General features: G+C 46.1%; 3 protein-coding genes and 1 long non-coding RNA gene across 36 annotated transcripts; 2 read left to right on the top strand and 2 right to left on the bottom strand.

Annotated features, from left to right (window-relative positions):
• Nucleotides 1–28,460: 28,460 nt before the first annotated feature.
• LOC123180252 (uncharacterized) lies at nt 28,461–41,158 on the top strand. Of its 33 annotated transcripts, none has more exons than XR_006490820.1 (5): nt 28,461–30,104; nt 37,744–37,859; nt 38,721–38,838; nt 39,336–39,617; nt 40,177–41,158. XR_006490820.1 is itself a non-coding variant. In XM_044592247.1 (4 exons), the coding sequence occupies exons 1-4, from the start codon at nt 35,513–35,515 to the stop codon at nt 40,230–40,232; spliced, it is 516 nt and encodes a 171-aa protein (XP_044448182.1). In that variant the 5' UTR covers nt 34,426–35,512; the 3' UTR covers nt 40,233–41,157. The 33 variants fall into 33 exon arrangements, 2 of the variants coding, with proteins under 2 accessions (XP_044448182.1, XP_044448183.1); XR_006490822.1 differs by having other exon boundaries at nt 39,336–39,380; XR_006490818.1 differs by lacking the exons at nt 37,744–37,859; nt 38,721–38,838; nt 39,336–39,617; nt 40,177–41,158 and adding exons at nt 32,842–33,358; nt 33,455–33,668; nt 33,753–34,237 and having other exon boundaries at nt 28,471–28,893; nt 29,975–30,104.
• A 4,783-nt stretch (nt 41,159–45,941) lies between these two features.
• Nucleotides 45,942–49,102, top strand: LOC123180255 (uncharacterized). The gene is made up of 3 exons (XR_006490824.1): nt 45,942–48,124; nt 48,200–48,318; nt 48,851–49,102. It is a non-coding gene; the product is annotated as an uncharacterized lncRNA (long non-coding RNA).
• Nucleotides 49,103–49,218: 116 nt separating this feature from the next.
• Nucleotides 49,219–50,049, bottom strand: LOC123180254 (uncharacterized protein At4g08330, chloroplastic). The gene is made up of 2 exons (XM_044592250.1): nt 49,793–50,049; nt 49,219–49,702 (listed from the first exon to the last, which is right to left on the bottom strand). Exons 1-2 carry the CDS (start codon nt 49,837–49,839, stop codon nt 49,357–49,359), a joined length of 393 nt encoding a protein of 130 aa, XP_044448185.1. The 5' UTR covers nt 49,840–50,049; the 3' UTR covers nt 49,219–49,356.
• A 2,826-nt stretch (nt 50,050–52,875) lies between these two features.
• LOC123180253 (uncharacterized protein At4g08330, chloroplastic-like) lies at nt 52,876–53,981 on the bottom strand. The gene is made up of 2 exons (XM_044592249.1): nt 53,691–53,981; nt 52,876–53,530 (listed from the first exon to the last, which is right to left on the bottom strand). Exons 1-2 carry the CDS (start codon nt 53,954–53,956, stop codon nt 53,134–53,136), a joined length of 663 nt encoding a protein of 220 aa, XP_044448184.1. The 5' UTR covers nt 53,957–53,981; the 3' UTR covers nt 52,876–53,133.
• Nucleotides 53,982–72,089: the final 18,108 nt, after the last annotated feature.

Below are 72,089 nucleotides of genomic sequence, written 5' to 3' on the forward strand. Positions count from 1 at the left end.
TCTTTAAGACTACATAGTGAATGCCTGACCGTTGCCATCCTGAGTGGCTTTAGGCTTTCTGTCTTCGAGTGATTCTTCGTGTAGTCGAGTGACTCTTATCTTGGTCGAATCGAATTGGGGTATCCGAGTGAAATAGCTGGTCGAGTGGATAGTACTCCAAGGTGATTTCAGTCAGTAGATTCTGCTGTACTTTGAATGTCTTTGACTCTAGGGCGGTGTCCTTGCATAGGGCGTCTAGGTCAGGCCCATGACCCTACCCTAGGTACATGTCATCGTCACCAGGATCGTCAAGTTTAACCCGAGTATTCCGCATGTGCAAAACTGTCTTGCACCTGTTGTATGTGAACGTAGAGTCTATCACACCCGATCATCACGTGGTGTCTCAACACGACGAACTATCACAATGGTGCATACTCAGGGAGAACACTTATACCTTGAAATTTAGTTAAGGGATCATCTCATAATGCTACCACCGTACTAAGCAAAATAAGATGCATAAAAGATAAACATCACATGCAATCAAAATATGTGACATGATATGGCCATCACCATCTTGTGCTTTTGATCTCCATCTCCAAAGCATCGTTATGATCTCCATCGTCACCGGCTCGACACCCTGATCTCCATCGTAGCGTCGTAGTCTTCTCGCCAACTATTGCTTCTACAACTATTGCTAACACATAGTGATAAATTAAAGTAATTGCATGGCGTTTGCATTTCATACAATAAAGAGACAACCACAAGGCTCCTGCCGGCTGCCGATAACTTTTACAAAACATGATCATCTCATACAATAACGTATATCACATCATGTCTTGACCATATCACATCACAACATGCCCTGCAAAAACAAGTTAGACGTCCTCTACTTTGTTGTTGCAAGTTTTACGTGCCTGCTACGGGCTTCTAGCAAGAACCGTTCTTACTTACGCATCAAAACCACAACGATGATTTATCAAGCTTGCTGTTTTAGCCTTCAACAAGGACCGGCCGCAGTCAAATTCAATTCAACTAAAGTAGGAGAAATAGACACCCGCCAGCCACCTTTATGCAAAACTAGTTGCATGTCTGTCAGTGGAACCGGTCTCATGAACGTGGTCATGTAAGGTTGGTCCCGGCCGCTTCATCCAACAATACCTCCAAATAAAAATAAGACATTGGTGGTAAGCAGTATGATGATCACCGCCCACAACTCTTTGTGTTCTACTCGTGCATATCATCTACGCATAGACCTGGCTCAAATGCCACTGTTGGAAAACGTAGCATGCAATTTCAAAAAAATCCTACGCTCACGCAAGATCTATCTAGGAAATGCATAGCAACGAGGGGGAGAGTGTGTCTACATACCCTTGTAGACCGAAAGCGAAAGCGTTTGACAACGCGGTTGATGTAGTCAAACTTCTTCTAGCTCCGACCGATCAAGCACCGAACGTACGACACCTCCGAGTTCTGCACACGTTCAGCGCGATGACGTTCCTCGCCTTCTTGATCCAGCAAGGTTTCGAGGAAGTAGATGAGTTCCTTCAACACGACGGCGTGGTGACAATGATGGTGAAGTGATCTGTGCAGGGCTTCGCCTAAGCACCACGAGAATATGACCGGGGGTGTAAACTGTGGAGGGGGGCGCCGCACACGGCTAACAATTGATGTTGTGTGTTCTAGGCGCCCCCTCCCCATATATATAGGTGGGAGGGAGATGGGAGAGGCCAAGGGGCACCCCAAGTGGGGCTGAATCCCACATGGGCTCCTGCCCTGGTTCCCCCCCCCCCCCCCGCTTCCTTGTATAGGCGCCAAGGGAAGGAAGGGGGAGGTGCGCCCCCTTTCCTTTCTCCCTTGAGGAGGGGAAGGAAGGAGGGACTTGCCCTCCCCCTTTCCTTTCCCTAGGGCTGGCCGGCCTGGTGGAGGGGCGCACCAGCCCCTTGTGGGCTGGTCTATCCCTCCCTTGGCCCATTAAGCCCGTATCTTTGCCGGGGGTGCCCGGAACCCCTTTCGGTGACCCTATATGTACACGGTACCCTCCGGAACACTTTCGGTGTCCAAATACCATAGTCCTATATATCAATATTCACCTCTCGACCATTTAGAGACTCCTCGTCATGTCCGTGATCTCATCCGGGACTCCGAACAACATTCGGTCACCAAATCACATAACTCATATAATATTAAATTGTCATCAAATGTTAAGCGTGCGGACCCTACGGGTTCGAGAACTATGTAGACTTGACCGAGACACCTCTTCGGTCAATAACCAATAGCGGAACCTGGATGCTCATATTGGCTCCTACATATTCTACGAAGATCTTTATCGGTCGAACCGTTATGACAACATACGTTATTCCCTTTGTCCATCGGTATGTTACTTGCCCGAGATTCGATCGTCGGTATCCACATACCTAGTTCAATCTCGTTACCGGCAAGTCTCTTTACTCATTCTGTAATACATCATCTTGTAACTAACTCATTAGTCACTTTGCTTGCAAGGCTTCTTATGATGTGCATTACCGAGAGGGCCCAGAGACACCTCTCCGATACTCGGAGTGAAAAATCCTAATCTCGATCTATGCCAACCCAACAAACACCTTCGGAGATACCTATAGAGCATCTTTATAATCACCCAGTTACGTTGTGACGTTTGATAGCACACAAGGTATTCCTCCGGTATCCGGAAGTTGCATAATCTTATAGTCGAAGGAATATGTATTTGACATGAAGAAAGCAATAGCAGTAAAACTGAACGATCAATATGCTAATCTAACGGATGGGTCTTGTCCATCACATCATTCTCCTAATGATGTCCCATTCATCAAATGACAACACATGTCTGGTTAGGAAACTTAACCATCTTTGATTAGCAAGCTAGTCTAGTAGAGGCTTACTAGGGACACAGTGTTTTGTCTATGTATCCACACATGTATCAAGTTTTCGGTTAATACAATTCTAGCATGAATAATAAACATTTACCATGATATAAGGAAATATAAAATAACAACTTTATTGTAACATCCCAAATTTTCAATTTGGAATGTTATACATTAGGTCATCATTGCATATCATATTTTATTGCATTTTTGCTTGATCCTAGAAATTCTACGCAACTCAAGGACCCACGGAGAGAGTTGGGGATTTCGTTATTTTCATATTTGAGTTTTCTCGAATTTTGAAAAAAGGATCGTTTGATTTTAGTTATTTTCTCTTCGAATATTTCTTTTATGAAAATAAAAGAGAGAGGATAAAATGACTTCCTCAAAATAAAGAAATACTGGAGATTTAATATTCAAATCAAATAAGAATTTTATTCGGAGTTTTATCACTATTTTATTTGAATTAGGAAAAATATGCGGGTTTTTTCAAAATTGCACTAGAGTCCCAAATAAATGTTCACCTTGTCCGGTAGATTTCTAGAGGACGGCAAAAATTTATTTCAGGATTTTTGGAGTCTGTTTAGTATTTCTTTTATTTATTTTTCTGCGCGGAACTTTTTTAAAAAAAAAGTCAACCGACATACGGGCCGTGCCCGAGCCGGATTCCTTCGGCCGGGGGCTTTATAAGCCGCAGCCCGAGCCGCCCCGAGGCCCAAGCCGCCGCCGCCAGCCCACCCCGCTGAAACCCTAGCCCCGCCACCCGCCAGCCCGCCACCGCTGCTGCCGCTGCCGCCGCTCCCCGACGCCGCCGCCGCGCGCTGCTGCTGCCGCTCGCCGCCGCCGCCGGATGCCGCCCCGCCGGAGCCACCCGACCCCGCCGGAGGTAGCCGCCGCTGCCGTCGGTTTTCGCAAGAAAACCGACCGGTGTTTTTATTTTTTTAGATCGGTTTTTTTTCGGTTTAGTTATTTAGCAGACGCCCGTTCGTACGTTCGTTTTAACGAACGGTTTTCACCGTTTAACCGCAGACACCGAACGTTCGTTAGTCTGTTCGTCACTTTTTCTTTTTCTCATATTTTCGCGATTATTTTCGATCGTGATTTCTGATCCGATTTTTGTTTTAGTTTATATTTTCGCTCGTTTATCGAAATCAGGCGATTCAAGCGCCTAGAGTTTCGTCTCGAAGCCCTCTTTCTGTTTAATCAACTTAAACAAGTTTTTGCCACTGTAAATTTGACTTTAGTCCAGATTAGTAATCGAAGCTTGTTTCTTTCGCAGTTTGAGTTTCGTTGCTTCGTTTGATTTGATTCTTTTTGCAAACCGTAGTTCTTAAGTTGAACTTTCTGGTTAGATCTTCTTATTTGAGTTTTACCCGTGCATCTTTGCTTGATTGCTTATTGTATTCTTGTTTGTTTGCGATAGAGTACCCGGAGTGCGAAGCGTGCTACTACGAGTCTCTAGGTTTCACGGATCATCAACAAGGCAAGTAACACTTTGATCATACCTCTTTACTACCCAGTTTTATTGCATTAGATCAATCCTCAAACAATTGCATGCTTAGGATCTGATTAAATTGTGGGTTTGGGAAGTAGATGAGGTAGTACCTATTCACTTGTTTATTATCAAACCTATGGGAGTTACTTCTACGTTGCTTATATTGCTATGCTATGCTCGTAGACGTGGTTTGGGTTTGAGTGTATTCATGACAGATGTGAGTATTGTTCATTAATGGTTAACTTAAGGTGGCAACTTTAATACACATCTGGGTGGATTGAGGCACCTGGGGAACCCAGTGTTGTCTGTATTTTTGGAAATCCCGGGGTACCGTGTGATTCTCCTATGGACTGCCACCCAGGCTCAAAGGGATCATAAGGTTATTCATGCTAGAAGCTTCCGTGTGCAGCCACATGCCATTATGGGCTCTGGCATAGTTGAGTAAGTTGTGGGAAACCTTTCCATGATGGGCTAGCAGATGTAGGGGATTGTAGGTGTACAGGCCTATCTATCGGTTAAGGGGGCCTCTTCGGAAAGACTGTGTCTCGGTCATCCGTTTCTCAAACATTATGTAGTGCGAGAAATCCAACGGAGGAGATCGAGTCTTGTGGGGAAAAGTGCGCAAACCTCTGCAGAGTGTACAAACTAATCATGGTTAGCCGTGTCCCCGGTTATGGACATCTTGAGTATCTAGTTCTTGGATTATCATGTGGATCTTATCACTCTTAATATAATTTTGATTGGGTTTAATGATGATGCTTAATTGGGATTGAGTTGGGTGAACCTTCTCAATGTTTAGCAACCACCATGATAGTTAAATAAAATTTATTCCATTTGTTGTAGGGAAAAATTGGCATTCCGCAAAACATATTAACCATACAGCCTCCACCAGCCATATATGCATGTAGTGATAGTTTTATTCTGTTCATTACTCTTTTGTGTTGCCTTGCCAGCATATTCCATGTGCTGACCCGTTTCGGGCTGCAACGTATCATGTTGCAGACTTTTCAGACGACGAGTAAGGAGCCATAGGTCGTTGTCTTTCACTCAGTGATGTCGTTGGAGTTGATGGACTCACTTTATCTTCCAAGCCTTCCGCTATTATCGTATTAGATGGCCTTAAGCCATATTTATTGTAATAAGTTTTTTTGAGACATTTGATGTAATAAGTGTGTGATTTCTACTCTGTTATAAATCCTCAAGTACTGTACGTGTCAGCATTACCAATTCAGGGATGACACTGATGCATAGAGATCAGACTATTTGAGGTCTGTTCGCTACAAGATGGTATCAGAGCACACGCTGACTGTAGGACACGACCACTAAGCTAAAGCCCTAGATCACTACTCTCTTCTCATTTCTGACTCCTCTCCATTTTTCTACTCTTTAGGATGGCGGACGCAAGGAACAAGTTTGCACAACCGGATGAAGACACCCCCTTTGGAGGACACTTGAAGGAAGTCACTAGATACCTGAACATTGGAATACCAAGCTTCACCGGGACTTACAACGCCACTTTACCAGAAGAGGAGCGCTGGATGATTCAAGTTCAAGTTCCAGGAAGGACATTCACGCCAGTCACTGAGCCCATAGAGTTTTCCTTTGATGCACCAACCTGGAGTCTAGGAAAGAGTATGGCAGCCCACATCACCATGGGACGCATTGGAGAAGTTTACCACAAGGATCTCAAGGATACTATCTACCAGATTTGTGGGCGCCGAGATGAGCAATGGGAGATGATCAGCACCAGGAAGGATAGATTGATTGCAGCTTTCATCCAGGAGTTAAACCAGCACATTCGACGCCAGGAGAACCAGATGTGCGCAGGCATGACAGATTTGAAGAAGGCGATGACAAGGATCACGGAGCTGGAGGAAGAACTCAAGGCTACTCGCGAAGATTATGCGGAGGAAATCATCGTACTAGTGGAGAAGAATGACGACCTGACAAGGAAGCTGGGAGTATTCATGGGAGACCCCGCGCCAGGAGGAGAAGATGACGGTTCCACTTGCCCGAAGAACTACATCATCATCGACGACACCGACTCGGACCCCGATGATAGCGATGATGACTATGTTGATGAAGCTGGAGCGGATATCATGGAGTCTTCGACCGAACAATTTTTCTAGTCGACCACCATATCAGTAGTAGTATTCCACCATGTATATAGTATAGTCCGAGCACTTTTGTAACGATAGTTCTAGACCGATTGTATGCCCTTGCTTGATTGATTGAGTGATATGTTTGTGTTTGTCTCATGTGCATATGGGTAGTGTTTTCCCCCTAGACCTCATTCTACTCTATTTTCTCATCTTTTCTAAACCCAGCAGATGCCTCCGAGACGCGACAATGGATTTTCTTTCCCACTAGAGCTCACTCAGTTGATCCAGCAGCAGAATGCATTGATGCAGATACTAGTCCAGAATCAGAATCAGGGGAACAACAACAACAACAACAACCCACCACCACCACCACCTGTTGATCACTTAGCCCGTTTTCTAAGGCTGAATCCGTCGGTGTTCTCCAGTAGCACCGAGGCGATAGTTGCAGATGATTGGATCCGCAAGATTGAAAGGGAGTTGACCACTGCAGGATGCACAGATGCGGAGAGAGTGTGTTTTGCCGAACATCAGCTTGATGGACCCGCGGCATCATGGTGGGAGAATTTCACAGTCACTTACCCCATCGACACTGTTACATGGGACCAGTTCCAGCAGGCTTTTCGCACTGCCCATGTATCAACAGGAGCTATGGCCATGAAGAAGCGTGTGTTCCGCAACTTACGCCAAGGAGGACGCACAGTTGGCGAGTATGTGGATGACTTTAGTAAGCTAGCACGTTATGCCCCAGATGACGTCGCTACAGATGCAGCTAAGCAGGAGAACTTTCTGCAAGGACTGAATGATGAGCTGAACATGCACTTGATGGTGGCAAATTTTAATAACTACCAGGAGTTGGTAGATAGAGCTCTCATGATTGAAGGGAAGCAGCAGCAGATTGACAACCGCAAGAGGAAGTATGGACAAGGGAAGTATAATTCTGGAGCTCAGCAAAGACCCCGTTTTACCCCGAACTCGGGAGGACCCCTTCAGCATAACCATGGAGGTCACAATCACACTGGAGGAAGTTCGCACAACCATGGTGGCTCCAAGAACGGGAGTGGTAATGGAGGAAGCAACGAATAGAACCGTTCCAACCCGGCAACGCCCGCCAAGAAAGATCTAAGCCACGTTACTTGCTACAAGTGCCAGAAGACTGGACATTACGCCAATGAATATCCTGAAGCTAAGAATGGAAACGGCAATGGAAGCTCTGGGAAGAAGCCCAACCCTTTCAACAGGGGACAAGTGAACCACGTTAACGTGGAGGAGGTTGAAGCCCAGCCAGATGTAGTAATAGGTAAGTTTTTGGTTAAGTCATTTACTGCAGTTGTTCTTTTTGATACTGGTGCATCGCATTCATACATATCAAGGGGATTTGTGGATAAGTATAAACTGCCCACCAAAGTTCTTAGTACACCTTTGTTAGTGAGCTCGCCAGGAGCAGAATATATGGCAAACCAAGGATGTTTTCAGATGCCATTGACCATAGGTAGGCATGTTTTCCCCTCAGATCAGATAATTTTGGAGTCACAAGGTTTGGGTGTAATTCTAGGTATGGATTGGCTATCGATGTATGGAGGAAACATCGATTGCGCCAGTAAGTCGATTTTGCTCACCACCCCAGAAGGAAGAAGGATCAAGTATGTATCCCGGCATGTGCCGAATAGGACTCAAGTAAATTCCTTATCAGGAGTTGTATAGGAGGAAGTACCAGTGGTGAAGGATTTCCCGGATGTAATTCCAGAAGAGTTGCCAGGCATGCCACCGGATAGAGACATTGAGTTTTTGATTGAGCTTTTGCCAGGCATAGGGCCAATATCTAAGAGACCGTACAGAATGCCCGCAAAGGATTTGGAGGAAATTAAGAAGCAGATTAAGGAGTTACTGGATAAAGGTTATATTCGCCCAAGTTCGTCACCTTGGGGATCACCAGTGCTTCTAGTGGAGAAGAAGGATGGATCGTTAAGGATGGTTGTTGACTATCGAGGATTGAATGAGGTGACGATCAAGAACAAGTACCCACTGCTGATGATCAATGATTTGTTTGATCAGCTGCAAGGAGCTAAAGTGTTTTCCAAGACCGATCTGCGATCAGGGTACCACCAGCTGAAGATTCGAGAGCAGGATATACCTAAGACAGCTTTTACCACGAGGTACGGGCTATATGAGTATACCGTTATGTCATTTGGCCTGACTAACGCACCTGCCTATTTTATGAACATGATGAACAAGGTGTTTATGGAGTTTTTGGATAAGTTCGTTGTGGTGTTCATTGATGGTATTCTAGTCTACTCGAAGAATGAAGAGGATCATAAAGAGCATTTGCGTTTAGTACTTGGGAAGCTCAGAGAACATCAGCTATACGCCAAGTTCAGCAAGTGTGAGTTTTGGTTGAAGGAAGTTGGATTCCTTGGACATGATATATCCGGAGAAGGAATAGCGGTAGACCCCACCAAAGTTGTCACTGTGACAAATTGGGAGGCACCCACGTCAGTTGGAGAGATCCGGAGTTTTCTTGGACTCGTAGGATACTACCGGAGGTTCATTGAGAATTTCTCGAAGATCGCAAAGCCTATGACGGAGTTGTTAAAGAAGGACACCAAGTTCAAATGGACTGAGAAATGTGAGGCCAGTTTTCAGGAGTTGAAGAAACGCTTGGTGTGACGCCCCTGATTTGACCGTACACTAATCATGCACGCAAATGTGTACGATCAAGATCAGGGACTCACGGGAAGATATCACAACACAACTCTAAAACATAAATAAGTCATACAAGCATCATAATACAAGCCAGGGGCCTCGAGGGCTCGAATACAAGTGCTCGATCACAGACGAGTCAGCGGAAGCAACAATATCTGAGTACAGACATAAGTTAAACAAGTTTGCCTTAAGAAGGCTAGCACAAACTGGGATACAGATCGAACGAGGCGCAGGCCTCCTGCCTGGGATCCTCCTAACTACTCCTAGTCGTTGTCAGCGGCCTGCACGTAGTAGTAGGCACCTCCAGTGTCGTAGGTGTCGTCGTCGACGGTGGCGTCTGGCTCCTGGACTCCAACATCTGGTTGCGACAACCAGATAGAAAGGAAAGGGGGAAAAGAGGGAGAGAAGCAACCGTGAGTACTCATCCAAAGTACTCGCAAGCAAGGAGCTATACTACATATGCATGGGTATATGTGTAAAGGGGCATATCAGTGGACTGAACTGCAGAATGCCGGAATAAAAGGGGGATAGCTAGTCCTATCGAAGACTACGCTTCTGGCCATCTCCATCTTGCAGCATGTAGAAGAGAGTAGATTGAAGTCCTCCAAGTAGCATCGCATAGCATAATCCTACCCGGCGATCCCCTCCTCGTCGCCCTGTTAGAGAGCGATCACCGGGTTGTATCTGGCACTTGGAAGGGTGTATTTTATTCAGTATCCAGTTCTAGTTGTCATGAGGTCAAGGTACAACTCCGGGTCGTCCTTTTACCGAGGGACACGGCTATTCGAATAGATAAACTTCCCTGCAGGGGTGCACCACATAACCCAACACGCTCCATCCCATTTGGCCGGACACACTTTTCTGGGTCATGCCCGGCCTCGTAAGATCAACACGTCGCAGCCCCACCTAGGCTCAACAGAGAGGTCAGCACGCCGGTCTAAACCTATGCGCGCAGGGGTCTGGGCCCATCGCCCTATGCACACCTGCATGTTGCGTACGCGGCCGGAAGCAGACCTAGCCCCCTTAATACAAGCGCGAGCTTACGGTCCAATGCGGGGCGCGCCTCTCAGTTGCTGACGTCAAAAGAGCTTCGGCTGATACTACGACGTCGGGATACCCATAACTACTCCCACGTAGATGGTTAGTGCGTATAGACCAAATGGCCAGACTCAGATCAAATACCAAGATCTCGTTAAGCGTGTTAAGTAACCGCGAATGCCGACCAGGGCCAGGCCCACCTCTCACCTAGGCGGTCAACCTGCCCTGTCGCTCCGCCACAAAGATCCACTCGCGGGTACTCCTACGAGCCGACCCGACTTTAGTCATCACATGTGTCATGTATATAGTATATAAGTATATACCCGTGATCACCACCCAGGTGATCACGGCCCGATAGTATAGCACAGCAGACGGACAAGAATGTAGGGCCACTGATGGAAAACTAGCATCCTATACTAAGCATGTAGGATTGCAGGTAAAGGTAACAACAGTAGTAGCAAGGATAGGCTATGCATCAGGATAGGATATCGAAAAGTAGTAACATGCTACACTACTCTAATGCAAGCAGTATAGAGAAGAATAGGCGATATCTGGTGATCAAGGGGGGGCTTGCCTGGTTGCTCTGGCAAGTAGGAGGGGTCGTCGACTCCGTAGTCGAACTGGGCAGCAGCAGTGTCGGTCTCGTAGTCTACCGGAGAGAAGAGGGGGAAGAAACAGTAAATACAATGCAAACATAAGCATGACGATGCGTGACATGACAATGAGCGGGGCTAGGTGTGTCCTAACGCAACAGTAGGTGGTACCGGCGAAGGGGGGGAACATCCGGGAAGTATTCCCGATGTTTTCGCGTTTTCGGACAGACGGATCGGAGGGGGAAAGTTGCTAGTTCGATAGGTTAGGGAGGTGTGGTGGACGAACGGACTGCGTATTCGGATTCGTCTCGTCGTTCTGAGCAACTTTCATGTAGAAAACATTTTCATCCGAGTTACGGTTTAAAAGATATGAATTTTCGAAGATTATTTGAATTTCTGGAATTATTTGAATTTAGCAAAAATGAATTATGACGTCAGCATGAGGTAATACTGACGTCAGCAGGTCAACAGGTCGGCTGACCAGTCAAACCAGACAGGTGGGTCCTACCTGTCATAGACAGTGGACTAATCAGAAGACTAAATTAACTAAAATTAGATTAATTAACTACTGGACCCCACCTGTCAGTGCCTAATTAGATTAATTAATTAGTTTTATTTATAAAAACATTTTTTTTTGTTAATTATGCGGCAGGGCCCGCATGTCAGCGGCTGGGGCCTGCCCAGTCAGCAGTTGACTGGGTCAACCCAGTCAACTAGGACCCACGGGGCCCACTGGCAGTGGCACTGGGGTGGCCCCAGGCCAGCCACGTCGGCGGCCGGCGTTTAAACGCCGGCGCACGCTCCGGCGACCACCCGAGACGGCGGCGTTGCGCGGAAACGGCGCACAGGGGGCCATTTGGCCCGCGGTTTCTTCCTACGGGACGGGCGCGACGCGACGCGTCCGTTGGTGGCCACGAAAAGTACGGGGATGGCCGGAAACGGCCGCTACCTCGACGTCGGCGGGTGGTGCATTCGGGCGAAGCTCGGGGTCGGCGCTACGGGGCTCGACGGAGTGCATGGATGGGTGCATCTGGCCCGCACAGACGTGCTGAGCACGAAGCCGGGCTCAGCTGAGCTCGACGGCGAGCATGGCCGCGACGGTGAAGCGCCGGGCGGCGACCGGAGCTCGGCAACGACGGCAGCTAGCTACGGAGCGCTAGGGGGCCAACGAGGAGTAGCAGGGGGAGGAGAAGCTCACCGTGCGGCACTCACGTAGGCCCTCGACGGATTAGTAGCTGTAGGTCGGCGCCGGGGAAGAAAGGGATCGCCGGCGACCGAAGTTGAAGACGAGCTCGGTGTGCTCGTTGTAGGGGCTCCGGTCTCCAACGGGCTGCACCAGTCGAAGCAGCGGGCGACGGCGGTCCTTGGAGACACCGTGGGGCGGCGAGGTGGGCACGGTGGCCGTGGCTAGGCCGGAGGCATGGCGGCGGTGGCGTTCGGGCGAGGTGGGGAAGGGGATCGGAGAGGGAGGAGAAGTGGATCTGGGGGAGGGGAGGCGCAGTGGCGAGCGAGAGGGGCAAGTGGGAGGGATGGGCGGAGGCCGAGGCGTCGGGGCGGCCTTATCCTCCCCCGTCGCCGGCGAGGTGGTGCGGCGGGGACCTGCCCCTGTTCCGACTCCGGTCGGGGGAACAGGGAAGGGGAGGGCGACCCGGGGAGGTGGGCTAGGCCGGCTGGGCCTGGGGGCGGCCCAGTTGGGCCAGGGTCCAGTGGGGGGCTTCTCCTTCTCCTTTTTTTTTCTTTGTTTGTTCTGTTTTCTTTTGTATTTTCTTTTTATTTATTTATTTTCTTTTCTGTTTTATTTCAATTTAATTTATTTAGGCATTTTATAAAAATATGTTTTCTTTAGTATAATTACCCTTGTAATATTTGGCATGACCCGAACATTTTTGTTTAAATTTTTGAAAACTTTTATTTTCCACTTTAAATCTAATTTGAAGTTTGAATTAGGAGTTTGAAAAGAAATGTGATTCCAATGTGATCAAGCCCTGTTTAGCAACATGATTAGCTTAATCACAGAGAGTTACTGTAGCATGATTCTCGGGGTGTTACAAATCTCCTCCACTACAAGAAATCTCGTCCCGAGATTTAGGAGGTAGAAGGAAACAGTGTGGGGTATTCTTCGCGCAGACGATCCTCTCATTCCCAAGTGGCCTCATCTTCAGAATGGTGCGACCACTGGACTTTGAGAAACTTGATCGCCTTCTGACGTGTGCGGTGTTCAGCTTGGTCGAGAATGCGGACCGGATGCTCCTTATAGGAGAGGTCTTGCTGCAATTCGAGCACTTCATGATCCACAGCTCGGATTGGGTCCTTGAAGCAACGGCGGAGCTGCGACACATGGAACACATCGTGAACCTGAGAAAGGTTCGGCGGTAGCTCCAGTTGGTATGCCACTTTTCCACGCCTTTCGAGAATAGTGAATGGGCCAATATAGCGAGGAGCTTCTTTGCCCTTGATCCCGAAGCGGTGAGCACCCTTCATAGGTGTGACTCGAAGATAAGCCTTTTCGCCAGGTTGATAGACCATGTCTTTATGATGACGGTCATACTGACTCTTCTGACGTGACTGAGCAGTCTTGAGATTCTCGTGAATAATGCGGACTTGTTCTTCGGCATCTTGGATAATATCCGGACCGAAGAGTGGACGTTCCCCAGTTTCTGACCAGTTCAGAGGGGTTCGGCACTTTCGTCCATATAACACTTCGAAGGGGGCCATCTTCAGACTAGCTTGATAGCTATTATTATAAGAGAACTCAGCATACGGGAGAGATTCCTCCCATTTCTTGCCGAAGGAAATAACACAAGCTCGAAGCATATCTTCGAGAACTTGGTTGACGCGTTCAACTTGCCCTTGCGATTGAGGATGAAACGCAGTACTGAATGACAGATGAGTTCCCATAGCTTCTTGGAAACTTGCCCAGAATCATGAAGTGAATAAGCTGCCACTGTCTGAGCTGATAACCAATGGAATACCGTGGAGTGAAACAATCCTGGACATATAGAGCGTTGCCAACTGGCTAGCAGTGATCGTTTCTTTGACTGCCAGAAAATGTGCAACTTTGGAAAGTCGGTCAATGACGACAAGAATAGCATCATTACCTTTCTGTGATTTGGGAAATCCAGTGATGAAGTCCATCTCAACATGGTCCCATTTCCATTCAGGAATAGAGATAGGTTGCAGAGTTCCAGCAGGCCTTTGATGTTCTGCTTTGATACGACGGCAAACGTCACATTCAGCGACATAACGAGCAATGTCTTGCTTCATATTAGACCACCAGAATCTCTGACGGATGTCTTGGTACATCTTTGTACTACCAGGATGGATACATAGAGGCGTATCATGAGCTTCTTTCATAACTTCCTGTGTCATATCCAGGTTTTTCTCTGCACATGGCACCACTAGGCGACCCTTGAAGTATAAGGTGCCATCTTCAGCAATGGTGAAGAATGAGGGCTTTCCTTCTGCGAGGTAGCGCTTAATCTTGTGGGCTTCAGAGTCATACTTCTGTAGCCTTTTGATGCTGTCCTCGAGATCTGGTTTAGCAACTAGGGTATTGAGGGAACCCTGGGTAACAACGTGGAGGTTCACCTTGCCAAACTCCTTAGGAGGGGGAGCGAGTGCACCCGGAGGAACAATATGGAGGTTCAGCTTCCTGAATTCTTCAACAAGCGAGGGCTGAACTTTATGAACCTGGAGGTGGTTGCAGTAAGACTTGCGGCTCAAGGCATCAGCCATTACATTAGCCTTGCCTGGCGTATAGGAAATACCCAAGTCAAAGTCTGCAACAAGCTCCATCCATCTTTGTTGACGGAGGTTCAGATCTGGCTGAGTAAACAGATACTTCAGACTTTGATGGTCGGTGAAGATCTCGCAACGATTACCGAGAAGGTAATGTCGCCACTGCTTCAGCGCATGAATGACAGCAGCAAGTTCGAGGTCGTGAACTGGGTAGTTCTCTTCGTGAGGGCGCAATTGCCGAGAGGCATAAGCAATCACTTTGCGGTCTTGCATTAGGACACAGCCTAATCCTTGACGGGAAGCGTCGCAGTAAATGACAAAGTCCTTCTTAGTATCAGGTGGAGCTAGAACTGGAGCAGAAGTCAACTTGTCTTTGAGTGCCTGGAAACTTTCCTAACATTTGTCTGTCCATTGGAACTTGACGCCCTTATGCAACAGGTTAGTCAGAGGCCTGGCGATCTTGGAGAAGTTCTCGACGAATCGACGGCAATAGCTGGCGAGACCGAGAAAACTTCTGACTTGCTTAACGTTCTTGGGAGGAGTCCAATCAAGAATAGCCTGAACTCGTTCAGGGTTGACGGCAATACCATCCTTAGAGATGACATGCCCGAGATAGGTTACTTCGGGTAGCCAGAATTCACATTTGGAGAACTTGGCATATAGTTGATGCTCTCGTAGCTTTTCCAGCACAAGTCGAAGATGTTCAGCATGTTCTTCTTCGTTCTTGGAAAATACCAGGATATCATCCAGATAAACCACAACGAACTTGTCGAGGTAATCCATGAAGATATAGTTCATCAGACGAGAGAAGGTGGCTGGAGCATTGGTTAAACCGAAAGACATGACGGTGTACTCGTATGAACCATAGCGACCACGAAGGCGGTCTTTGGGATATCCTCTTTGCGAACACGGATCTGGTGGTAGCCCAACCTCAAGTCGAGCTTAGAGAACACTGACGAACCCGCCAGTTGATCATACAGATCATTGATCCGAGGAAGGGGGTATTTATTCTGAATGGTAGCTTGGTTTATAGGACGGTAGTCTTGAACTAACCGGTTTGTCCCATCCTTCTTCTTGACAAAGAGAGAAGGTGCTCCCCACGGAGAGCAACTTGGCGAATGAATCCTTTGCGAAGAGATTTGTCGATTTCCTCCTTAAGCTCAAGGAGTTCATGCGGCGGCATTTTGTAGGGTCACTTGGCTATAGGAGTGGTGCCTGGTTTCAAGTCGATGATGAATTCGACAGCTCTAGCAGGGGGAATCCCCGGAAGTTCTTCAGGGAAGACGTCGAGGAATTCACGAACGACGGGAATGTTTTCAATGCCCTCGAGTGGTGCAGCGTTCAATGCATTCAATGCATAGAGCCTTGCCTCGGCATTTTGCACCAGATGAGCTTGGTAAGCAACTATTTCATCTAAAGGGTGTAGCAGATGGACGGTTTTAGTGGCGCAAACTATAGAAGCAGTATGCGCTTTCAACCAATCCATACCCAAAATGAGGTCGATGTTAGACGACTTCAGGATAATGGGAGAGGCATAGAATTCCAGCCCTTCGATTTCCACGGGGACATCGATGCCAACCAAGGAGGTTTGACACTGTCCCACGGGGGTTTTGACCAGTACCGAAGTGTTCATCTCCTCACATTTAACGTCGTGCTTGTATGCAAAATCTTCTGACATGAATGAATGCGATGCACCTGTATCAAATAAAACGGATGCTGGTACTGAATTTACGAGGAGTGTACCCATCACAGTAGCAGGCTGGTCTTGAGCTTCGTTGAGATCAACGTGGTTGGCATGAGCACGACCATAAGACTTAGCATTGTTGTTGCGGGGCTGATTGTTACCACGGCCAGTTGCTGGAAGGGCCAGTTGATTCTGATTCTGATTGCAGTCCCTGGCACGGTGACCTGGTTGTCCACACTTGTAGCACAGACCATTATTGGGAGTGGGAGCAGGAGCTTGGGATGGTGGAGCTGGAAGTCTTGACTGCCTAGATGGTGGTGGAGGCAGACGAGGTGCAGCATATGTCTGCCTTGGGGCAGATGCATTTGGACGGTACATGCTGTTCGGGATCCATATCTTACGCTTCTGTGCGGGCGAGCCCGAAGATGAGCCCGTGTCACGGTTGCGCCTGTGAGAGCTCTGGTATTCCTGCAGACCAGTTTCGACATTGATGGCCTTGTTCACCAAGGTGGCGAAATCAGCAAAGTCATGCACTAGAAGTGCGAGCTTGATGTCAGCTTGAAGGCCATCACGGAACTTCTCCTGTCTGCGTGCATCAGTTGCAATGTCCTCTTCAGCATAACGAGACAAGTCCAGAAACTCCCGTTGATAAGCTTCAACAGTTTTGTTGCCTTGGGTGAGGTTGCGGAACTCACGCTTCTTCCGGTCCATGACTCCTTGAGGAATGAAGCGGGCACGGAAAGCTGCTTGGAAGTCTGGCCATGTGATGATTGTTCCAGCTGGCATAGTACGCCTGTGGTTGTCCCACCATTGAGCTGCGGGTCCCTTCAAGAAGAAGGAAGCAAAGGTGACATAGCTGGCAGGGGCTACATCAGCAGACTCCATCTCATAGGTGATGTCACGGAGCCAGTCATCAGCATCCAGAGGCTGAGTTGAGCTGCGGTAGATGGTTGGGTTGAGGCGTATGAAATCTTGAAGAGTCACTTGGGTTGGCTGCTGGTTCATATTGGGGCGAGGAAACTGGGCCATCATATTTTCCATGAATTGGCGGTTCAGTTCGAACTGTTGGATCATACCAGCCATGTACTCAGGTGGTGGTGGGGCATCGCCACCACGACCACCTGGTCTAACCATCCTGCTAATATATAACAGGGGTAGTTCAGCATTGAGAAATTTGCAAGGACAAGAATCATTCATGATGAAACATGCATAAAGAAAGGAGCACGATAGCTACTACATGGTAGTCGGCATAACTTACAAAGGGGTCATGCATAGAGTTCAGTGCACAGAGTTCAGTACATAGACTAAAACAACATAGGCGGCACACAGGCTCGCGGCGAATGCATCTAACACTACAAGCAAGCCTACATCAGTCCCAAGAGGTACTGTGGAGGTAATCGTAGCCCGACAGCTGGTAGTGAGGCAACGGATAGCCCTCCACGTCAGCAGACTGGGGCCGCGGATACTCAGGTGTAGAGCCCGACGCTCAGGTGGCAGAAGAGGACCAAGTGCGGGAGAGTAGCCTCCCACCTCTGGCCAACCGACACCGTGGGGCATCACGGTCCTGGCTGGGTAGATCGCAGTACGCGGTACCTGTCCAGATCGGACAAAGGGGTGCAGCAGCGTCAGAGCACGGTAAAGGTGCTGACGGGTGGTGTACATCTCGTGGCGAAGAGCTCGGTTAGCTCGATCCAGCCCATCAGCATGCAGAACCAGGTTCTGATGGTAGAAGGGCTCTCGGGTGACAGTGGAGTAGGCAGCAGTATAGTATCCCTCCGCACCAACATCAGATGCGATAGCAATGTGCCTGAAAGGGGAGGTGTCCAACTCCCGATACTCTCCACGAAGACGTGTCAGAGCAGCATAGGCAGCATCGTGGACAGCCATATCGATGGTCACACCAACACCATGTGCGGTGTGCAGCATAGTAGTGGAGTCATACTCCCGAGAGTAGAGGTGGACGATGGCACGGTACTGCTCCTGGTTAAAGTCCTGGTACTCCTCGTAGACGGTGTACTTAGGGTGCCAGCGATAACCCAGATAGGTCATCATCTCAGCTAGCACAGCAGGTGATCCTGAGGCACCAATGGCCGTCGTGTGGCGAACGACCTGCCTCGTTGGTTCCATCTGAAAGCAAAGACGTTTCAAAGGAGTCAAATGACAGTGTGTGAATTGTTCAAAATACTATTCTAAGAAACAACTATGGCTTATCCAACTTTGGGGTGAATGCGGTCACGGGATCCTAGTGTTAGAGTTAGTAAATTCGTTTAACCCGAGTAGAAGAGAGTTCAGAGTCCCAGAGTAAAGGTCGAGGAGTAAAAGATCCTAGTACCACCCAATGGCGACGTGGGCCCGTAAGACACACAGCCATGTTAGTAAAAGTTTTGTAATGTCTAGACTCGACTTCGGCCAAGGAGTGTGGAAAGGGGGATTCCTACAGGCAGCCGGCTCTGATACCAACTTGTGACGCCCCCGATTTGACCGTACACTAATCATGCACGCAAATGTGTACGATCAAGATCAGGGACTCACGGGAAGATATCACAACACAACTCTAAAACATAAATAAGTCATACAAGCATCATAATACAAGCCAGGGGCCTCAAGGGCTCGAATACAAGTGCTCGATCACAGACGAGTCAGCGGAAGCAACAATATCTGAGTACAGACATAAGTTAAACAAGTTTGCCTTAAGAAGGCTAGCACAAACTGGGATATAGATCGAACGAGGCGCAGGCCTCCTGCCTGGGATCCTCCTAACTACTCCTAGTCGTCGTCAGCGGCCTGCACGTAGTAGTAGGCACCTCCAGTGTCGTAGGTGTCGTCATCGACGGTGGCGTCTGGCTCCTGGACTCCAACATCTGGTTGCGACAACCAGATAGAAAGGAAAGGGGGAAAAGAGGGAGAGGAGCAACCGTGAGTACTCATCCAAAGTACTCGCAAGCAAGGAGCTATACTACATATGCATGGGTATATGTGTAAAGGGGCATATCAGTGGACTGAACTGCAGAATGCCAGAATAAAAGGGGGATAGCTAGTCCTATCGAAGACTACGCTTCTGGCCATCTCCATCTTGCAGCATGTAGAAGAGAGTAGATTGAAGTCCTCCAATTAGCATCGCATAGCATAATCCTACCCAGCGATCCCCTCCTCGTCGCCCTGTTAGAGAGCGATCACCGGGTTGTATCTGGCACTTGGAAGGGTGTATTTTATTCAGTATCCAGTTCTAGTTGTCATCAGGTCAAGGTACAACTCCGGGTCGTCCTTTTACCGAGGGACACGGCTATTCGAATAGATAAACTTCCCTGCAGGGGTGCACCACATAACCCAACACGCTCCATCCCATTTGGCCGGACACACTTTTCTGGGTCATGCCCGGCCTCGTAAGATCAACACGTCGCAGCCCCACCTAGGCTCAACAGAGAGGTCAGCACGCCGGTCTAAACCTATGCGCGCAGGGGTCTGGGCCCATCGCCCTATGCACACCTGCACGTTGCGTACGCGGCCGGAAGCAGACCTAGCCCCCTTAATACAAGCGCGAGCTTACGGTCCAGTGCGGCGCGCGCCACTCAGTTGCTGACGTCAAAAGAGCTTCGGCTGATACCACGACGTCGGGATACCCATAACTACTCCCACGTAGATGGTTAGTGCGTATAGACCAAATGGCCAAACTCAGATCAAATACCAAGATCTCATTAAGCGTGTTAAGTAACCGCGAATGCCGACCAGGGCCAGGCCCACCTCTCACCTAGGCGGTCTCAACCTGCCTTGTCGCTCCGCCACAAAGATCCACTCGCGGGTACTCCTACGAGCCGACCCGACTTTAGTCATCACATGTGTCATGTATATAGTATATAAGTATATACCCATGATCACCGCCCAGGTGATCACGGCCCGATAGTATAGCACAGCAGACGGACAAGAATGTAGGGCCACTGATGGAAAACTAGCATCCTATACTAAGCATGTAGGATTGCAGGTAAAGGTAACAACAGTAGTAGCAAGGATAGGCTATGCATCAGGATAGGATATCGAAAAGCAGTAACATGCTACACTACTCTAATGCAAGCAGTATAGAGAAGAATAGGCAATATCTGGTGATCAAGGGGGGCTTGCCTGGTTGCTCTGGCAAGTAGGAGGGGTCGTCGACTCCGTAGTCGAACTGGGCAGCAGCAGTGTCGGTCTCGTAGTCTACCGGAGAGAAGAGGGGGAAGAAACAGTAAATACAATGCAAACATAAGCATGACGATGCGTGACATGACAATGAGCGGGGCTAGGTGTGTCCTAACGCGACAGTAGGTGGTACCGGCGAAGGGGGGAACATCCGGGAAGTATTCCCGATGTTTTCGCATTTTCGGACAGACGGACCGGAGGGGGAAAGTTGCTAGTTCGATAGGTTAGGGAGGTGTGGTGGACGAACGGACTGCGTATTCGGATTCGTCTCGTCGTTCTGAGCAACTTTCATGTAGAAAAAATTTTCATCCGAGTTACGGTTTAAAAGATATGAATTTTCGAAGATTATTTGAATTTCTGGAATTATTTGAATTTAGCAAAAATGAATTATGACGTCAGCATGAGGTAATGCTGACGTCAGCAGGTCAACAGGTCGGCTGACCAGTCAAACCAGACAGGTGGGTCCTACCTGTCATAGACAGTGGACTAATCAGAAGACTAAATTAACTAAAATTAGATTAATTAACTACTGGACCCCACCTGTCAGTGCCTAATTAGATTAATTAATTAGTTTTATTTATAAAAACATTTTTTTTGTTAATTATGCGGCGGGGCCCGCATGTCAGCGGCTGGGGCCTGCCCAGTCAGCAGTTGACTGGGTCAACCCAGTCAACTGGGACCCACGGGGCCCACTGGCAGTGGCACTGGGGTGGCCCCAGGCCAGCCACGTCGGCGGTCGGCGTTTAAACGCCGGCGCACGCTCCGGCGACCACCAGAGACGGCGGCGTTGCGCGGAAACGGCGCACAGGGGGCCATTTGGCCCGCGGTTTCTTCCTACGGGACGGGCGCGACGCGACGCGTTCGTTGGTGGCCGCGAAAAGTACGGGGATGGCCGGAAACGGCCGCTACCTCGACGGCGGCGGGTGGTGCATTCGGGCGAAGCTCGGGGTCGGCGCTACGGGGCTCGACGGAGTGCATGGATGGGTGCATCTGGCCCGCACAGACGTGCTGAGCACGAAGCCGGGCTCAGCTGAGCTCGACGGCGAGCATGGCCGCGACGGTGAAGCGCCGGGCGGCGACCGGAGCTCGGCAACGACGGCAGCTAGCTACGGAGCGCTAGGGGGCCAACGAGGAGCAGCAGGGGGAGGAGAAGCTCACCGTGCGGCACTCACGTAGGCCCTCGACGGATTAGTAGCTGTAGGTCGGCGCCGGGGAAGAAAGGGATCGCCGGCGACCGAAGTTGAAGACAAGCTCGGTGTGCTCGTTGTAGGGGCTCCGGTCTCCAACGGGCTGCACCAGTCGAAGCAGCGGGCGACGGCGGTCCTTGGAGACACCGTGGGGCGGCGAGGTGGGCACGGTGGCCGTGGCTAGGCCGGAGGCATGGCGGCGGTGGCGTTCGGGCGAGGTGGGGAAGGGGATCGGAGAGGGAGGAGAAGTGGATCTGGGGGAGGGGAGGCGCAGTGGCGAGCGAGAGGGGCAAGTGGGAGGGATGGGCGGAGGCCGAGGCGTCGGGGCGGCCTTATCCTCCCCCGTCGCCGGCGAGGTGGTGCGGCGGGGACCTGCCCCTGTTCCGACTCCGGTCGGGGGAACAGGGAAGGGGAGGGCGACCCGGGGAGGTGGGCTAGGCCGGCTGGGCCTGGGGGCGGCCCAGTTGGGCCAGGGTCCAGTGGGGGGCTTCTCCTTCTCCTTTTTTTTTCTTTGTTTGTTCTGTTTTCTTTTGTATTTTCTTTTTATTTATTTATTTTCTTTTCTGTTTTATTTCAATTTAATTTATTTAGGCATTTTATAAAAATATGTTTTCTTTAGTATAATTACCCTTGTAATATTTGGCATGGCCCGTACATTTTTGTTTAAATTTTTGGAAACTTTTATTTTCCACTTTAAATTTAATTTGAAGTTTGAATTAGGAGTTTGAAAAGAAATATGATTCCAATGTGATCAAGCCCTGTTTAGCAACATGATTAGCTTAATCACAGAGAGTTACTGTAGCATGATTCTCGGGGTGTTACACTTGGTTACATCACCAATGTTGATTCTGCCAGATCAACGCAAGGATTATGAAGTGTATTGCGACGCTTCTCGTTGAGGACTTGGAGCCGTACTTATGCAGGAGGGAAGAGTTGTTTCATATGCCTCACGACAGCTTAAACCCCATGAGTTTAATTACGCTACCCATGATTTGGAGTTAGCAGCCGTAGTGCATGCGTTGAAGACTTGGAGACATTTCCTCATTGGAAACCATTGTGAGGTATACACGGATCACAAGAGTTTGAAGTATATCTTCATGCAGAAGGAGTTGAATCTCAGGCAGAGGAGATGGTTGGAACTCATTAAGGATTTTGATATGAAGTTGCATTATCATACCGGAAAGGCTAACGTAGTAGCCGATGAGTTGAGCCACAAGAGTCATGTCAATACACTCATGTCCGGAGAGTTACCCAAGGAGTTAGCAGAGGATCTTCACGAGCTATGTTTGGAGATAGTTCCGAGAGGCTATGTAGCAGCATTGGAGATTCAATCTACTTTGATGGATAAGATCAGAGAAGCTCAGAAGACGGACAAGGAGATAGCCGAGATAAAGGAAAGGATGAGCAAAGGAAAGGCTAAAGGATTTTGTGAGGATGAGCACGATACATTATGGTTTGAGGATCGCGTATATGTGCCAAATGATCAGGAGATCAGGAAGCTGATTTTTGCAGGAGGCCCATGATTCGCCATATTCGATTCACCCAGGAAATACCAAGATGTCTCTGGATTTGAAGGATAGCTTCTGGTGGACCAGAATGAAGAAGGATATAGCGGAGTATGTAGCAGTTTGTGATGTATGTCAGAGAGTGAAGGCAGAGCATCAGAAGCCAGCAGGATTGCTACAACCATTGACGATACCCGAATGGAAGTGGGACAAGCTAGGCATGGATTTTATCACGAGATTGCCCAGGACTCGTTCAGGCTATGACTCGATATGGGTTGTAGTCGATCATTTGACGAAAGTAGCTCATTTCATCCCAGGGAAGACCACTTACACCAGTGCTAAGTTGGCAAAGATATACATGACCAGGATCATATGTTTGCATGGAGTTCCGAGGACCATTGTATCAGATAGAGGAACCCAGATTACCTCAAAGTTTTGGAATCAGTTGCATGAAACTTTGGGAACCAGGCTAGAGTTCAGTACAGCTTTTCACCCGCAGACAGATGGACAGACTGAGAGAGTCAATCAGATTCTGGAGGACATGTTGAGAGCTTGTGCACTAGACTATGGATCTAGCTGGGACCATAATTTGCCTTACGCAGAGTTCTCTTACCACAACAGCTATCAAGCCAGTTTGAAGATTACCCCTTTCGAAGCATTGTACGGAAGGAGGTGCAGGACACCGTTGTTGTGGGATGAAGTTGGAGACTGACAGTTGTTTGGACCAGATTTGATTAAAGAGTCTGAAGAGAAGGTTAAGCTGATTCGCGATAGACTCAAGGTAGCTCAGTCTAGGCAGAAGAGTTATGTAGATTCTAAACGCAAGGAGACAGTTTACGAAGTCGGAGACAGAGCGTATCTTCGTGTATCACCACTTCGAGGAGTGAAGTGTTTTGGAGTTAAAGGAAAGTTAGCACCACGTTTTGTGGGACCATACAAAGTTTTGGAACGTATGGGAGAAGTTGCTTACAAGTTGGAATTGCCCGAAGGATTGTCAGGAGTTCACGATGTGTTCCACGTTTCTCAGTTGAAGAAGTGCCACGTAGAGATGGCTGATATCCCTCTGAGAGATACAGTGCCACTGGAAGCGATACAGTTGGATAGCGATTTGACCTACGAGGAGAAGCCAGTCAAGATTCTCGAGTTTGCCAGCCAAGTTACACGCAGCAAAGTTATCAAGTTCTGCAAGGTTCAGTGGAGCCACCATACCGAAGATGAAGCTACCTGGGAACGAGAGAAAGACCTACGGAAGGATCACCCTCACCTATTTTCCAGCCAACCCGAATCTCGAGGGCGAGATTCATCTTAAGGGGGGTAGGTTTGTAACATCCCAAATTTTCAATTTGGAATGTTATACATTAGGTCATCATTGCATATCATATTTTATTGCATTTTTGCTTGATCCTAGAAATTCTACGCAACTCAAGGACCCACGAAGAGAGTTGGGGATTTCGTTATTTTCATATTTGAGTTTTCTCGAATTTTGAAAAGACGATCGTTTGATTTTAATTATTTTCTCTTCGAATATTTCTTTTATGAAAATAAAAGAGAGAGGATAAAATGACTTCCTCAAAATAAAGAAATATTGGAGATTTAATATTAAAGTCAAATAAGAATTTTATTCGGAGTTTTTATCGCTATTTTATTTGAATTAGGAAAAATAAGCGTTTTTTTCAAAATTGCACTAGAGTCCCAAATAAATGTTCACCTTGTCCGGTAGATTTTTAGAGGACGGGGAAATTTTATTTCAGGATTTTTGGAGTCCGTTTATTATTTCTTTTATTTGTTTTTCTGCGCGGAATATTTAAAAAAAAGTCAACCGACCTACGGGCCGTGCCCGAGCCAGATTCCTTCGGCCGGGGGCTTTATAAGCCGCAGCCCGAGCCGCCCCGAGGCCCAAGCCGCCGCCGCCATCCCACCCCGCCGAAACCCTAACCCTGGCCCCGCCGCCCGCCAGCCCGCCGTCGTCGCCGCCGCTCGCCGCCGCCGCCGGAGCCGCCGCCGCTCACCGCCGCCGCCGCCGCCCGACCCCGCCGGAGGTAGCCGTCGCCGCCGTCGGTTTTCGCGAGAAAACCTACCGGTTTTTTTTAGATCTTTTTTCCGGTTTAGTTATTTAGCGGACGCCCGTTCGTACGTTCGTCGCCGTTTAACCGGAGACAGCGAACGTTCGTTCGTTAGTCTGTTCGTCAGTTTTTCTTTTTCTCGGATTTTTCGCGATTATTTTCGATCGCGATTTGTGATTCGATTTTCGTTTTAGTTTATCTTTTCGCTCATTTATCGGAATCAGGCGATTCAAGCGCCTAGAGTTTCGTCTCGAAGCCCTCTTTCTATTTAATCAACTTAAACAAGTTTTTGCCACTGTAAATTTGACTTTAGTCCATATTAGTAATCGAAGCTTGTTTCTTTCGCAGTTTGAGTTTCGTTGCTTTGTTTGATTTGATTCTTTTTGCAAACCGGAGTTCTTAAGTTGAACTTTCTGGTTAGATCTTCTTATTTGAGTTTTACCCGTGCATCTTTGCTTGATTGCTTATTGTATGCTTGTTTGTTAATGATAGAGTACCCGGAGTGCGAAGCGTGCTACTACGAGTCTCTAGGTTTCACGGATCATCAGCAAGGCAAGTAACACTTTGATCATACCTCTTTACTACCCAATTTTATTGCATTAGATCAATCCTCAAACAATTGCATGCTTAGGATCTGATTAAATTGTGGGTTTGGGAAGTAGATAAGGTAGTACCTATTCACCTGTTTATTATCAAACCTATGGGAGTTACTTCTACGTTGCTTATATTGCTATGCTATGCTCGTAGACGTGGTTTGGGTTTGAGTGTATTCATGACAGATGTGAGTATTTTTAATTAATGGTTAACTTAAGGTGGCAACTTTAATACACATCTGGGTGGATTGAGGCACCTGGGGAACCTAGTGTTGTCTGTATTTTTGGAAATCCCGGGGTACCGTGTGATTCTCCTATGGACTGCCACCCAGGCTCAAAGGGATCATAAGATTATTCATGCTAGAAGCTTCCATGTGCAGCCACATGCCATTATGGGCTCTGGCATAGTTGAGTAAGTTGTGGGAAACCTTTCCATGATGGGCTAGCAGATGTAGGGGATTGTAGGTGTACAGGCCTATCTATCGGTTAAGGGGACCTCTTCGGAAAGACTGTGCCTCGGTCATCCGTTTCTCAAACATTATATAGTGCGAGAAATCCAACGGAGGAGATCGAGTCTTGTGAGGAAAAGTGCGCAAACCTCTGCAGAGTGTACAAACTAATCATGGTTAGCCGTGCTCCGGTTATGGACATCTTGAGTATCTAGTTCTTGGATTATCATGTGGATCTCATCACTCTTAATATAATTTTGATTGGGTTTAATGATGATGCTTAATTGGGATTGAGTTGGGTGAACCTTCTCAATGTTTAACAACCACCATGATAGTTAAATAAAATTTATTCCATTTGTTGTAGGCAAAAATTGGCTTTCCGCAAAACATATTAACCATACAGCCTCCACCAGCCATATATGCATGTAGTGATAGTTTTATTCTGTTCATTACTCTTTTGTGTTGCCTTGCCAGCATATTCCATGTGCTGACCCGTTTCGGGCTGCAACGTATCATGTTGCAGACTTTTCAGACGACGAGTAAGGAGCCATAGGTCGTTGTCTTTCACTCAGTGATGCCGTTGGAGTTGATGGACTCACTTTATCTTCCAAGCCTTCCGCTGTTATCGTATTAGATGGCCTTAAGCCATATTTATTGTAATAAGTTTTTTTTGAGACATTCGATGTAATAAGTGTGTGATTGCTACTCTGTTATAAATCCTCAAGTACTGTGCGTGTCAGCATTACCGATCCAGGGATAACACTGATGCATAGAGATCAGACTATTTGAGGTCTGGTCGCTACATTTATTATTGCCTCTATGTCATATTTCCTTCAGAGGGAGAGCTAGCATGTTGGTCTATAGGTATTTTGATCATTATAACATGGCAAAAGAGATGTGAGCTGACAGTAAGGGTGTCTAGTGGCATTCTGAGCATGCGCCTAACGAAGCGATGGTATTTTTGAGCAGTTGAAATACCTAGTGGCAAAACAAAATAATGAGACACAACTAGTGGCATAAATGATAAAATCCCTAACCGAATTGTGCGTACTAAAGACTTTTCACATATGTCCAAGGATAAAGCGTGAGACACAAGGTTATGTAGAAAAGACCTTTATAGGTCTCCTTTATGATAAAGCATAGCAAGTATGCTAATTCTACACATATAATACATACAATGGGAGATATATCACACAACTGCCATGCTTCCAAAAACAATATTTTTTTCCTAACAACATAACTTGGTAATTTTGCTTTTATTTATACCATTGTGTAATTTGGCAGTGGGATGGTAAGTGCACTATCCTCTAAGAGACATATAATAAATCGGATTGTTGGACATAGGACGAAATCAGTTTTCTAGAAATTAGTCGTCCCCTAATCAAGTATAGCTATTAACTATGCTATATTAGCATTTTCAAAGAAAGTGATAAAAGGTAAGCAATATATGGTACCGACGGTAGAAGGACATGCAACACTTGGGGTTTCTACCGGAACAAAAAGAGTAAACATGACCGAATTGCTTATACTAGAAGACTTCTCACATATGTCCAAGGATAAAGCATGACACACAAGGTTACGCAGAAAATCCCTTTGTAGGTTTCCTTATCCTTAATGAGTAAGTATAGCAAGTATGCTTATTCGTCACATACAATACATACAATGAGAGATATATCACACAATCGCCACGCCTCCCAAAGCTCATTAAAGTATTTTTTCCCAACAATATGACCCGGTAATTTTGCTGCACCTAACGCTTCCTCAAAGATTTTATTTCACACCATCGTGTAATTCGGCAGTGAGATGGTAGGTGCATTGTCCTCTAGCTCGTGTTGTAGGACACAAGTTGTTTTCCAAAAGTAAGTTTAAAACATTTCATCCCCCAAAACCAAAATCAAACATGACTAACTAATCACTTATGTCACATTAGTGTTTCTAGAGGCGGAGAGAAAAAAAGTAAGCAATACATAGTATCAACAATACAAGGACATGCAACATATGAGTTTTAAACCCTAGAAAAGGTAGAATTAACCGAATTCTTCTATTACAAAACTTCTCGGTGCGCCCAAGGATAGAGCATGACACACAAGGTTACACAGAAAAGACCTTTGTAGGTTTCCTTTACAAGTAAGCATATCTCGTCATGTAGGATATGTACAAATTGGAGACAAGATCACATAGTTGTCATGTTCCCAAAGTCTTATGGCTCACTAATATGTATTTTTGCTGACCCTGCAACTGTGCTGTACACCTACTTTTTTTTTTAAAAAAAGGGTCCTGTTCGTGAGACGATTTTTTTAGGGAAACCAGCAGAGGCGATTTTTTAAATCGCGTTGACGAGAGCGCTCCCAACCGTCTACCTACCCCACCACGGCACCATCTCGTCCGTCATGCGTGCGTGCGTGCCATCTTTGTCACCGCGCTCGCCGCTTCCCCCCGTACGTGCGGCGCGCGAATCCGAGCTACCGTCATCCACACGCGGCGGCGGTTAGGATCCGGTTCCCGATCGGCACCGACACCGGGAGATCCGCTCAGAAAATGACCCGGAAAAGTTCCAAATCTGGCGCGCGGCGAGGAGAGGGATGGGATGGGGGGAAAGGAAGGGGAGGCGGCTGAGCGGGAGATGGCGCCGCCGACGCCACCGCCGCGAGCCCATGGCTGCCGGGGCGGTGGCTCCGGCTCCAGGCGGTCCGGCTAGCCCGGATCCCGCGCGAGGTCGGTGGCGACGATTTTTTAGGCGGTTCTTCTCCGGCTCTGTTGACTGTTTGTGTGCTGCTACTGCCACGGCCCGCCGCCCCTTGTTTCGCGGCGGATCCATCTCGATCCGTTGGAGCTGGCACGCACGCACGCACGGAAGCTCGGTTGGTTAGCCGCTGGTTTTGCTCGGCGGTTTGTTGGTTTGTTGGTCGATAGATAGATAGATGTTGGATGGCTCCGCGCGCAATCTCGCCTGTTTCTGCCGCCGCCGTAGTCTCTCATGGCCCGTGGAATGGACTCGTCCATCGTTCACTGACCACAGAGACAGACACAGAGTCGTATCCCTGGCGCTTAAGGATGGATCCCAACTGCTAGCTTCTTTTTGATTGTCCAGACAATAGATAGATGCTTACGCAAACTATGGCTTTTCCTTCTTCTGTATCCAAAGTTCCAAACCCAAGTTTCGAACTGAAAAAGGCTATATACAGCACGCCACGCTACATGTATGCGGCCGCACGTTCAAATAGGCAGCTTACATTTTAAGCATGCCATGCGATGCGATGTGATGTGATGATGCAGTAGTGATCCATGTGAAAAGATAGTGCAAAAACGCAGCTTACTCTGATAATTGCTGTAATTGATGCAGTATTTTTCCCCAGTAAGGATCGTTACAACATGTTAGTTCTTCTTCTTTGTGAAGCATCTGATAGCAATTTCTTTGTCTGGAATCTAATGGAACTTCAACAAAGTGGTATGTCTCGTTCACTGACCACAGAGTAGTATCCCAACCTGGAATTATCCAAACAATACTTTCCTTCTCTTTTTTAAAGTCTTGACCTAAGTTTCAAACTGAAGACTAGATAACACACCATGCCACATGCATGCTGCTGCACATTCAGATGGGCAACTACATTTAGCATTAGTGCTCGATGTTCTGAAATTAACAGTAGCCATAACCAATTCTGCTAATTGTTGTAATTCACACAGTGTCTTCCCTGTAAGATCTTTAGAACATAGCTTTTTTTTTTGCTTCTTTGTGAAGCATCTTATTATAGCAATTTCCCTGTAGTGAGTAATGACATCACTCTGCTTTGTTCAGGCAGGCGCAAGAAATGGATAAATGTGATGAAGCCCTTGGACTGCTGAATTTGCACTGGAGTCTGTCCTAAGCTATTCAGGAGCTTACCAACAACTGTCATGCATTCTTGGTCATGAATGCAGCCAGGCAGGTAAATCTCCAACAAGATGCTGCCTACTTGTTTTTGTAGTGGAATCTCCACATTCACAGTTAGTTAAATGATCAAGGTTTTTCAAATACTTTGCAAGTTTACAAACTAGGATGACTGCCATTACATAGGATCAGTGTTCGTTTCACACGGTTTCACTTTTCTCTCCCGAATACACACCTAAGTGCGCATAGAAGGAAATTCCTAGGTGAGCCAAACTTACAGCATGCAAAGGAGAAGGAGAAGAGCGCAAACAAACTGTACAGCAAACAAATAGTTTCACTTCTGTTCTTTCCTTATAAAACTGTCTAGCATTTGTAAAGATTATCTTAAAGGAAGGTAGAATAATTCCTTTAGATAATAACCTAACTATGTATAAAGGGGAAGTATGTTTTCCCTTTCTTACTATTCTACCATCCAATGATTAGTACTTCGTGCCTTGTTAATAAATTGAACCATGATCATGTTAGGGCAATTAAAGGTCAGTTCACCTAGAAATAGGGTTGGACTAGTATTAGTTCTTTTCGTTCTTCCAACTGCCCTGAGCTTATGCAATCTTTTTCTTCCTCACAATGCTAGATTTAACAACCTCCAATCTAGGGAAAATAACAACAGACAAACACAGATACAACATTTGTGCCTGTGCAGGGGGTTAACTATCCTACGGGCAAGAAGCATCAACCAGAAGCTCAAGCATAAAAAAGGTAAACTAGAATATTGTTAGAGAAGCTCCATCCGGTAAACCAAACCACTAATACCGCCACTAACTTCATCCCTTCTGGGAATTTTTGGTTTACTGGCCTTCAAACATGCTCCGGCTGACAAACAGCTTCATCCTGCCCCCTGCCCTAAGTTGCTGTTTTTTGCAGCCTACTTCTATCCCTGCTAAATATTGTAGGAGCTGATTACTTTGGAATCTAGATATACATCTAATCGATCACGCAGTTTCTTCCCATCAAATGGTGAGTGCTTGCGAATAGGTAATGTGTATTACGTTATCCCCTAGGAGGCCAGGACTAGGATTTTCAAATGACCCCAACTTGTGTGCAAGGTCTTTATTACTATATGTATAGCCTAGAGACAAATTTACGGTACTGTCCAAGTGTTATTTCAAAAGGTGAATTGGATTAGTTATACATGACAAATAACTAGAACACACTGTTGCTCTCACATCATGCTAAATAGTAGCGCTACTGCTAAATAGCTATACACATTAATGATATAATAACTCATCATGATCATAATAACAACTCATCATCATCATCATAACAACAACTCATCTTCATCATCATAGTCATATAAGAACTCATCATAATAACAACTCCTCATCATCATCATCTATAACAACTCATCATTCTAACACATTCTAGCACATAACTCATGATCATCATCATAATAACAACTCCTCATCGTCATAGTCATAACGAACACTAGCTAATTGTTCATAGCACATGATGAGTACTACCTAGGACATATTCCTCTCTCTTAGGTAAAATAGCATAAAACAGGTAAACCGGTCCATCTCCATAATGGAGAATGGAGATCCACCTGTCTCCAACTTGTGGCTTGCGCACATACATGTTGTCTCCAATTGGTTGCCTACGCGCATTCATTACTTTCCTCCAATTCTTTGATATTGAGCCTTTCATCTTTTAAAGAAATCGAGTATGCATTGTGGTAAGTCGTCGGCGGAGTTGGTTGTAAGCTTCTGTTGAAGAACATAATAGTAACATATATAGTTAGCAATGTAGTTTACTTGAATGTATGCAACCATAGTTAACAAAATCATACCATGTTTTTTGCAATGAAGTTACCAACATGCAGCTCGTGGACTAGTGGCACGTATCCACTAAAATTTGGGCTGATTAGATAATTGGTATTAAAAGTCTCAATATATCATTTATAAATGAGACAAGAGATCCTTTCTCCTCACAATTTAGTTCGAAGCCATAGCTGTAGTACGTCTTGTCTACAACATTCCGAGTATTTCTTGAAGATAAGAAATAAGCTGGCAATTATAAATAAACAAGTTTCGTAGGGATGAACACCAAATATTTTTAAATAAACAATATAAATTACTTAACAAATTTGTTTGACACACTCACATAGAGGCAGAACTGGAGGCATATCCACATCCACCCAAATGTTGATATTATTGTCAATATCATCTTTAGGACGAATATCTAAGGTTATTTGCATATTCTCCTCAAATCCATAGGCCTTGCAGAGAGCTCCCCAATTAGAGCAACCAAAATGTGAGTGATTAAGTGCATTGCAAGGCTTAATCCGAAAAGCATAACCATGTTTAGTCCTGAGGTGAGCTCTCCTCGTCTCCATATTCTCACTCTCTTGGAAACCGAGCTTCTCCAAGACAAACAGTCTTTCATGGCAGGGGATGCACTAGTTGAATTGAAAAAAATGGAAATTACACGTTGAAGCAAAGAAGTACAAGTCATGCTTAATTACATGTTCATGTAAAGAAGCACAAAGTCAATACCTACCGTAAAAACATCGAAGGTCTCGTCCAGCTTGATGGTGAAGTACCTACCGTTTTCCAGATGATACCTGCGGTCGTCGCCACAGTAATCGCACTCGGGGATCCTATCATCGCCAGACATTTCCTGTGTTTATAATTCAAAGATTATAAATCGACTGCAACTACTAGAAACTCAGGAAATGATCTGTGTGTTGAGTTTCTGGTAATTGTCATTGATTTTTAATCTTTAAATTATGAACACAGGAAATGGCTGACGACGCTAGGATCTCTTAATGCGATTACTCTGACGACGGGGGTATGTGTGACAGGCCTCATCTGGATAACGATAGGTGCTTCACCCTCACGCTGAAGGAGACTTTTAAACATTTTACGGTATGTAACAACGACAAGTATTTTTTTTCGTAGTTAAGCATGACTTGTGCTTTTTTGCTTTAACGTGTAATTTCCATTTTGTACAATTCGACTAGTGCATCCCCTGCTATGCAAGACCGTATGTCTTAGAGAAGCTCGGATTCGAAGATAGGGAGAGTATGGAGACGAACAAAGCTCACTAAAGATGAAACATGGTTTCGTTTTTGCGGTTAAGCTCTACAATGCAGTAAATCACTCAAATTTTGGTTGTCGAAATTGGAGAGGACTATGCAAGGCCTACGGATTTCAGGGGATATGAAAATAACCTTCGATATTGGTCCTGAAGATGATCCTAAAGATAATATCGACATTTTGGAGGATGTGGACATGATTCCAGTTCTACCTCTATGTGAGTTTGTTAAACAAATTTTTAACTAATTTATATTGTTTATTTAAAAATAGTTGATATTCATCCCTACTAAACTTGTTTATTTATAATTGATAGCTTATTTCTTTTCTCCAAGAAATACACGGAAGGCTGTACACAAGACCTACTACAGTTATGGCTTGGAGCTAACTTGGGAGGAGAAAAATTCTCTTGTCTCATTTATTAATGATGTTGAGACTTCTAAGACCAAATATGAAATTAGCCAAAATTATAGTGGATATGTGCCGCTAGTCCACGAGTTGAGTGAGGTAACATCAGTGCAAATAGCATGGTAAGATTTTATTGACTATCATTGCATACATTCTTCTTAGTTAAACTACATTGGTAACTATGTTACTATTATGTTCTTCAACAGAAGCTCTCGAAGGATATTGTGCCTGACATGATGTATACCGAAGGTCGGATGAGTATGGTTAGCTTACGGCCAAATCCGCCGGTGGCTTTCCACAGTGCATACTCGATTTCTCTAAAAGATGAAAGCCTCAAAATCAATGGATGGAGCAAAGTAATGAATGTGTGCAAGCAACCAATTGGAGACAACATGAATGTGCGCAAGCCACAAGTTGAAGACTGGTGGATCTCTATTCTCCATTTTGGAGATGGAGGGGTTTACCTGTTTTATGATATTTTACCTAAGAGAGAGGAGTAGGTCCTACGTAGTACTTGTCATGTGCTAGAATGATGATGTGTTATTTACCTAGGATGACTACCCTTAGCTAGTGTTGGTTAACTTGTCATGTGCTATATTGATGGTGAGTTATTATATGACTACGGATGATGATGAGTTGTTATATGACTACGGATGATGATTGAGTTATATGACTACGGTGATGATGATGATGAGGCCGTGCTACTTGTCATGTGCTAGAATGATGATGAGTTATTATATACTCCCTCCGTTCCTAAATATAAGTCTTTTTAGAGATTTCAATAAGGGACTACATACGGAGCAAAATGAGTGAATCTACACTTTAAAATATGTCTATATACATTCGTATGTTGTAGTCCATCTGAAACCTCTAAAAAGACTTATATTTAGGAACGAAGGGAGTATATGACTATGGATGATGATGATGAGTTACTATTATATGACTATGGATGATGAGTTGTTATATCATTGGGGTGTAAGAAACACGGATCCATCCACTTTAGTCTAATATGTGTTTCTTCCACAATCTTTTCATTGCTACTGTATAAAAATTGTATAATGGTGTATAAATATAAAGAAATGAATACTCACTAATAGTAGTGGCATGGGGCAAAAACATGCGTTACTACTATTTAGCAGTAGCGTTAGCAATAGCGCGGGTCCAATCCCACGCTACTGCTAACACCAGTAGCAGTAGCGTGGGGTCAGACCCACGCTACTGCTGACAATTAGCTATAGCGCCCTAGCAGTAGGGTGGGCCCCCGCGCTACTACTAGCACATTTCCCCGCGCTACTACCAGGGTTTTCCCTAGTAGTGTGGGTGGGTGGCTAGTTAAGTAGTTTTGTTATCTGGCAAAGTTTCATCATGTATTGTATGGTCAGCAGCTGTGAGAACAGATAAGGACTGCTTATGAGAGCTGGTAAAATTGCAATGGATATGGTCTCCCTGTGATTTCAAAAACATCATCAAATCTTTTCTATAAAAGGACTACAAGAAGATGGCACTGCAGCAACATCAGGACATGAACTTGATAACAGGCAGTAAGCACAAACGTGGTTTGAAGAAATTTCTGCTATAAGGTAATGAGGAACATGAACAATTAGCATTCCCCTAGTATAGTCATAATCTTATATGAACTACTTCAGAGTTGAGACTTCTCTCAAGAGTTTGAATATCTGTCTTCATCATGAAAGGTCACATATAGACCAAGCTTGACGAAAACCAGCCCAACCCCCGCGTTGCCTCTCCCTGGCGACACGGGGGTAACCACTCTGCGGCCGCCTCCTTCCCACTCCCTCCTCCCCTCACCTCGTCGCTGCCTAAGGAGCCCGTCGATGAAGCCCGATCAGGCTCCAGGGAGGGCGACGGCGGGGCATCTCTCTGCGAGGCGCGGGGACGGATCTGGCGCCACAGGTCCTGGCGGGTGCGCGAGCGCGGCTCCGGCGGTTCTGGCTCGCGCGGCAAGATGGCGGAGACGCGGCAGATCGGCGCGACAGGTGTTGTGCGGGCGCGCTGGATCGCTAGGCCGTCGCGGATCCGGCACGAGGGCTATTTCGCGGGCGGGGTGCGCTGCGGCTCGGGCGTGGCCGGGCAGGGTGGCGCTGCGGAGCGCGCAGGAGGCCGCGGGCGCGGTTCATCTGCGGGTGAGCCGCGAGGTGGTGCGGGGCAATGCAGGAGGCATGGAGCATGGTGGAGGGGCTCGGGCGGCGGCTTGGCTGCGAGAGGGTGCGATAGGTGCGTGCCTGCACGATTTGATGCTGCGAATACGCCCTGGTGATGCGCGGGTCAGCCGGTCAGGGGCCTAGGTTGGCGACGAAGAGCGCCTCCAACTGTGAGTGATGCAGATCCGGTCTCCAGTGGCTGCGGTGGCGTGCATGGGGCACGTTGGTGCTGCTCGGAACCCTGGTGGCTCTTGGCTTCGGGCAGCGCTCCTCTATTCCTAACGGCATGGTGCTCGGCAGGGCACAACGGCTTGCGTTGCGTCTAGAAGACCGTTGATGGATGTAGGGACTCGTTCTGGAGGTTGGCCGTCGGTGGTCTCCGCGAGGTGTGGTTGGCTACGACGGATCTCGGAGCTTCTTCGTTGATGGGCAGCTCCGATTGTGGTGGTGTTTGGTGGGCTTGCCGGCGCTGGTGCAGGATGATGTACGACTGAGGTGGTGTGGGAGATTAGTTGAACACCCTGTCTCGGCTTTGTGCCGTGACCAGCGATGGTGGCGGCTGCGGTCGTCGTTCACCTTCTTGGAGGCATCGTTGCTTTGCTGCCGCACCACTCCCGCGCGGATCCGGCCATCTCAGCCTCTCCGGGGGAAACCCTTGATCTGTGATCGGACAATGGCGGCGCCTTGGTGTCGTATTCCCTCTTGGGGGCTTTGTCTTGGGAGCTCGACATCGGCAAGCGAGACCGGTGGATGGCCGCGGTTGTGGCGACCAGGTTTCTGTGGATGGTGGGTCCAATGTCGGCAATGCGGCAATGGTTGAGGTATTCGGCTCTTCTCTGGTGTGTCCACGGGTTTGCCTCGGTTTATTTGTTGTTGTGAAGTCAAAGCTGCTGAGGCGGGCCCTGTGGTATACGATGACTGGCTGCAGGCGAACCATTCGGCGATCTTCCGCAGCGCCAGCCGTGCCTGGTTTTGTCCTTCGTAGTTCTCCGTCAGAGTCGGAGCTGTCCTGTCTGGTCGCAGGGGGCTGAGTTCTAGCATGGATCTTCATGCATCTTCACGCGGACTCTGCAGTGTGTGTCGAGTCGACGATCGCCTACGACGAAGTCGGAGTCGTTTGCTCAGGATTTAGGGATGGCGATGTCGCCTCTAGGGGAGGAGTGATGACGATGATGCCTGTGTGCTGTCTCGACGAGGCCATCACTCGAGTGGTGTGCATGGGGTATCTTGTGTGTGCCGCTCAGCGGTTGTGATGGTTTTCGCCCGGTTTTCCATGATCAATTGGGCAATCTGGTTTTCGCTCGGTTTTCCCTAATTAACTGAGCAACTCTTTTCTTCTTAACGAATGCAGGATAACTGCCATTCCGAAAAGAAAAAAATGAAGGTCACATAACATGGCCGGGCACAAAATATTTTTGTCAGAATCAGAAAGACACTGCCTCTTTGCCTTAATCCTCGTTTGTGTTCTCCATTGTGTAACCTACAAACTGTGCTTTTATCACAACAGTCAAATGTAAAATTCCACATGAATTTTGTACTTATTTGAACCAGAGCATTTGCCTTGTTGAAAGTATATATTAGGGTTTGATAAATTTATCCGTTCTCATGACTGCAAACTGTCGAGCACCATACAGGGAGGATAAATCATCAACAGTTGATGTTTTAGACTTGTAGCTGCAAGAGCAAGCACGGACAGTCTTCAGGCATCCCAATGTTGGGTGTGTGCTTTCCTGTTGCTAACTTGGCTCTGCTGCTGGTGAAGCCCAAGACGGCATTCCGCATGTCAGCTACTGATAATAGCCTGTTGCTGCAAGTGTTTGGTTGTTTTGTAGTATTTTGCTGGCATTGGGTCTGTACTTTCTCAGTTTCCTTACATGAAATTGGAGATTGTATACCTTCTGAACTGAAAGACTAAAACAGTTGTACTTAGCCTAGCATATTCGATGATTTACTGTCTGTTTACTTATTTCCTCACTGCAATTAACCACTATGCGGTTGAGCATTTAATTCTTTAACTGAATCTGATTTCACGCAGACTTCATGACTGTGACTTGGGAGATTTGGTCGAACATTGTGTTCCACGCTTACATTGGTGCTTTTCTGGAGTAACGATCAAGCTGCAACAGTTTTGTGACTGCAGAATCCAGCAGGGTAAATCTTCGTTCCGTTTTGATAATCGACCGGACAAATTTCCATTTTTCTCCCGTCACATTGATGCAAGCTTCTTGGTATACCTAATCATTATTGAAACTTATTAGGTTTGCACTGGTAAAATTAGCAAGTTGTAACTCTAGTATGCAAGGCTGTTAGGTGCATGAGGGGTCAGAGGGTGTACTGTCAAATTTAGTCGAGCATTGTGTTCCAGTCTTGCATTGTGGTTTTCTGGAGTAACGATCAAGCTGCAACAGTATTATGACTGCAGAATTCAGCAGGGTAAACCTTCGTTCTGTTTTGATAATCGATCTGTCAAATTTCAGCTTTTCTCCCGTCACATTGATACAAGCTTGTTGGTATACCTAATCATCATTGGAACTTAGGTTTGCATTGGTACAATTAGTAAGTTGTAACTCTAGTATGCAAGGCTGTTAGGTGCATGAGGGTCAAATTTCTTTTATATCTGAAAGGGACCTATGAGCAAATGGTAGTGGAAGTACTTGTGTAGGGCTATTATAACCCACAGAGCACCATTTAGTAATTTGCACCACTAAATGCCAAACCCCACATAGTAACTAACATAAAAGCCAATGTCTGTGCTTTTCCTCTCTGCCTCTCCTCCACCCTCCACTAGACCACTACTGTTTCTGCTTGCTGATGTTGGAGAAGGTGATTATTAGGGTTGTTTGTGTCGGTTGGTGGCATCCATTTGTGCTGTCTCTTTTTGTTCAACCACTTGGCATTGTGATCTCCACAGCTGCTCTACAGACTCCAGAGCCTGCCTGCACTTTGTCTTCAGTATGGGTGACATCCATTTTTGAAAGCAAAGCTCTCTCTAACTGTTGCTCCAGTGCGCAGAGTGTCTCGGGAGAAGATAAACGCGCTACCCAGAAATCAAGACACGAAGCATGGTGATCGGGGATCATATGAGATGAATTAAAGGAGGCAGCTTAGCTCAGATTCACTGTGAGCAAAGGTTCCATTCGGTCATTCCCATGTACTCCCTCCGTTCTGATTTACTCGTCGTGGTTTTAGTTCAAATTTGAACTAAAACCACGACGAGTAAATCGGAACAGAGGGAGTACTTTGTTTACTTCAGTCCAACTTCGGACAAACCCCAGGCAAGACAAACCCTCGGATCACCAGCAGGTGACAGATCTATTTATATTTTGCTGATAATAGCCTGTTGCTGCAAGTGTTTGGTTGTTTTCAACTCCCTCCGTCCCATAATATAAGATCTTATTACATCCAATATGAGTAGAATCTTGCTGAATTGGGCCTCCGTACTTTCTCAGTTTCCCTACACGAAACTCGGGTTTGTCTACCTTCTGAACCAAGAGACAAACAGTTGCTCTGCTTAGCTTAGCACATTCGATGATTCGATGCTCTGCTGTGTGTTTACTTATTTCTTCACTGCAATGAACTATCATGTGTTTGAGCATCTACCTCATTAACTGATTTTGGTTTACGCAGGCTACATGACTGACGTGGGAGACCATTTTACTCCAGGCTTGCATTGTGAGTACTGTGACTGCAGAATTCAGTGGGGTAAACTTCCATTCCGTTTAGAAAACCAACCAGTCAAACATCAGTCCTGCTCACATCAGCTTGATGCAAGCTCATAATTGGAGCTCAGGTTTGCATTGGTAATATTTTGTAGGCTGTAGCCCTAGTATGCAAGGCTGTTAGGTGCATGAGTGTCAGAGGGTGCACTGTCAAGTTCTCTTATATCTGAAAGGGACCGCTGAGCAAACGGTACCACCATCTTTACACATTACTGTTGCGCAGTAATTTGCACCACTAGATGTGAAACCCACCACAGTATAACTCCATGAAGCCAATGCTAATGGTCCCCCCCTCCCCCCACCCAACACTGTTTGTGCTTGCCTTTTCTATTTTTTGGAACAGGGCTAAAACCCATTCCTGTAGTCATCATAACGAAAAATGGGCCAATTCCAATTTTCCCCCTAATTTTGACTGGGCGGAAAATGTATGGAAGGGCATTTCTACGCACTTAATGGAAGAGGGGCAAAGTTGAGCAGTGTTTTTATTTAGGGGCAAAGATGAGGTCGGGCCGAAATTAGGGGAAAAATGTAAATGTTGGAGAAGATGATTAGGGTTGTTGGTGTCGGTTGGTGGCATCCATTTCTGCTGCCTTTTCTTTTTGTTCAGCCACTTGGCATTGTGATCTCCACAGCTGCTCTGCAGACTCCAGAGCCTGCCTGCATCATTTGTCTTCATCATGGGTGATATCCATTTGTGAAAGCAAAGCTCTTTCTAACTCTCGCTTCTGCTCGCTCCGGTGCGTGCGCAGGTGTCTCGGGAGAAGATAAACGTGCTACACAGAAATCAAGACACGAAACACGTTGATGATCGGGGATCACGATCACGATGAGATGAAATACAGGAGCTAGGCAGCTTGGCTCAGATTCCACTGTGAGCCAAGGTTCCATTCGGTCATTCCCATTTGCTTTCTTTACTTCAGTCCAACTTCGGACAAACCCCAGGCAAGCTGTTTTTTACTACTCACAAACTGTCAGATCACCACCAGGTGACAAATCTATTTATATTTTGCTGATAATAGCCTGTTGCTGCAAGTGTTTGGTTGTTTTCTATTCCGTCTGTAAACTAATATAAGACATTTTAGGTCACTACTTTAGTGACCTAAAACATCTTATATTTGTTTACAGACAGAGTAGTATTTTGTTGGCATTGGGTCTACATACTTTCTCAGTCTCCCTACACGACATTGGGGTTTGTCTACCTTCTGAACCAAAAGACAAATAGTTACTCTATTTAGCTTAGACATTTGATGTTTCGATGCTGCATTGTGTGTTTACTTAATTCTTCACTGCAATGAACTATCATGCGTTTGAGCATCTACCTTGGTTTATGCAACATGACTGACGCGGGAGGTTCCATCAACCATTTTACTGTAGGCTTGCATTAGGATTTTCTACAAGCATGCTAGACGCAACAGTATTGTCACTTCAGAATTCAAAGTGGGTTAAACTTCCATTCCGTTTAGAAAACCGACCAGTTTAATTTCAGTTTTGCTCACATCACCTTGATGCAAGCTCATCATTGGAGCTCAGGTTTGCATTGGTAAAACATCTAAGTTGCAGATCTAGCATGCAAGGCTGTTAGGTGCATGAGGGTCAGAGGGTGTACTGTCATTTCTTTTTATATCTGAAAGGGACCGCTGAGCAAACGTTAGTGCCATTCTTTTACACAGTACTGTCGCACAGTAACACAACACCCAACCCCCCCCCCCCCCCCCCCTCCCTCCCTCGGAAAAAAGAAAAGAAAAAGGACACCGATAAGTCCATTAGTTGGCAAGCATGGCAAAATTCATCCTCGGTTTATTTTTTGTCAGGAAATTGCCGTGCTCGTAAATTTTTTCTTGCCATCCTCGTGTCAAGTAAAATTGCCATAAAAAACAATCTATTTGTCATAGTCATAATCTGAACATTCAGAATTTATCATTTTCAAAATAATAATAAGACAGTAACTAACGTAAAATCAATGCTTATGGCTGCCCCCTCTCTGGCTCTCCTCTGACCCTCCAAGCCTCCACCACTGTTTTCTATGGGTCTGGCTGTTGGTCGGCACCACCACAACAACCACCGAAGAAAAGAATGATGGATCACCTCCTCACCTGAGCTCGACGCGGCTCCATCGCTGATATGCAACTTTGCGGATCTCTAAGGTGGCTCATCAAAAGTGAAGCCATTGCTGTTGAACGAATCAGACCGGAGCAACACCCCGGACACGCCATCGAACTCCAGATCTGGCACCCCACCACGAGTAAGACGTCGAAGGAGGAAACCATACCTGCCATCCACAAACCACAAACCCAGCACACGTTCCGTCTTCCAGATGTCGTCAATGCATACCACAATCTGCATTCGCTCCTGGACTACCTCCCAAGCTCCACGCCGACGCTGGAGCAAACGCCGTCGCAGCGGTGGAGCCCGAGGACACAGGTCCACCACGAGGATGCCGCCGCCGCCACGCCATCCTTACTTGAACAGACTGGTTTCCAAATCCATCCCCAACCATAGGACCGACGGCCTCGTCAGGGAAGGATCCGAAGAATCTTTATTCAGCACCGTCATCATCGCCACCGAAGCGAAGACGATGAACAGCCTAAAAACCTAGACTACACGGTAGTAAAAACGATCCACGCGCGTGGATCCGGCGACCCCCCTCGCCACCGACGACTGAGGTCGCCGCCGGAGGACGGCGCTGAAAGATGGCCTCTCCTGGCGGCGGCTAGGGTTCCAGCTGCCAGGGAGCAGGGAGGAGAGAAATACGCTTGCGGCCCATGTTGTAGTCCATTTGAAATCTCTAGAAAGACTTATATCGAGGTATTCGCAAAAAAAAGACTTATATTGAGGAACGGAGGGAGTAAATACAGGAGGTAGCTTAGCTCAGATTCCACTGTGACTGACTCTGTGAGCCAAGGTTCCATTCGATCATTTCCATGTACTATAAGAACGCCCGTGTGTTGCAACGGAGCCACACTAACTTTAAGAGTTCAATATTAATATTCTCATACATATCAAGTGACATTGGCGACCATTTTTACCATCAAATTCTCACACACACTCTCTCTCCCTCCCTCTTCCCCACTCTCTCCCCCTCTCCCTCTCTCTCTAACACACACACACATCCATCTTATTGGGTACGGGACCATAATTCATCTATTTCACACACACACGCTAGTGCATAACAATATGGATTATGTGTATTATATTTGTCACCACAACTGAGGGAATTAATTTCATGTAAATCGGCCAGCCACAACTCCAAGAATACGCGGAGGAGGTGGCCCGGGTCCGCGTCGGCGCCGTCCGGCGCGGGCCACGGGCCCGCTTCCAAGTGCGTCTGCGCGCCGGCCACCCACACCGGGTCCTTCAAGTGCCGCTTCCACTGCACCAACTCCCAGGGCCACGGCCAGAGCCAGGGCCAGGGAAGCCGCCCTTCTTTGCCCCCTTCACCGGCTGCGGCCAACGCGGTGCCGCGGCACCCGGCCTCGCCGTCCTCGTCCTCCGGCACCGTCGCGACCCAATGACGCAGCCCAAGCATCGACCTCGAGAATCAAGAACGCTCGACAACGGAGAGGGAAGGGAAGATCATATACATGTCATAAGAAAGGGAGTTTATTTACTACTCCCTCGATGTATTGTTTTCTTTATTTGGAGATTGATTACCATCCGTGAGTTAAGGTAAGGTTAATGTGATTGAGCGATTTTTCTGAAAATCAAATATTTGTTTTCTAATTAATGTGATTGAGTGATTTAAGGTAAGGTTAATTAATTTAGATTTGATCTTTAAAGATTGTTCGTGATTGATTCTACATTACTAAATAACTTGCGTCAGTATAGAAAGTTATGATCTGTTCAGATTTCTTTCGTTGTGTGAGAGGATGACGCGGAAATAAACCGATGAAGTGGGGGAGGAGACGAAAAAAAATCTAGAAAAAAACCAACGAAGATGGGAGGAGGTACCTAAAAAACCATAAAAGATGGGACGAAAAAAAACCCTAAAAGCGAGACTACGAACTGTTTCATTAGAAGTAGAGATTAGCACTTTGTTTACTTCAGTCCAACTTCGGACGAAACCCAAGCAAGCCGTTTTTTACTCTCACAAACCCTTGGATCACCTGTAGGTGACAGATTTATTTATGTTTATAGCCTTATATTAAAAAAAATGTAGTGGCTGGTGAATCACTGATCAGAAAGCGAATATTTGAGAGATTCTTCATCAATCTAATGGACGGTCAAATAGGTCACAACTCATGCCCTAATCCGGGCTTCAACTTTATCTTTTGGCCTGCAGGGTGTTGCCCTGTCTGCGTGGATTCTGCTGGAGCATACGAAAATGTATGGATACAAAGAACTTAAGGGCCTCTTTGATTCGTAGGATTGCAAAAACACAGGAATAGGAAAAACGTAGGATTGAAACGACATGTCCATTGGATCCCTATAGAATTTGAGTTTGTTTGATTGTGTCATGAGAAAAGCAAAGGACCCTGTCTGCGTGGATTCTGCTGGAGCATACGAAAATGTATGGATACAAAGAACTTAAGGGCCTATTTGATTCGTAGGATTGCAAAAACACAGGAATAGGAAAAACGTAGGATTGAAATGACATGTCCATTGGATCCCTATAGAATTTGAGTTTGTTTGATTGTGTCATGAGAAAAGCAAAGGATTTCTTTCAAGAGGTTTGAGAGGATGTTAGAATTCCTGTGAACTGTAGTACAAATAAATCCTTAGAAAATAATTCTACAAGATTCAATCCTACGAATCAAACGACCAACGTAGGAAACATTCCTAAGGATTCTAATCCTTTAAAAATCCTATGAAAATCCTTTGAATCAAAGAGACGATGCAGGGTTGAAAGCTGCTGCTGGCGATCCTCCCCCTTGCACGGTCAGTGTCGCCACCAGCATTGGAAGTTCAGACTGGAACAGTACACAACTTTTGACTTCTGCAGTTCCACAACGCAACCAAGTCAAGACCAATAATCTCTACTCCTAATGTCTCAGTTGGTAGTCTCCGCCGGTTAATTTTCGTCCCACCTCCCCTGATTTATTTTCGTCCTCCCTCAGGTAGACACGTCGAACAAAAAAAACCAGCGATCCCTCCACGTCCGTCGATCCAAGGACAGTCCTCCGGTCGCACCAGAGAAAAAGGGCCGAAAAAAAACCTACGAAAAAAAACCAGCGATCGCTCGCTGCTCCATCCCTCACCCCCGCCGCTCGAGCGAGAACCACCGAGGCTCCCCTCGACTCCCCTCGATCTGTTTGCCCCAGCCGCCATAGCAGAGCACTTCGCCGACGCCAAGATGCAAGGGGAGCCGCCGCCACCGAGGTCCAAGAGGAGCCGCCGCGATCCTCCTCTGCACGCATCGCCGCCTGCGACGCTGCATAACCACGGTCTCCACCGGCGCCGCGATGGCTGCGCCCTCCACCCAGATCCGTCCGCCATTGGCCCTTTATTGTCCCTCCCGATGGGATCCAGCCTCCACCACTGCACACGGTGCGACGGGATCCACCACGGACGAGGGAAAGGCCGCGCGCGGGCGTCGTGATGTGGTCATCACGTGGCGCGGCACGATCCAGGCTCTGGAATGGGTCGACGATCTTGAGTTCGACATAGTGCCGCCCAAAGGCCCCCTTTGTGAGGCCGCCTGCGCAGATGCTTGGTGCACCGCGGCTGGATCTCCATCCCCACCAACAACAGGGACAACGCCAGAGACCAGGTAATCTTGTGAATACGATGGCACTGTCATGTACATGGTGCACGGTTCAGTGTTGAGCTCACTTGCAGGTTGCAGCTGCATGCTCATGCAACCATGGATGTCAGGCACGGGATGTGCTGGACATTGTTCAGTGTCAGGAGGTGAGCATCACCATGACGAGGCACAGCCTTGGGGCAGCACTGAACGCATTCGACATCACTGAGAATGGCTACAGCTGCACGGCCGCCGCAGCGTGTTCACTTTCGCCCTGCGCGACGGCAGCACCGGCTTCAAGAAGCGGTTTAACGCTGCCACGGCCACCGGCCTCTGTGTTCTGTCGCGTCCGCAATGCTCGAGACATTGTCCACAACGTTGATGAAGGTGAAGGAGATGGAAATTTCAGATAGGACAACATAAAAAATATTCAGGCATGTCTTTACCACTACAAAATATTCAGTCACTGCCCTTGTGCCAATTCTTTTCTGCTTTATCCATGAATCAGTCTGTGCTTCCCCAAAATTCATGCATTTGAAGTTTTGAACTAAAGCTTAGTTGATGTAGGGAAGTGAATTGTAGACGTATTTTTAATTTATATTTAGTACTAGAATTCTGTTTTCAATTCAGTTTCACATCATCGTGTCACTAGAAATTTCAACATGGTATGCTTGTTCGTTTAGACTAGACAACTTTATGAAAATGCGGCATCGGCATCAGTATGCTGCCATTGATCGTATTGCCAAGCTTTTTTGTACATCATCTGACACAACATCATATAGTCAATATGATTCCCTATGCACACTGCCCATTAACTGGATTACTAGAATGTTCATTGTTTTCTTTCATGTGTATCCCTTGGGGTGTGGTTCTTATGAGCACTTATTTGGAGGTTTATGGAGTCCTCCTAGAGTTTGAGAAATTTTAATGAGAATTGGTTTGACAGAAACGGGAGGAGGGGCCATTAGGACAATTTTTACGTAGAAGAGATCTCGGGCAGACTGGAACCTATGGACCAAAACTGGGGCAAGAGTTCAGTAGCTTTGTTGTTGTTGTTCTGGAACTCTTTATGTCGTGAAATAGCTAGGAAAATTGCATTGGTGCACTTTGTATAATTTGGGGTCCTCAGACCGAGACAATATTGTAAAAAAACGCGCCTTAAGGTTTGCATCGTTTGTATTAAGGTTGTTCCTTATTTCTAATGAACATGCTTTAGAGGTGTTTTTATAGATGTGCTCCTGCTTCTATCTACTGATCAAATGACTTTCTATTTCGTTGTTTTCTGCCAATATATTATTCAGTAGTTACTGATAAGAATAAGATAAGCCAGCCGTGAGTGTGAAGTAGCAAGATAGTTTGAAAATTCAGAATCTTCATTGCAAGTACACGAACTGGTGTTTTTTGCCCACACATTGCTCAATGATAATTTATACCATGTCTTTAATTTACTAGATTAACTGCACACCTGAACGCAGCACTAATGGAAAGATTCAGCATCTTGGTCGGCTGCTCACGGTGGGGCTTGTGGTTGGTGGTTGCGGCAGTGGCAGAGCAGTGTCCGAGAGCGCGGCGCAAGCAGTGGCCCCTGCTATGTGGGCTGATGGGAGCACACCGTCCAAGCAGCACTTCAAGTCTGACAATGTCCCCTCTACACCAAGGTAGGTGGGCACTCGTGCAAAGATCTAACATCTTCACCGACTAGGACTAAGGTATATGTTTTCTTCTGCCCGTGTGATGTGGTGATAATTTGTTATGCATATGTTTGTAGATGTTAGTCAGTATTTGGGAGATATGAGGTAGTTTGCTAGATAAGAATAGAACAAGAACAAGAAGGAGCTTTAGTTGGGCCATGTCATTGTGAACTTGGAGCACAGAAATTTATAGGAGGTTGTTGTCGTAAAACTAGGTGCTTAAGATCTGCGGAACTATAACATTTTTTGAGTCTAAGTAAAACAAATTTACTTTCTGGGTCTAACTATGTTAATAATTTCTTGCGTGAATAGATGGGCCAAGCCGAGCAGGCCATCACCAACCTATTCGTGCTTTGGTTTATTTTATTTGAGTATTTGTGTTCTTAATCTTTGTTTTCACTGGTGTGTGCTCTGTCCTCTCAGGCTAGGTTTGAATTTGTTGTCATAGAAAAAATATTTTTATCGCCTTTAATACTAGAGGTGATCCAGTTATGTATGCAAGACTATGCAAGATCCTACAAAAAAGTTGAACCGAAAAGTCTTATTTTTTACTTCATTAAGTTTCCTTAGTTATGTGTCAAAATGTTGGGAGAATAAAGTTCATGCTCTGTTCGCACACGGCGGAGACAACCATGGCAAAGTCACCGAGGGGCATCCGGATAAAGTGAGACACTGCGTTGTATATATATGGCCAGAATATATAACCAGGTCCTGTATAAAATGCACGATGGGTATTCTATATTTCACATTCATAAATCTTCCATGTAAATTGTTCATGCTAATTATATGTATTACTTGCAAACGAAGTGAAAGACAACATTCCTGACATTGTACAAGAATATCTCAAGCGGCGTTGTACATGAATATCTCGAGTACATTAAATAGATCTTAGTTGGAATAGATACTTATCATTGCTCTCTTTGTATACATTGTTGAATTACATGTGAAATTTGAGTAACGAGACACATATTTATTATTTGGATGCGGTTTTTCACTTTCCTGAGTTGTATACATTATATTTATATGTTCAATCAACAAAGAAAAAAAGCCCGTGGCAACGCACAGGTGTTCTACTAGACAAGACAAAATTTAATGTGCGCATGTACATTATTATTCTTCTTACCATCCAATTTTTAGGAAGGAATGAGCCCGGAGCTCGACACCCCATCCAATGGGCTTAAGTCTTAAGAAACTTCAGTGCATACTTAACATGGAGCAGCCTATGGACAATGATTGCTTCAACACCGTCGTGCGTATACTGGCATGTGACGAGGGAGTATTGTTCATAGACCCTCCTATATACACTACATGGATCTAAGATTTTGTGTAAGTTATCATAACTCTTCATTCTATGTGGCATTAGTATCAACATTTTGAAACAATATCTCTTTTTTTACTTAGTCCAAGATGCTAGAGTCAACACGAGTCAGAAGTTTTGCGAGAAGGAAACTATCCAGACGTTGGCGACATCATTTGATAGCTGGCCTGGGATGGACAACGACATCTCATCGTGCAACATGGTAAGTAAAGTATTTTGTCTATTGTTATCATGGTTTATTGTTGTTTCTAATAGCTCCACTTGTAGATTTATCTTCCCTATGCATTCATCGGCCGATACATCTTGTATGTCATCGACAAAGAGGCACGTCGTCTATATATTATGGACCTTATTCAAACATCACAATCGTCAGAGGATAAAAATTTGAGGCATGCACTGAAATTAAAAAGTTTTGCAAGAGATTCCAAAGAAGCACTTGAAATAAAACTGCCTGGTTGGAATTCCGATATATCTAAATGAAAACATTTGTTTCCGTTTGGTATTCCAACGAGTATATACGGGTAATGAATTCATAATAAAAACATTTATTTTTGTGATCACTATATTCTTATTATTAATTTAAAAAATTGTAGGAATGTGTCTGGCTATTTTGTTTTTTATTTTATGCTCTGGTGGAGCGGTAATAAATTGGTCAAGCCGGTTTGCGCGGTGAGTATTGTTTTAAGACCTTCGGCGTGAAATTTTCATACTAACTATATATATTGTTTGTGCAGGATGGGTATGAGTTGAGGAAACGGTTTTTATTATACTTGCTAAAACATCATGGGAATGAAGCTAAAGACAACTTTCTTGATATTGTGAAAGAATTTCTTAAATGCATCATCTAGATATGGATAGTTTTGTAATAAATGTTTAGTTGAAACATCACTTAGTTTGTTACATGGACATGTCGTTAATCTTTCTTTTTGTTATCAATTTACATTGCAAAAATGGGCTTCAATTATTTAATAATTGTGTTTGTGTTATATTGTTTATACATTTGTAGTTTAACATGTAACTCTTGCAAAATATTTCAAGAGCCCGTGGCAACGCACGGGCACTCTACTAGTTCCGCTTAAAAATATCAGAAAGCAAAATCGGATCCCGATCAATCAACCAGTCTGTTTCATTCCTTGCTTGGGGTCCAAGCGAGCGACTTTGGAGGAGATTCGATTGAAAGGAGAGAGAGACAGATGCGGCTGCATGCACAGGCAATCAAAGAATACGGCAGGATCTCAGATCACGGATCGGACGGCGCCGCGTGGTCCGAGGCGGGACCGGGGGCGGGCTGGAGGGCCCGGATCTTGATGTGGTAGCGCGGCGGGCGGTCGGCGGCGGCGGTGTCGTCGTAGCCGTAGCCGAGGCGGGCGCCGCACTTGCGGCAGAGCAGGCGCGTGCGGCGCGAGAAGGGGAGGCAGGCGCGCACGTCCAGCCACCGGAACTCCTCCAGGTGGCCGAAGCGCGCGTCGTCGATGGCGTCGAACACCACCTCCGCCGCGCCCACGCACCGCCGCCTCGCGCCAGCGCCGCCCGCCGTGTCCCGCGCCAGCGAGCTCAGCCTCAGGTCGTACCCGCACGCCCCGCAGCTGCATGCATGCAGTCAGTCAACCAGAAAGAAAATTAAATCGCAGTCGCGGCGGCGGCGGCGAGGGAGGGAGGGAGGGGGACCGACGGACCAGTAGGTGACGGTGGAGATGATGCTCGGGATCGGCGGCTTCTCCATGGCCGCGCCGATCGATCGCCTGTGCTGTACGAGGTTGTTTGGTTGTCTCCGCGATGGAGTCGTGAATCTTGGAGATGGAGCGCGCGTGTTGTATATAGGGAGAGGGGAGGACGGACGCGTGGGGAGCGGTCTGCGGGCGGCGCCCACCGGAGCGGATGAGTCAGTCCAGGCGAGCGGAAGGGGTCGGGAACATGCTCATCCGGGGGCGGTGGCGATGCTGGTCCTCTTTTGTTTTCAGGTACCATGTTATTAAAATATTTCATGGACGGTCCTGAGGACGGTTTTCTCTACGCTCTTTGTTTGATTCCTAGGTTAGTGTAACTACTTTTTAGATTAATATAAACGGTAGTACGACATCATAAAAGATTATATCAATCCATTTCAACCTTTTAGAAAACAGTCACTCGTTTCTTCTATACACAATAAAACATTTGTTGAGTCCTATTGTATCTTAGATACCCGAATTAAAGTAAAGTTATGTCTTCTTGTTTACAATGAGCTATAGTATTTTATTTTACTGATGCATCAATCTTTTTATTATAATAGTGGAGATGTCGGCTTCTCCAATAGCACGATGACAAAATAGTCACTAAAAGCTACAAACTGAAAACTGGCAGAAAAAAAGCTACAGAGAACAGCGACCACAACGATGTCTATAGGCGCCACCAGGCCAACGTGCCACCAACCATGACAAAGTAGTGGAAAGTTCGGCTTCTCCACAAGATAATTCACATGATTGTATGGGCACAAACACCATGCCATCAGTGTCCATGTTCGCACCATATAAACGGCATCGCCCCTTTGATCCATTCATATGTGGTATGGACGGATCACATCACAACTTGGCGAAATCTCACCGACAAGGACCCCGTAGCTCCTCCTCCATGTTGCATCGAGAGGGAAATGAGCAGTGCCACTTGGGTTTCTGTGGTGATGTGTGGATGGTGCCTCCGACTTAACATATGCAAACCCTCCTTAACGAGGCCTCCTTGGTGTAGCTGGCATGCATGTGTTCATGTGGATCGATACTCAATGGCCCTAGTGGCATGGCTTGAGCAATAATGACCCGGACTTGTTCTTGTATGCCTAGATCGATAGTGATTTTTTTATCACCCTCGACGTATGCTCAATTATTATCACTCTCGCCTTTCATTGTCTTAGAGCATATTATGCACAAAGTAAGACTCTACGAAATTTGCAGTGTACGGTTCTTATCCGGGAAAAATAATCTTTGAATACAAATTCAAACAAATAAATACTACCTCCATATCAAAATATAGCCTACAAAAATGTCTTATGTTTTTGGGGGGGGGGGGGGGGACCAAATATGAGGTACTTTCTTCCATTTTTATTACAATTGATGTGTTTGTATGTGTGTCATCCAAAGTACGCCTCTGCGTCCTCTTTGATTCGAAGAAATCCACATGAAGTTTGGAGGATCCTATTCCTTATGTTTTTTCTTTCCTTTTCTCTAAAACTTTTTTGCTTGCATAGTTATAAAATAAACTATATAAACTTCGTTTGTTCCATGACAACAATCTCATACACCTAGTTTCTTAGAAATATTTTAGTGCTTTCCATATGGTGTGGCCAAACATCTTCCAATACCCATTTTGCGTATTCAACTCATTAAGGATACAACATGCCATGGCATTCAATCATGTATTTTCTTTATTACCGCATTATTTGATACGCATGAAACATGAAGACAATTGATATCTTCATGGTTTTGATCCCTACATAAATCCAGGATATCCACCATTACGACTCGTTGAGTTCCAATGAAGTTTCTAGTTTATCTAGCTTGTTGGTCAAGGATAACTTCACTAAAGTCACTATCTTGTCTCATCGAGGAGTATATAATGCAATAATGCATCCTATAAGTGGCATTTGCTATAAGAAGTCAAATGCTCGAGATCACCGATCATTATCCATAATACAGTCAATAATAGAGATGCGCCAACTCTCTTAAACTTATCTTCCTGTCTTTGGACCGAACCTAAACACAACATGGGGCGGCGGCTCCATCGCCGTGTCATCCAGGGAGCAATCAATCAGAATGTACTAAATAAAATTTCATCCAAATTTCTAGTCCAAGCAAGCAAGGTGGCCAACGCCACTAGATGAGACACAACCGTTGCACTAAGAGCATCATTGAAGAGCCGCATAGTGGCTGGAAGGGATCATCGATGCTAGAGCCATACCACCACGGCCAAAGACCACCACGCCACCTACTTGCACGCAAACGACACCGAGAGGCCCATTAAGGAGGACTTGCATTTGATACGGTGGAGGCACCACCCATGTCGCCCTAGAAAGAAGGGCGACTTTGCTTTTTTCCTCCACGACATGTTCTTTTATGCCTAGATAGGGGCTTTTTAACCACCATCGATCAACTATAATCCTAATTGATTTGAATACATGTAAATCCTTGGAAATTTTTTAGTGCTTTTCGTGTGGTTTAACCAAACAACTTATGTAAGGATTTACATGTATTCAAATCAATTAGGATTGAACAAACCATGCCATCCAATTCCTACAATTTTCTTCTATCGCCACATTTTTTATTGTGGGAGCTATCACCGCATTATTTGACAAGTGTGAAATACTAAGAACATTGGTATTTTTCACGGGTTTGGTTCCTAGTTTCCTACAGAAATCCATGATATATGCCACTTCAATTCATGACAGTACCTAGCTTAGTTGGTCAACGAGAACCTCACCAAGTCACTATCTTATCATAGTGACAAGTGAGGAGTATACATTGCAATAATGCGTGTGTCGTTTAAGTGACACTTGCTTCAATAAGTCAAATGCCCATGATCATCAATCATTATCCAAAATACAATCAATAATCGAGATGAGTCAACTCTCTTAAACTTCTCCCAGTTAGTCCTTCTCTCCATTTGGCCCTAAACGAAACGCAACATGGGACGGCTGCGTCGCCGCGTCCGCCGGGAGCAATCAAATTAAAAAAACCATTTCAATATGTTGAAATATATTACCCGTCTCTCTTCATGAGTTTACATTTCTGGATGAATTGACTAAAGCATGAATTCAATACCATCAATCAGTTAGTTTGTACATTAGTGACACAATCAATTGCCAGGGAGCAATCAATCAATCAAAATATCAGAAAGAGATTTGATTCCAATTTCCAATCAATCAAATCAGTTTGTACACTAGCGAGCGCGAACGGCAATTCCCGTTTGCGTCGACAGAGAAAGGAAGAAAGAAAATGGAAACACAAAAAAAGGGACGGAATGTGCGCACGGGCATGTCAGGCAATGGAGATCAAGATCGCGGATCCGCCGGCGCGTGGGACGGCGGCGGCGGCGTGGCGGCGCCGGAGAAGGCGTCGTCGGAGGAGGCGGGGTGGAGGGCGCGGATCTTGATGTGGTACCGCGGCGGCCTGGTGGCGGTGGTGTTGTCGTCGTAGCCGAAGCCGACGTGGGCGCCGCACTTGCGGCAGAGCAGGCGCGTGCGGCGCGCGAAGAGGCGGCGCGCGCGCAGGTCGAGGCAGCGGAACTCGTCGAGGTGGCCGAAGCGCGCGTCGTCGATGGCGTCGAACACCACCACCGCCGCGCTCCGCCAGCCCCGCCGCCTCGCCCCGCCCGCGCCGGCCCCCACGATGCCCGCCGTGTCCCGCGCCGACGAGCTCAGCTTCAGGTCGTACCCGCACCGCCCGCAGCTGCACGCACAGACAAGCAAAGCCGCGTCAGCACGGTGATCCATCATCCATGGCACGAACGAACGCATCAAGAAACCAAGAAGCCAGGCGCGCGGATCAATCAAGCGAAGACACGACGGAGATGCATGCAATGCGGCCGGGGTGAGAGTGAGAGACGGACCAGTAGGTGACGGTGGAGGCGCTCCGGGGGAGAAGGGGAGAAGGCGTCCCCGTGCGCTTGTCGAACTCCATGGATCGATCCGCGAGCTGCTCTGCTTGTCTATGTCTGCCACTTTGTTTCCTGATTTGTCTGGTGTCGAATGGGAGATCGACGGAGGTTATATATATAGCCATTAGGGCAAGGCCCGAGGTGGGAAGGTGGGAGAGTGTGTGGGGTCGCGCCGACCGCATCCAGGTCAGGTGGGTGTGGGCGGGCGCGGGGAACATGCCGGTCGATGGTGGCCGGTGGTGCTCTGCGGGCTGCGGGTCATCTCCTCTGCCTGCCCTGCCCACGTTGTTGCGACCGACCCGGTCATCATCACTGTGATGAGCTCGGCCACCAGCCCACCACCATGCATCATTACTCTGTCTGCATTTGTCCTGGTCTAAGATTTTCTTAGAAATTTGTTTATCCAGCCTGTCGATGGGTCAATGGAACATTTACTTTATCCTAGTTTTGTTTAAGTAATTAATGCAATAATGGTCATGAAAAATACAGTAGTATATACAGCTGGAAATGCGCCGTACAAGTAACACTTGGCGCCTTCGTTTAAGTCAATGCTCAAGATCTACCATCGTTTATCCAAAAATGGAAAGTTGATGCCCGGGACAAGAGCAAATTTCCTCCCGCTTTCGTCCATGCGGCCATCCAACACTGTCGCTTACATCCGGCCTCCCTATTTTTTTTTAAAGTCCACACGTTCAAATAGCCACATGCAACAGTAGTTCAAATTTTAAAAAAGTTCAAATATCACATTCCAATATTGTTGTCCCCATTAATCGCCCACGGATGCTCAATCAGACCTTCCTTCAGCTGCTCGTGAGTTGCTCGATGCCAAATTTGTTGATGCATTTGAATAAGCTCTTCAAATGCGGGCAAATGTTGGTCTTGAAGTTCGATAGGATCAACCATGTTCTCAAATTTTCTAGAGTTGGGGCAACATCCTCACCCACATCCTCAACGATCATGTTGTGCATGATCGCACAACATGTCATCTGAAGGAAATATGCCCTAGAGGCAATAATAAAGTTATTGTTTATTTCCTTATTTCATGATAAATGTTTATTATTCATGCAAGAATTGTATTAACCGAAAACTTAGTACATGTATGAATGCATAGACAAAACATAAGTGTCCCTAGTATGCCTCTACTTGACTAACTCGTTTATCAAAGATGGTTATGTTTTCTAGCCATAGACATGTGTTGTCATTTGATGAACGGGATCACATCATTAGAGAATGATGTGATGGACAAGACCCATCCGTTAGCTTAACATTATGATCGTTTAGTTTATTGCTATTACTTTCTTCATGACTTATACATGTTCCTCTGACTATGAGATTATGCAACTCCCGAATACCGGAGGAACACTTAGTGTGCTATCAAAAGTCACAACGTAACTGTTGATTATAAAGATGCTCTATAGGTGTCTCCGATGGTGTTTGTTCGAGTTGGCATAGATCGAGATTAGGATTTGTCACTCCAATTGTCGGAGAGGTATCTCCTTGGGGCCCTCTCGGTAATTGCAACATCACAATAAGCCTTGCAAGCAATGTGACTAATAAGTTAGTTGCGGAATGATGCATTAAGGAACGAGAACACGTATGTTGTTATGCGGTTGAACTGATAAAGATCTCGTACAATATGTAGGAAACCAATCATGAGCATCCAGGTTCCGGCTATTGGTATGACCGGTAGATGTGTCTCGTTCATGGTCTACATAGTTCTGGAACCCGTAGGGTCCGCACGCTTAACATTCGATGACGATTCGTATTATGAGTTTATGTGATTTGATGTACCGAAGGTTGTTCGGAGTCCCGGATGAGATCACGGACATAACGAGGAGTCTCGAAATGGTCGAGACATAAAGATTGATATATTGGACCATGTTATTCGGACACCGGAAGTGTTCCGGATGGTTACGGATAAAACCAAAGTGCCGGAGAGGTTACCGGAACCCCCCAGGGAAGTAATGTGCCTTAGTGGGCCTTAGGGGAGAGAGAGGGCAGCTGCCAGGAGGTGCTCCCCGCCCCAGGGGAGTCTGAATAGGACTAGGGGAGGGGGGCGCGGCCCCTCTTTCCCTCTCCTCTCCTTCCTTCTTCTCCTACTTGGACTACGAAGGGGGGGGGGCAATTCCTACTTGGAGTAGGACTCCCCCCCTTGGGCTTGCCCTCTAGGGCCAGCCGGCCTCCTCCCTCCCTCCTTTATATACGGGGGAGGGGGCACCCCATAGACACACAAGTTGATCTTTAACCGTGTGCGGTGCCCCCCTCCACAGTTTTACACCTCGGTCATATCGTCGTAGTGCTTAGGCGAAGCCCTGCGCCGGTAACTTCATCATCACCGTCACCACGCCGTCGTGCTGACGGAACTCTCCTTCGGCCTCAACTGGATCAAGAGTTCAAGGGACGTCACTGAGCTGAACGTGTGCAGATCGCGGAGGTGCCGTGTGTTCGGTACTTGGATCGGTTGAATCGCAAAGACGTTTGACTACATCAACCACGTTACTAAATGCTTCCGCTTTCGGTCTATGAGGATACGTGGACACACTCTCCCCGCTCGTTGCAATGCTTCTCCTAGATAGATCTTGCGTGATCGTAGGAGTTTTTTTTGAAATACTACATTCCCCAACAGTGGCATCCAAGCCAGGTCTATACGTAGATGTTATATGCACGAGTAGAACACAAAGAGTTGTGGGCGATAATAGTCATACTGCTTACCAGCATGTCATACTTTGATTCGGCGGTATTGTTGGATGAAGCGGCCCAGACCGACATTACATGACCGCGTTCATGAGACTGATTCTACCGCCATGCTTCACACACAGGTGGCTAGTGGGTGTCTGTTTCTCCAACTTTAGTTGAATCGAGTGTGACTACGCCTGGTCCTTGTTGAAGGTTAAAACAGCAGACTTGACGAAAAATCGTTGTGGTTTTTATGCGTAGGTAAGAACGGTTCTTGCTAAGCCCGTAGCATCCACGTAAAACTTGCAACAACAAAGTAGAGGACGTCTAACTTGTTTTTGCAGGGCTTGTTGTGATGTGATATGGTTAAGACGTGATGATATATAAATTGTTGTATGAGATGATCATGTTTTGTAAAAGTTATCGGCAACTGGCAGGAGCCTTATGGTTGTCGCTTTATTGTATGAAATGCAATCGCCATGTAATTGCTTTACTTTATCGCTAAGCGGTAGCGATAGTCGTAGAAGCAATAGTTGGCGAGACGACAACGATGCTCGATGGAGATCAAGGTGTCAAGCCGGTGACGATGGTGATCATGACGGTGCTTTAGAGATGGAGATCAAAGGCACAAGATGATGATGGCCATATCATATCACTTATTTGATTGCATGTGATGTTTATCTTTTGTGCATCTTATTTTGCTTAGTACGACGGTAGCATTATAAGATGATCTCTCACTAAATTTCAAGGTATTAGTGTTCTCCCTGAGTATGCACCATTGCTACAGTTCGTCGTGCCGAGACACCACGTGATGATCGGGTGTGATAAGCTATACGTTCACATACAATGGGTGCAAGCCAGTTTGCGCACGCAGAATACTCGGGTTAAACTTGACGAGCCTAGCATATGCAGATATGGCCTCGGAACACTGAGACCGAAAGGTCGAGCGTGAATCATATAGTAGACATGATCAACATAGTGATGTTCACCATTGAAAACTTCTCCATCTCACGTGATGATCGGACATGGTTTAGTTGATATGGATCACATGATCACTTAGATGATTAGAGGGATTGCTACCTCTTGAGCATGCATTGGTTTTCCCTTAAAGAGGAAAGGGTGATGCGGCAAAGTAGCGTAAGTATTTCCCTCAGTTTTTGAGAACCAAGGTATCAATCCAGTAGGAGGTTACACGCAAGTCGCCTTGTACCTACACAAACAAATAAGAACCTTGCAACCAATGTGATAAAGGGGTTGTCAATCCCATCACGGCCACTTGCAAAAGTGACATCTGATAGAGATAATAAGATAATTTTTTTGGGTATTCTTATGATATAGATTGGAAAGTAAAGATTGCAAAATAAAATAGGTCGGAAACTTATATGATGGAAAATAGACCCGGGGGCCATAGGTTTCACTAGTGGCTTCTCTCAACATAGCATAATCTACGGTGCGTGAGCAAATTACTGTCGAGCAATTGATAGAAAAGCGCATAGTTATGAGAATATCTAGGCATGATCATGTATATAGGCATCACGTCCACGACAAGTAGACCGAAACGATTCTGCATCTACTACTATTACTCCACACATCGTCCGCTATCCAGCATGCATCTAGAGTATTAAGTTCATAAGAATAGAGTAACGCATTAGTCAAGATGACATGATGTAGACGGATAAACTCAAGCAATATGATATAAACCCCATCTTTTTATCCTCGATGGCAACAATACAGTACGTGCCTTGCTGCCCCTGCTGTCACTGGGAAAGGACACCGCAAGATTGAACCCAAAGCTAAGCACTTCTCCCATTGCAAGAAAGATCAATCTAGTAGGCCAAACCAAACTGATAACTCGAAGAGACTTGCAAAGATATCAAATCATACATATAAGAATTCAGAGAAGAACCAAATATTGTTCATGTAGGATTGCAATCTATATCAAGAACAATAAAATCTACGGGCACATAATTCCTATTTTCAACAATAAGAACATCATTAATTCTTCCCATAGGTTTCTTAATGGTGGAATCCACAAGATGCAAGTTTAAAGAACAATCATAAAATTCATGGAAACCTAGCACATTGCACAAAGTTTTTGGAATCGTGGAAACACTAGCACCCAAATCACACAAAGCATAGCATTCATGATCTTTAATCTTAATTTTAGTAGTAGGTTCCCACTCATCATAAAGTTTTCTAGGGATAGAAACTTCTAATTCAAGTTTTTCTTCATAAGATTGCATTAAAGCATCAACGATATGTTTGGTAAAAGCTTTATTTTGACTATAAACATGAGGAGAATTTAGCACGGATTGGAACAAGGAAATACAATCTATCAAAGAGCAATTATCATAATTAAATTCCTTGAAATCCAAAATAGTGGGTTCATTGCTATGTAAAGTTTTGACCTCTTCAATACTACTTTAACCAATTTTTGCATCAAGATCTAAAAACTCCGAGTCATTGGGACGCCTTTTACTAAAGTTAACTCATCTCCAGTCCCATCATTATCAGGATTCATATTTCAAAACAGAGATTTAATAGGAGACACATCAATTACTTTTAGATCTTCATCCTTATTACCTTCTAGCTCTTCCGGTTTGGCGGCCATCTTATTAACTAAGGTGGCCTTCTTATCCGAAATTTGGGCTATTAAGTTTTCAAGATGAGCAAACTGAGATTTCAAACCATAAAATTCCTTACACATATCATCAAGCTCTTTATTCATGTACTCCATAAAGCTTTTTTGTTCTTTAAGCTCGTTTCTAAAGAAATTATTATGCTCAAATTGCAAAGTCATAAAGCTTCTAACGTTGTTTTCGATTTCTTCCAACCTTCTAAGGTGAGGATCAACGTTTTTAGGCAAGGTCATCAGGGCAAACAGGCACACAAGAAGCAAGCAAAAAGAGACGTACGGAAAAAGAGGGCGAATAAAATGGCAAAGGTGAAGTGGGGGAGAGGAAAACGAGAGGCAAATGGCAAATAATGTAATGTGAGGGATAAGAGTTTGTGACGGGTACTTGGTATCACTACAAAAAATACACTTCCGTGATGATACGTGTTTGTCACAGTAGGTCACGTTTTCTGTCATGCATGTACATCCATGACAAATTTATGACAGAATCAAGATAGTCATACCTATGCTGTCGTAGAAGTGTTCCATGGCATTACCAAAATTATCATCACGGAAGTGTCCACTTCCATGACGATAAATCGCGCGTCACAGAAGTGCTTTCGTCAAGGGTGACCGACACGTGGCATCCACCGTAACGGAACACCGTTAAGCTATCGGGTCCGGTTTTGGATCCGATAACCCGTTAACAGCCCCAACCAATGGGGATTTTCCACATGTAAAATCATCATTGGCTGGAGGAAACACGTGTCGGCTCACCGTTGGGACAGATGTCATCCACTCATTGGACCCAAAGCGCCTATGATACGCCGACATGTGGCACGGCCCAACAGAGGCCCATTCCTGTGAAAAGGCCGGCCCGTTTGACTTGGTCAAAAGGTGGCGGGCCGGCCCACGGCAAGCCCGTTAATGGCCTGTTGGCATATAGCCCATTTATAGCCCGCTATCCCAGGGCCCGTTTACGGCCTATCCGAATTAGGCCCAGTAGCGTCATTTGGGCCGTCCAATATAATTCCAGCCCATTTTAACTTCCGGCCCATGTATGGCCCATGACGTCTTTCGGCCCATATGAGGCCCTTAGTAACCCTCGGCCCCTTAACGGCCCGTGGTAAAACTGGCCCGTAATGAACAGTGTATCACTTTATACCCATTAACGGCCCATTATTCCGTTGGGCCGTTTCCAGCCCATGATATCTTTCGGCCTTCTCAGGGCCCATTTATTCTTGGGCTCATTTCCAGCATTCGGTTACTTACGGCCCGTTACTGTCATTTTCTGCTTGTGGGCCAAATTCAGCCCGTGGTTACAGTCGGCCCGTTTGTGGCCCGTTAATACGTTGGGCCGTTTTCATGTCGAAAAAACCCGTTGGGCTGTTTTCATAGAGTTATCAAATACGGCCAATAAACGGCCCGTTATTGTCCACGAATAGTACGGCCCATGATTGGCGAAATGACGATACGCCCCGTAGAAGGCCCATGGATCCTACGGCCCGTAAAAGGCCCATGGATCGTACGGCCCGTAGAAGGCCCATGGATCCTACGGCCCGTATAGAAGGCCAATGGATCCTACGGCCCGTAGAAGGCCCATGGATCATACGGCCCGCAGGAGGCCCATGGTTACAACAGTCCGTGTGTTGCCATGATTATTTTGGCCTAGTTTCCAAAAATAGGTTATTGTGGCCACTAGAAAAACACAGAAAAAGAACTGCAGTGACTACAAGCAAACAACTAAACAAGACAATAAGGAAATAAATAAGCAAGCAATTAACGCTAGCCTATTACCGCTATTACACATATTACATCCACTGGGCATCAAAGTTCGCCACCAGTGCAAATATAGGGAACAAAGCAGCATATTACATACACTGGCCGTCAAAATTGGCCACCAGTGCAAATAAACGCGGCAGCAAAACAAGAGCATAACTGAAACAACTTCAGAAGAGCTCAAGAAACGTGGTATCCACCATGCTGGCAATAAGCTTAGCAAGCTTATTAGCTTTGTCCTGTTTGGCGCTAAAATCCTCCAACGCTTGCTGTTGCACCAGAAAGTATGCATCTGAATGCTCCAGGGACTTCCGCAGTCCTTCCGCTTCTTGTCGCAGCACAGCTGATCGATGTCTTTCAGCTTGTAGTTGAGACTCAAGAAACCGAACTGATTCAGACAGTGAGTTTGAATAGCTTGTGCAAGCGGTAGTGGCCAGTAACTCCAACACTAAACCAAGACAGGACTTTGGGGTTGTCTCACTGTCTTCGAGATAGTCTTCCTTAGCTGTTTTATCAGCTTTGTTGGAGACCAACAAGGATGTGTCACTATCCTGAACCTTATCTGCATTACTTCCTTTACCATTGCTTAATAAGGCACTCTTCCCCAATATTCTGTCAGCATTCTAAAAGAAGAAACAAGCAGACACATAACAGTTTAGCATGTACTAGTATATGAAACTCATTTCGGTGAACCAGTTCATTAGTAAGGTGGACAGGATTAAACTACCAAGTCTTCTATTGCCAAGTACTAGTACATAATAAAAGCATCAAACAAACATATATCTATGTCCTATGGTCACTGCATTGTCTTGCCAAATCAAAATAGAGACACGGTTCAAATCATATCAGTTCAAGACAAAGCAGCAGTGAAAGAATACAAAGCGTGGGAAACTACACGGCACAACAAGATTTCAGATGGGTACCACGGGTCTACATGTACAACAACACTATTGGCTCTGTTGTGATGCTAGTAATGTGCATGATATGAGAAGTCAACTGTATACACAATTGAAATTGAAATCAACAGAGCTATTGATAAGAGCAAGCCTGTTAAAGAAACATGCGTGAACATACCTGCTGTGCCATTGAAGTTTCGATTGGATCCTTCAATTTAAAAATAAGTTTGTATGAGTAAATACAGTGATACAAGAGCAAAGCAGTATGCACGATAGCAATCATAGTTAAAAAAGGCGCGCCTAAGCGAGCGCTTAAGCGCGCCTAGGCTCTAGGCGTTGGCGAAACGCATTGCGCATAACTACGCTTAATCTGTGCATAACTGCGCATAAGCATGCGCTTTGGTCAGTAAAGCGCAAGGCGGTGGCAAAACGCACAATTAACGCCTAGCGCTTTTTTGAACTATGATAGCAATGGAATCTTAAATTAGAACAGTTGTTCTTCAGGTTTAGGCACTTGTTCTACATGAACAGAGTACAGTAAGACGCAAGAATATAGTACTTAAAAATAGAAAATGAGCTCATAGACCTTACCACATTCTTGGTTCGGGACCAGTACAGAACAAGGCGTTCCCAGTCATCGTCCAGTAAATGTGTCTCAGGAGAACGTAAGGGAATTTGATGAGTTTCTTTGCCGGTGAAGTACGTTTTCTTCAGGTAATTCCGATACTGCCACCAAGCATTCTTGAAGATAGCAGAGGTATTAGCACAGGTTACCTCATCCTGAGTTTCCAAATCGGTCCTTCTCTATAGAGAAAAATGGGAAAATTTGCTGTATTATAACCATCATGGAGGTAGGATGTATGGGACAAAGCAAAGTAATTGCCATGAATAACATTACTTACACATAACTCCTGGACAAACACCTGCAACTGGCATTTTCCTTCATCTTCAGTATAATATTTCCAAGATGGGAAGATACGCACATACGATTTAACAACATCAAATGCGATAGATGCTAAACTACGACTAGCTGGTTGTGCTTCCTCCACAGGAATAGGCGTACTAACTGGTGGAGTTGGGGTTCGCCGTGGTAGTACTGGCCCTTTGGGCACTGGAGCTGCCTTACTAACTGCTCTTGTTTGGGAGCTCTGTGGTGGAGATGGTGCTGTGTCAACAGGAACTGGGTTACTATCTGCTGGGGTTGGGGTTAGATTGGGTGAAGCTGGTTCTCTGTCCATCGCAGTAGGGGTACAATCTGCGATAGTTTGGGTTATGTGTGGTAGGGCTGGTTCTCGTGCATGTACAACCGGGGTGCTATCTCCACCAAGAGGTAGCACTGTTTTATTTGAAGACCGTGTTTTTAGTCCGCTAGATGCTGGCATCACCCGCTCCAATTCAAATGGCTGATAAACAGGAAACATAGTTGAATGTACAGACATTGTATGAGAGACAGATGCAATAGATAGTGTGGAAAAAAGAGGGCATGAAATAGTTGACATGTATATTGTTTAACTAAAACGGATAGCATGACATAATTTCACATATATGATGTCTATCTAAACTAGATAGCATAGCATAACATAATTCAAAGATATGATGAATAACTAAACAGGATCGCATGACATAATTCACCTACATGTTATCTAAGTAATCAGGATCGCATCATTTAATTCACATATGTGATTTATATGCTAAACAGAGGGCATTAGAGATGATGTCTGAACTAAGAACATGGTGTTGAATATTGTGTATATGATGTCTGCAGTATAACCGTGCCAAGTTAGAGCATACACCTCGGTGGGGGAATAGGACTGGTCATCCGTCTCTGAATCCATCTCCGAGGAGCTATCGAGACCCAACAAGAGATCTGCTTCGACAGGTAGCACTGTCTGCGCTGAAGGCCTTGTTTTCACTCCAGATTTTTCAATCTCCCACCCAAATGGCTGATTCACAGGAAGAGTAGTTTAATGTACAAACATTGTCGACAAATGGAAATGTAATGAAGAAAAGGATGGGCAAGATATCATTCAAATATATGATGCCTGGTTAAACAGGATGGCATTGCACATTTCACGTATATTATGGCTGGCTAAAAGACATGAGACTGCACAATTCCCATATATGATATAGAAACTAAACAGGTGGCATTACAGAACATGTCTAAACTAAGCAGATGACATATATGATGTCAAAAGTAGGCACTGCAAGGCAACATATGCATGATATGACTAACATCATCATGCCAAGGTAGAGCAAACACCTTGGGGGGTAAATAGGAGTGGTCAGCGGCGTCTGAATCCGCCTCAGAACAGATATCTTCCTCTGGATTACAATCTGGAGAGGGGTGGGGAGGGTTTGCCATTGAACCCACCATGGAGCGATGTCTGCATGACATTGTATTGCCGCGCAAAACTCTTCTCTTTTTCTCTACATGTTCAGCATGACTGTGTACAATATCTGACATGCATACGAAAAAATATGGTGAGATTATGTAAGGAGAGCATGCAGAAATTTAGAGTGATGGTAACAACCAGTGGATGGATCCAAAAATAATGATAGCAGGCTGATGATTGCTTTAATTTAATAAAAAGACAGATGATGATTGCTTTACTATTTGTTTCCCACCCAAGATGAACAACATAGGCATACCCTAGGTGAACCAGATATTAGACAGAGATACTATTCATTGCTTCCTCGATATGTGCCCCACAACTAATTTAGAACTCAAGTTTGAACATTAATTTGGACCTGACTTGGAGTCCAAGAGGTGAACAGGACGATAAAGTAGCAGGTAATTTTAAGCAATGCATAACATAAGCAGAAACAAAAGAGTGCGACCTCTCTTGTGGACCCGTGTACTCCTCAGGTTCATCTGCTGAGTCGATGATGGTGATGCCGTTGCGGTGGGTGCCGGCGGCAGGGAAGGAGATCTGAGGCGGCGAAAGACGGTCAGGAGTCGTGATGTCTGGTTTGGTGGATGTTTCTGTCGATGGAGCAGCTCAGTTGAGGTGGACGACGTCGCGGCAGGAGCAGGACAAACCACACAAAGTTCCCTTCGACACCTACCTGTAACTGAAGTAATTCTGTAAGGGCTCATTTGGCTTGCATGATTCTAAAAACGCAGGGATAGGAAAAACACCGGAATAGGATAGGAATGCACATGGTAAACAGAGCATTTGTAAACACAGGATTTCTGTCAACTTGAGTGTTTGGTTTACAGGAATTGGAAGAGCAGAGGAATGCAAAGAAACATGGCCAAAATAAAGTGAAACCATATGAAAGCGTGTACAGTTAGAATGTTATTCTGCCACTAATGCACTTGGTCTTGTTTTCATGCATAGGATTTTGAAAAGTAGGTCCAGGTGGATGTTTTGCTTCATTCCTTTCAACAAAATGCATGAATAATTGAATAGTAGAGTGCCATTGGAAAATTCCCTATTGCTATGTTTTTCCGTTGAACCAAAATAGCCCTAATGGATCGACATGAATGTATAGTAATAAGTGATGCAACAAGTGTACAACCTCTTTGCCGTAGCCGTGTCGACCTCAGCATCATTGGGTTGGTCGCTGAAGCAGTTGAGGCAGAGGTGGCTGTCGGAGGTGTGGAGGAAGATCTGAGGAATCTGTAGACGGCGTCCAGGGCACTGCTCTGTTGTGATGGATCGTTCTGTCGTTGGAGCAGCCCCGGTGAGCCGTAAGACGTCAAGGCTGAAGCAGCACAAGACAGACATCGTCAATCTCAAGTGGGATTCTAATAGCATCTCCAATAGATATGTAAAATAGATGTAAAACTTACATCACCAAAAACCACCTGACTACAACAGATGAGGTAAAAACTGTTGACTCTGAACTTAACTGTCGAAACTAAAATTTACTATGGAATCTGAATGTTACTGTCAAAACTAAATGCAATGGTAGCAGAGAGGCACTTGACATGTAGTTTAGGGAGGGCCTACAGTTCATCTTCAACCTGCACCCCCCTGAGCCGCCAGCCACCACCGGCCGAACCGCCGGCCCCAGCGCCACCTCGCCGCCCCGAAACAACTCCCCACCGCCGGTCCGCCGCCGCCCCGGCCAGCCCTATAGGCCCCCCTCCCCCACCCTGAACCCTAAGATAGATAGTGGGGTACCTCTCCGGCGAGCCCCCGTCCCCGCTGCAGGTGGTTCTTCCTTAACTCCGGCGAGCCCCCCCACCCACCCCCTGACAATCGACTGATCCAAAAGTCGATTCAGTCGACCGAAGTGTAGCTAAATTGGAGCAGAGCAGCAGCACGAGCAAGGGGGAGATCAGCAGCAGCAGCGCGAGCGAGCGAGCGAGAGCCGGAGCAGCAGCAGCTGGGCGAGCGAGCGATCGAGCGAGAGCCGGAGCAGCAGCAGCAGATCCGGCTGGTATGGACGCCACCGCCGAAGGGGCCTCGCACTAGGGGAGAGCCGCCGTGGAGATGTCGCCCACGGCGCCTCCATGGGGGTGCGGGATGGATCACCATCGGCGCCGGGAGGTCGAGCTAAGGAGAAGGTGCGATGCGATGAGTGTACAACCTCTTTGGTGGCGCCGAGTAGGCCTCGGCTTCGTCCGAGGAGTCGGTGAGGATGCTACGGTTCCGGTGGAGCAGGTTAAGGCGGCGCTGTGGGGATGGAGCAGCCGCGATAGACGAGGCGATCATCGGAGCAGCTCCTTGGAGGTGGAGGACGAGGCGGCTGAACCGGCGGGACGACGAGATGGACGATGGACCCTCATCCGGGGAGGTGGACGAGGGACGTCGAGCTGTTGCGGTGGACGACGTCGTCGGGGAAGAGGCTCCGGCTAGGCAGCGGTGAGGTGGCGGACGGAGGAGGGTGGGGTTTCGCGGCTGGAGCGGAGAGGTTATGGCGGCCTGGGATTTCGAATGGCAAAAAGGAGGCGATGGGAGGGGGTGAACCATGACATAGGGACGCGCTTGTCCAAAATGTAGGGTGTGTTACAAAAGTACCCCGCACCGATTTGAACTAGCGGCCCTTTCGGCTCAGGGTTAGAAGGGGGATTTCGCGTGTCGGGATTTGGCAGCTGGAGGGAGTTTTCGCGCGCGTTGTAATTTCGGGATAGCAAGGCGCGGGTTGTGAAGGCGCCAGTTTTGGGAGCACGATATCTGAATTTTCGGGATATAACAAGGCGCGGGTTGAATTTTAGGGACAAGCCTAACGTGTAATATTGTACTTGTACGTACCAAATCAATTCGCACTTCCCTCAACCAAAAAGAAAACGAAAAAATAAAACTATTCACACCACACAAAGAGAGAGTCTTGCCTCGTTTTACTATAAAAATGCTATTTAAAGCTACTCATACCAACAATTTAGTGCAATTAAATGCTATTCGGTAGTATGAATCCATGTTATGTCCAATTAAATTTTTTCGCTTGCTGTATAATGCATGTAACCTACTCATACCAACATTTTAGTGCATTCCAAATGTCTATACTACCGCTGCAATTCGAACTGAATTTGAATTCGTTTCTCTATTTCAATAACAATCTACAATCATGATTGTTGCCAACTTCAACCATCATTCGTGTATTACCTTAATAACACACCACATGATTACTATAGAGATAGATATGAACTATGTGTACTACATGAACTCGAATTCTATTTTTTGAATACACTTGATGTTGATTCCAAATAATAGTACATTTGATGTACTAACTATATATTCATAATCTAAACCATGTTCCATACGTGTACACCGTGTTTATCACACATAGTATAGTGCCCCGCCCCCTACATTATGACAAGTATTTAGACCTGAGCTGCAAAAGCCACACATTAGCCCAAATTATGATCAATGTTCTATATGTTATACGTAGTACTAGCAAGATGCCCATGCGTTCCACAGAACATCAACATGATCAAGGGGAGGCCTAATTTGCAAATATGGAGAGGGGTGTGGGTATCTTTTTTCAAAATTGCCATAGTTTCCTTCCTATCCGTCAGATATAAATCGGACGGCCTATATTGCAGGATGGCACCATCATCAACAACTCCGTTTTTTATAAGAGTAGAGATAAAATATATTATATGTAGTATAACATGTTCATAACCACACCATGTGTATCACCGTTATATATATTCACACATGCGTCGGTTTAAAACACTATGATAAATTCTTCAAATATCCGAATTCGCTTTTTATAATGAAGTATGATCTCTATTCGTCTTTTACACCCACACAATCCTCTTATCTTTGTAGCTAGCTAGCGCTAACTTTCTCTCGTGCATGCAGACGCCCGCATCCCTCTAACCCTCCCTCAGCATTCTCTAGCTCCATCGCGCAAATTCGTCTTTTCACTTTAGGTCGTTCACCCACGGTGTGTGTAGGCCCCCAGCTCCTTCTTTACGGCACACATCGATCGATATGCCTCTCTAGCCAGGTGTGCCTAGCACAAAACACAAGCTTCCCCTCTTCTCTTATCACCGTCCATGCCTCACTCCCACCACTCTTTTCATCGATCTCGTACTCGCACACTTCTCCCCCTCGATATAGTATGACTCTCGCACCACCTCCTAGATGCATCCCTCTCTCTCTATCCTTCTCCCCGTGCCTCATTTGCTTCTAACACACACATGCATGTATACCGATCGATCTCCCAACATATACCTAGGTCGACTTTAACTATTCCCCCCCATCGATCGACGTACCTCACAAGTTATGTCTCTCCTTTCTCTGACAAAGGACGATTGATCTTCCTATGTAGTTATGTCTGCTTACCACATCCATATCGCCCCCCTCATCATTCGTGCATGCCTCCTGACCCGTCTCTCACACGCACGTGCACAGACAGGCAGCCATCCCCTCTCTTATTGATATTGCAGGCGTGCCCTCCGGTTGTCTAGCAAGCCTATCCCACCATTTGTTAGAAGCAACTCCACTACCACCCCCTCCAACACTCTAGCTCTGTCTCTCTCCCAACCTTATTCCTCTCCTACACATATGCATGGATGCCGATCGATCTCCCTTAATACATGAGGTAGATCGATCTCCCTTAATACATGAGGTAGGCCTCTCTCCTCCTCCACACATATACCAGCCATTGTACCTCTATAGTTAATTAGGCCTCCCTCCCCCCCACCACACACCGATAGTCGAGCACTGTAGGTAGGTATCCATGCCACAGAGACAAACTGCACCTGTCCCCTCTCATGTTCCAATAGGCCAGCCACTCTATATCTTTGACGTGGGCGCACACAAATTCGATGGCACTCTTTATCGATCGCGCGCGCGCACACACACATCATCCCTCTCTTCGATTCTATGGACACCTCAAGCCGATGATACCTCCACTCTCTTCTCGTGGATCGCCCCCTCTATATATATGATATATCCAGGACTCTATTTCACACACATTGCATATGTTACATTTTTTGATTGACCCCCCCCCCCAAAAACACTCACGAACCCACACACTATATCTCTCTACGTTTGTATCTCTCTCACACAACCCCACGTAGGTGGTGTACGTATACAAGAAGAGAATAGGTGCACCGTGCACGTACTCACGCTTCGTGCCCAGCCACACCCACGCGGGTACACGGTGGAGCTCATTTCTGTATGAAATGGCAGCCCACGTGCTAATTTGAACGCGTGTAGCGGTTGTTTACCTACGGAGGTCGTGTACCACACGTGCACGAAACAAAGTTCGACTTGATGCGTTGGCGCGTTATTTTTAAATAAAGTTATATCGCTCAATGGCACGTACACAGAATATAAAACGATTTTTATGGAGAAAAGGGTAGTCCGCTCCACTATATACAATGGAGCCTGCCTGCCTGGTTTGTCTCTCTTTAGATTATCTCACACAAGGCTGCGGTGGCCTCTCTCTCTCTCACCATTGGTCACTGATCCGGCCGCATCCCGTCCGCCGGCGGAAAGGGAGGATGTGCATCGTTTCTCCGTTCGACGGCGCCGAGGCAGCACATCCCGCTGTGTAGTACACGCCGTTCTCTCTGACCAAGGTCCAGCGTGGTAGGGCCTACGCCACTTCTCGCTGCCGCAGTATGGGAAGATTCTGCCCGCCGCCGCTCACCTAGTTACATCCCGACAACCTCCAGGTATCCCCTCTGGCCTTGCTCCACTGCCCGTCTTCCCACGTCGCTGCATGTGGATCTTCCATAGTTCTTTGCCCAAAACGTAGCTCGTCCAGTGTACTTTCCATATTGCAATCTCGTCCTCACACTGTTTTAGACAAACACAACCTTGTTGTTATCTTCCCTTAGGACAAGGAATATGCTTCTTTTTTGTCGTCGCATGTGTCATCAACTGTTATTGGCCAGTAATTGTTTCCTTTCTACCTGTTTTTTGCAAACAGGGCTATCCATTTCACCTCGTTGCTATTGCGACCTTTTGGTGAACTGCACAAATCACTTTTTTCTTAAGAGTGTTTTGTGCAGTTCTGCCAAAATGTCACACGGGCAACGTCTCTACATTTCATTGCGACTGCACAAAGGGAGATTGGTTTTGCTCTATCCTCCTCATCCAACTCCGAGCCTAATCTTCTCCAACTAGTTAGTCTTAAGAGAGACTGCAAAGGTGACCGGCTTCTATTTGTGTGTTTATTGTTTCATCAGCAGTCCTCTATTATCGTAATCACACTTAATATCTTTGGAACAGGGACGCTCAGCTCTATTTTAGTGGAACTGCACAAAATGATCGGAATGTTGCATGCTCCAGACAGCTACTTTTTTCCCAACATGCCTTGTTGATTTAGACAGAGCTGGGGGGACGTTGCTGCCAATGAAAGCATGGATCAATTTTAATTTAACACCTTCTCACAACTTTGTCTTCAGTTGTGATGTAAATATTAGCTCTGATTAGCAAGGAAGTTAGTTTTTTATTGTTTCCGAAAGAGCATCGATGGCAAGACACACGAAACAAAAGCTGAAAGCTCACACCATTGTACAATTTCATGTCGCTGGAAAATTATTTGTATAGTACGTCAATTATGTAAACAAATGCTGGAAGCTTGATAGCATTGCCAGAAGCCTCTTCGGCATCCGGGTCCATGTGCCATGCACAAAATTATACTCCTTCGTTCCTAAATATTTGTCTTTTTACAAATTTCAAATGGGCATATTTTAGAGTGTAGATTCACTCATTTTGCTTCGTATGTGTACTCCCTCCGTTCCTAAATATTTGTCTTTCTAGAGATTTCAACAAGTGACTACATACGGAGCAAAATGAGTGAATCTACACTCTAAAATATGTCTATATACATCCGTATGTAGTAGTCCATTTGAATCTCTAAAAAGACAAATATTTGAGTAGTCACTCGTTGAAATCTCTAGAAAGACAAATACTCCGGAGTATATTTAAGAACCGAGGGGGTAGTGCACAGCCGCATGGGAGACTCAGACCGGTCGTTGCGCCGCATTAATAGTGAGTAATGAGCAGTCAAATCATAAGCCCCACCTTTCCCACTGTAAGTTGCTCGGAAGAAGCAACCATCAATACGCTCTTCTTTGAATCCGCTCATACTACTCCATCCGTCACTGTTTATAGAGCGCGCTTCAGAAAAAGAGAAAATCTCTGGGACCAAGGCGACTAGCGATCGGCCTGAAAAATAGCATTGGTAGTTATAGCACGGCGTCTATTACTAGAGGAAATAATGCGTACACACATGCATGCAGTGCTTCCACCCCGGGTAGACACATGCATGCACTTACTCCACTCCGTAGTACTACATCGAGAGAAAATTGCGGTTACCACGCCCTAATTAATTGAGCATTAAACCAAACGCGTCTAAAGTCTCTCTGGTGGTGGAAATGCATTGAGAGAAATGCATCATAATGAAGCGCGCCCTGTAAACTGTGACGGAGGGAGGAGTAGTATGAAGGTGCAAAACCAAGTACGCGTATGGCCAGTCGGTCAACGCACCTCCTCTTGGCATATCACTGACATGTGGGACCGGAGTGTGAGCAAACCGATCTCAATTGACGGCAAAATGGCCAACCCGCCGTTCCTTGAGAGAGACGAGGAGCGAGAACACACAGACGGGCTCGCACGGAGGCCAAGATATATTCGAGCATGGTTGATCGATATCATCATTACATGTTGGGCTGCCGTTTTCCGCCCTTCTCCGGAATAAATGTGTACTTTATCAAAGATTAAGAAAAATAAGAGTACAGAGGCTCCACCATGCGGTTCTAGTAGTAGTACTACTCGTACTACTAAACCTTGCGCTTGGCTCTTCGCCTCTTCGTGAAGTCGAACAATGATGGTACTCCGCATGTTCGGTACTACAGTGTATGCCTCTGGCAATCTGACACCGAATGAACTGATGCATGTCCACCGCCTGGGCGAGGGTATGTTGCATTAGTCAAAAGGCGTAAGCGAGCTTCACCTTGTCATGCAAGCT

The sequence above is a fragment of the Triticum aestivum genome, chromosome 1D (assembly GCF_018294505.1).
Source record: "Triticum aestivum cultivar Chinese Spring chromosome 1D, IWGSC CS RefSeq v2.1, whole genome shotgun sequence".
NCBI lineage: Eukaryota > Viridiplantae > Streptophyta > Magnoliopsida > Poales > Poaceae > Triticum > Triticum aestivum.

Coding starts and splice junctions, on each gene's coding strand:
- LOC123180253 (XM_044592249.1), bottom strand. CDS start 53,956: ATGTTCCCCGCGCCCGCCCACACCCACCTGACCTGGATGCGGTCGGCG. Junction 53,531..53,690: donor GCCTCCACCGTCACCTACTG/GTCCGTCTCTCA, acceptor CTGTGCGTGCAG/CTGCGGGCGGTGCGGGTACG.
- LOC123180254 (XM_044592250.1), bottom strand. CDS start 49,839: ATGGAGAAGCCGCCGATCCCGAGCATCATCTCCACCGTCACCTACTG. Junction 49,703..49,792: donor ATCTCCACCGTCACCTACTG/GTCCGTCGGTCC, acceptor GCATGCATGCAG/CTGCGGGGCGTGCGGGTACG.
- LOC123180252 (XM_044592247.1), top strand. CDS start 35,513: ATGGCGGAGACGCGGCAGATCGGCGCGACAGGTGTTGTGCGGGCGCGC. Junction 35,782..37,743: donor GCTGCGAGAGGGTGCGATAG/GTGCGTGCCTGC, acceptor GATTTCACGCAG/ACTTCATGACTGTGACTTGG. Junction 37,860..39,335: donor TGACTGCAGAATCCAGCAGG/GTAAATCTTCGT, acceptor TGGTTTACGCAG/GCTACATGACTGACGTGGGA.